This window comes from Papaver somniferum, chromosome 7, assembly GCF_003573695.1.
Source record: "Papaver somniferum cultivar HN1 chromosome 7, ASM357369v1, whole genome shotgun sequence".
In the NCBI taxonomy this organism is placed as follows: domain Eukaryota; kingdom Viridiplantae; phylum Streptophyta; class Magnoliopsida; order Ranunculales; family Papaveraceae; genus Papaver; species Papaver somniferum.
Genome location: NC_039364.1, coordinates 86878192 through 86950280, shown reverse-complemented (window position 1 = coordinate 86950280; position 72089 = coordinate 86878192). Strand labels below are relative to the sequence as shown.

The 72089-nt window shown below is 36.4% G+C and overlaps 3 protein-coding genes across 8 annotated transcripts; 2 read left to right on the top strand and 1 right to left on the bottom strand.

Moving 5' to 3' along the window:
- Positions 1-3659: 3659 nt before the first annotated feature.
- LOC113297815 (AFG1-like ATPase) lies at positions 3660-10265 on the bottom strand. 4 transcript variants are annotated; one of them, XM_026546398.1, is made up of 15 exons: positions 10071-10265; positions 9477-9749; positions 9294-9376; positions 8860-8960; positions 8598-8720; positions 8115-8184; positions 7644-7730; positions 7467-7532; positions 7271-7363; positions 6955-7011; positions 6732-6860; positions 6538-6628; positions 5942-6030; positions 5225-5418; positions 3660-4014 (listed from the first exon to the last, which is right to left on the bottom strand). In XM_026546398.1, exons 2-15 carry the CDS (start codon positions 9691-9693, stop codon positions 3906-3908), a joined length of 1509 nt encoding a protein of 502 aa, XP_026402183.1. In that variant the 5' UTR covers positions 9694-9749; positions 10071-10265; the 3' UTR covers positions 3660-3905. The 4 variants fall into 4 exon arrangements, with proteins under 4 accessions (XP_026402183.1, XP_026402186.1, XP_026402184.1 ...); XM_026546401.1 differs by having other exon boundaries at positions 8598-8714; XM_026546399.1 differs by having other exon boundaries at positions 10090-10265.
- Positions 10266-33413: 23148 nt separating this feature from the next.
- LOC113297814 (phytolongin Phyl1.1-like) lies at positions 33414-36578 on the top strand. 3 transcript variants are annotated; one of them, XM_026546396.1, is made up of 3 exons: positions 33414-33568; positions 34718-34791; positions 35222-36578. In XM_026546396.1, the coding sequence occupies exon 3, from the start codon at positions 35417-35419 to the stop codon at positions 36257-36259; it is 843 nt and encodes a 280-aa protein (XP_026402181.1). In that variant the 5' UTR covers positions 33414-33568; positions 34718-34791; positions 35222-35416; the 3' UTR covers positions 36260-36578. The 3 variants fall into 3 exon arrangements, with proteins under 3 accessions (XP_026402181.1, XP_026402179.1, XP_026402180.1); XM_026546394.1 differs by having other exon boundaries at positions 34983-36578; XM_026546395.1 differs by lacking the exon at positions 33414-33568 and adding an exon at positions 33627-34571 and having other exon boundaries at positions 34983-36578.
- A 21480-nt stretch (positions 36579-58058) lies between these two features.
- Positions 58059-64925, top strand: LOC113297813 (3beta-hydroxysteroid-dehydrogenase/decarboxylase-like). The gene is made up of 13 exons (XM_026546393.1): positions 58059-58288; positions 60759-61014; positions 61262-61351; positions 61458-61591; positions 61787-61957; positions 62129-62254; positions 62491-62570; positions 62688-62886; positions 63076-63178; positions 63464-63638; positions 63863-64019; positions 64192-64258; positions 64530-64925. Exons 2-13 carry the CDS (start codon positions 60783-60785, stop codon positions 64664-64666), a joined length of 1671 nt encoding a protein of 556 aa, XP_026402178.1. The 5' UTR covers positions 58059-58288; positions 60759-60782; the 3' UTR covers positions 64667-64925.
- The last annotated feature ends 7164 nt before the right edge of the window (positions 64926-72089 follow it).

Here is a 72089-nt window from a genome sequence, read left to right as displayed (position 1 = left end):
CAATTAATTGGAATGCCGGCAGCGTGTACCGGCTTGGGACAATAAATTACGACAGTGCCGGCACCTTGTTTTCCGGCGTTGTTGTCTAATGAATAATGTATGCCGGAATATGTTTCAAATTTGGTCTTCAGTTTTGGCTAAGTTCGACAATGCCGGAACATTGGTCGAGCATGCCGGTACTTGTTTCCGGCAGAGTGTTTTAATTTCTTTTGGAACTAATTTTCGTTCGATCTTTAGGTGGTGACATATATTGATCCAACAAATGCAAAGCCGCTTTATCGGGATACGTCGGAATACTATAAAATACCTCTGATATGTGACCAAAGAATACTTTACTAATGGATTGCTAGTAATGAACATTTCTAATGAATGTGAAATTGATCTTATGTAAGGAATAATAGATCGAAATGAAGCAATCGCTTGGGCTAAAGAGACGGCTCTTAAGAACATGTGTGTGTTGGTGAGGAATACCCAACGTTCAAAGAGGCATTTTGAGATGGCTTGTGAGAGAAGTGGGAAATACAAGGAGAAGAATAGTCACAAGAGAAAGAATTATGTATATCCAAAGAAGACTAATAGGGTATACAAGACTCGTTCGAGGAAGAATGATTGCCCGTTTAAGCTTGTTTTCCGTTTAAATGACATGAACAATTGGGATTGTGAGGTTTTATGTGGCTGTCATAACCACCGGGATCCGAAAGATTTTGTTGGTCACTCCCTACTTGCGAAGCTGAAACCTCATGAGTTCGAGGATGTAAAGAGATTGACCAAAGAACTTATCAAACCGAGACAAATTCTCAGAGGCTTCAAGGAAAAGGATGAGTCCAACGTGTCTTCTCAACGTACAATTTATAGCGCACAAGCAACTGTTAAAAGGGTGGAATGGGAAGGGAGGTCCGTTATGCAAGAATTTGAGAAGATGGCTTGGGATTACAACTACACGCATATCATTAAAAGAAGGCCAGGCGAGAAGCCCCTTCAAATATTCATTTCGCATCCTTTGCTTTCACAATTGGCAAATACATGTTGTGGTGTTCTTATGATGGATTGTACCTACAAGACAAACAAATACACTACGTCGTTGTTCAACATCGTGGGGAAAACCTCGTACAAGGTAACATTCACATTGGCTTGGTGTTTAATGGAAAACGAGAGGGACTATAATTATCATTGGGCATTACGACAATTGAAATTATTCTTTCGGGAAAATCAACTTCCGAGGGTGATCGTAACCGATCAAGATGATGCATTAATGAAAGCAATATCCGACGTCTTCCCGGACGCACAAAATTTCCTATGTACATATCATATACGTCAAAATATGGAGATGGAAATTGTGGCTATCATGCTGTGACAGAACAATTAGGAATCTTTGACACGACGGTTAGTAGAGGTATGACACCATGTCGATATGCTAGAACGAGGATGGACGAACAACTTGTGAACAAGAGTTTATGAGCAATTGGTTGGTGTAGGCGAGGATTTTGATGTTATGCATTCTCAAATATTAGGGCCCGAACAAGAGATGAACTTTCTTCCTTCTCAATATTGGATGAGAATGCCGCTTTGTGGGCATCTAGTGGCGGATATATTTAGATGTGTTGTTCATTATTTTACCCCCACCGTAGAAGTAATATTTACCCCGAAGTGGCAAAAATGCGAAGGATCCCTTAATAAGAGAAGAGTTGTTTTGGTGTTCGTGAACGGTAATCATTTCGTAATTCCACCGTAGAAGTAACATTCACCCCAAATTATACCACGTTCAAGGTCAGGTATCATGTCATTAATATGAGGAAGGTGGGAACCTTTAACTTTCACTTTGTCATTGCCCTTCTTGTCATTGCCTTGTGTTGGTTGTTGACTTGGCCCACCAACTTCGCTTTGGCTTGCTAATTGACTTGGAGGAACCACATTATCTTCATCCTCACTTTCCTCTTCATCTTGCTCATCTTGATCATCGTGGTCACGGATTACAGCTCGACTACGGTCACCACCACTCTCCCAAATTATCCCTCTTGTCTCAGCCCCCAAACGCTTTTTACGACCTTCATCTTTCCCTCGAGGAGGGAGAGATTGAGGAGTATCAAGACCGTCCTTCCTTCTTCTCTTAGTGACAGCATCTTTAGTTTTTCTTTTGTTAGCCTCCTTGACTTTTGACCTATATCATAAAATCACACGAAATGAATGTGAGACAACTCACTTTCAGTTTTTCCACCGGCATTGACTTACTGAAACAAAACACGCCGGTTGTCTGTTCCGGCATTAAACAATGACTGTCGACAATGCCGGTAATCATATGTAATTCTCTTGTATGTTTTTAGTCCACTACCGGCATTCTCGAAATAAATCAATTCCATGCCGTAACCTGGTGCCGGCATTCAAATCAACCTAAAAATGTATGCCGGTACTGGTGATAAATTCATAAACTCTCCTGTATGGTTTAAGTCCACTACCGGCATGCTCGAATTTTCACAAAAGAATGCCGGTACTATAAACCGGCGTACAATGGAACCAAATGTCTATGCCGGTACTGGTGACAAATTCATAAACTCTCATGTATGTTTTTAGACCACTACCGGCATACACGAATAGTTATAAATGACTGCCGGTACCAAGAACCGGCAGGGAATTCGACCCAAATTCTATGTCGGTATCTAAAATTCAGTTTCTGGTGAATCTGCGGAGTGAAACCGGCATTGCATTCATCCTAGATTGAATGTCGGAAGGTAAAACCGGCGCCGTATTCATACATATTTCAGTGCCGGTAATCACTGAAACTCAACTGTTTCAGTTAGGGTTTGCGATTCTAACCTAAACCCATTGCTATAAATCGATTAAAACACTCATAAAGTAGTTTAAAATCACTTACCTTCTCACATAAGCCATGGTTGCGAGAGGTTGATTGTCCGAATCCGCTGCTTGTTCTTCTTCTTGCTCTTGAGCAATCTTAGCAATTTTTTGTTCCTGTTTTTGTTGAGCAATCGATTTTGAGTTCGATTGGGCATTCGTTTTCTTTCGTGGAGACATTGTTTATGATTCAGGTAGGTTAATCGACGAAGAAATTTTTGAATCGACGATTAATCGACGAAGAACGGATGCAGAACGATGATTATTTTTTTTTTCAAGAACCTAAACCTAGGTCAGTGCTGGTAGATGGAAGAATGGGGGATATGTGTTTGGTTTTTAGATTTTAAGTTTTAGGGGAAAAGGTATAGTAATCTTTTCATAATGTTTTTTAATTAATCAAAGGGTATTTTAGTATTTTCATACACAAAAATCATCCCTTAGCACACGCACCATGGATTGGGGGAAGTAATCAGTATCCCCCGATTCCTTTTTTTATCCCCCAATTAATTGTTCAAAAACAATGGCAGTTTGGCATCGCAAGGGCCTTATATAGGGAGATACTAAACCCAGAAATCTCCAAAAATAGAAATTTATCTTAAGAAATAACCCAGAAAATCTCCAAAAATAGAAATTTATCTTAAGAAATAATATCGTATCATTATATCTTTCTTCTTCTTTTCTTACCTAGATATCTTTTGGTATCATATTCCATTTTTTCTTTGTCGCTGTATTTTTTTTTACGTTTAATTCTAATGTCACTTCCAACGGGATGATTGATTAATGATTTTGTATTATTTATTTATTTTGTATGATTGACTAATGATTTTGTATTTATTTATTCTGTACAGGATAAACAAATCCTTTTATAAGCCCTCCAAAGAATATTACTCGATGCATAAATCAGGTATTTTTCTTTTAATAGTTGACCCAAATTTAATGAATGATCCAGTTACTTAATACCATCTGAACTTGTTACTGGGAGTTTACTGATGTAATTAGGCGGGTTTTATTATAAAAAGTGTACAATGGAAGCTCAGAAGATGCCTCGTCTAGTAATATCATGCTTGTATCAATTCCTCCTTTGTATTCACCTCTGAGGCTTGTTGTCGCTCTGCCAACATGGATGCATGCTGCTCCAAATACTCTTTACTATTCATCTCTGTTAACCTGCAGATAATGTAGTTTAACCAATTAATATAAAAATTAACAATCAACTACTTCATGGACAACTGAAAAGAAAAGTATCTAACGAGATTATTTAAGGAAACCAGAAACAAATACACCAACATGAAATTTTCTTTTGTTTACACCTTGCTGGTTTGATGTTAACAAGAGCACATTATGCAGCAGCGGACTGTAACAAAAACTTCATCTTCATGTCATCTTAATATCACCATCATCCAAGTCTTAGAGGAGTTTATATACAGCCCTATGTGATTAAAATTTAAAACCATCATCTAAGTCTTAGAGGAGTTTATATACAGCTCTATGTGATTAAAATTTAAATACTGCCCACATAAAGTAGTACTCCATCGGGAAAAAAAAAGACGTGATGAATCTAATTTATTCGCTAAAAATTTGCTGATTTTTTTTTTGGAGAAAGTTCACACAACTGTTTGTGATCCCACCTTGGACGGATATCAATTACCTTTATACACGGTGAATTAAATAACACAAGCTCCTAAGAGCAACTGCAGTGGTGCGAGTATAACCAAAGACCAAAGAGGGAAAAAAAGATCAAATTTTGGGTTTAGTATGGTGTGTGACGCTACGGTGGAAAGACTAAATTTGGTCAGACGTACATTATACGTTCGCCTGGTGTGGGGCGTAGACTATACCAACGCCTGATTGGGTAGATTCTAAAAAAAAAAATGAAAGAAGTGGGGCGGAGGTATAAAGCCCGCCCCACTAAAATGGTTTTGAAAACAAAGAATGGGGCGGGGGTATAATGCCCGCCCCATACAAAAATTAAAAAAAAAAATAAAATGGGGCGTAGACTTTACATACGCCCCATGTGGAGCGTAGACTATACCAACGCCTGATGTGGGGCGTGGAATATACGTCCGCCTGATGTGGGACGTGCACTATATGTCCGCCTGGTGGTGGGGCGTGAAGTATACCAACGCTCGACTATATTTGGGTTTAGTCTTGGTCCCAGACCAAATATACTCTGGGTTTTAGTCGTTGATCAAAATTTGATCGATAGTACGTTCCACTACGTCTGTTCAAAAGACCAAATATTTGGGTTTACTCTCCCACTGTGGACGCTCTAAGAGATGCAAATTCATTTTGAAGGGTATAAGAGGTTCATCTCAATATCACCAAACATAATGCTTAAACAATAGTAATTGAATTTGATGAGGTAAGATTTACATACCTACTGATTGTACGATCTTTTGCGAATCCCAATTCATTGTCAACACAAAGTTCGGAATCATCATTTTTCTTTGACCTCGAAGCGGTTCTAGGCGCCATGTGCTGAGCATCGGATATTGTAACAACTTTTTGAAGAAGTTCCATTGGAGTACCCTCTGCTGTGCACAACAACCTTGCTTTATTCTCATACATAACCTGCAAGCCAAATAAATCAAAAGTATAAAACTTCAAAAAAAAAAATGTAATAACTTGCTAAATTGGGTTCACATAAGGAAGTACTTCATCGTCCTTGTTAACGATTATAACAAAAACAAACAATTAAGTTCATTGGTTCATGATTTAACAAGCATGCTTTTGCTTCAAAAAAAAAAATGCTTTGAATGTCATTCCAGTTTTGGTGTATGCTAGAATAAGACAACTTACTCTGTCTCGTATTTTTCATATGACGTTTTCAATAATCGAGAAAGTGTCATCCATTCCTACCTTTCTACTACCCCAAGATTCAAAAGGTCCAAAAACTGTTTTAGTACCTTGATTTTGCCAGAAGCACAGTCACAAAATTTGACTCATAACCATCTATGCATGTTTGTTCCAGTAAATTGGAGAGAGAGCAAGTGTCACTCCTATCTAAAACTAGGCAATGGAACATTCAAAAACTAATGCATATTGATTATTATTTATTAGATAAATAATCAGAAGAAGAAAAACATGGACATACATCAACTAGGGTAACAAACCGATATGCTGCCGTCTTGTTATGGAGCCCAAAAATTGGCACACCATCCAATGCCAGAGTATGAAAATTCTCTGCCAGACGAAATTTAGTTAGCTATAGGATTACATAACGACGAGATGCAACACCGCTAAAGACAGGGATTCTGTTAGAACGAAAATTAAGCATCTCAACTTCAGTACTTGACATGTAAAACCACTACTTTGTTAGGATTCATTAAATCACCACACAAATGCATATAATCTTCTTAGCTGGTAAGGAGGAACTAACTCCAAAACAGCTGAAAATATTATATAATAGAAAAGAAAGGGAAAGCAAAGTATCCTTAAAACTTCCCCATACATAAAAATACAGGTTTCAAATTGAGGTAATATTTATCATCTTCGATGAATCCCACAGCAGGTTAATTAAGGTGCTTACTTTCACACAAGTACAGTGACATGAAACATTTTGCTTTTCTAAAAGAGGACTAACAAGGTTTTCAAAAAATCAATAGTTGGGTTTCTACTGTGAGAGAGCACCATTGACAATTTATTTCATCAATCTGGACAAAAACATACAGAAAAACTGAATTGACTTACTACATAATCCAAAATAGTCTGCAGCTCCAAGAGGTCTGTCACAGAGATATTCAAATGGAAAGCATGCACATCCATTAGCTCCTAGTGGAACCTAGAAAGAAAAATGAAAAAAAGTGTACTCAGGTAATTATGTTTGATTAACAAATGGAACAAAGAAAAAGAAAGTAGCAAAATCACAGCTAGATTTAATCAACCTGCAACTTTCTCCCCATAACAACTTCCACCTCTTGTGGACTGGCTGAATGTTCCCCAATCAACTCTTGGAACTTTTGTTTAAGAAAGGCTGACAACTCTTTTCCAACGAAGTAAAAGCCTAACTGAGCCTGCCATGAAAGTAATTGAAACGAAAAGATAGAACTCAAACAGATTCTAAAATGCGAAACAGAACCCACTTCAAATAAGGGAAAAATTTATTACCGAAGTCAATTTCCGGTAGTCTACAGCAGAACCAATTTCGTGAGATACGCATCTTTCCTTCATAGAGTAACTAACCAGATGTAAGAGAACAGAGCAGGTCTTGCATTAAATCAAATTCAATGGAAAGAAAGGGAACAAATAGGTCCAGGCCTCTGGACCAAGCAGATTTCAAATCCAATTGTGTACTTTTTACCAAGTTCCCGAACAAATCCAAAAGAAAAAGAAAAGGAGAAGAATTTGTAAGAACAAAAGCAGTAATTAGAACCTACAACTATTGCTAAAAATAATTATTTTGGAATAGAATCAATTTAGATACCTTCAAAGTTGCAATAAACGGCAAGAAAAGATCCCTCTGCAGACCACGTTCATACAGGCTGTCTGGAGCACGATTTGATGTGGCAACAAGAATCTACCCATCAGCAGCATTTGCAACACGCAAATTTGTTGTTAGATTGTTTGACAGAACAAGGGATAATTAAGCACTTTAATTACGAAAACTTTAAATCTCTTACAACGCCATTATCGAATAGATGTTTGAAAAGACGGTTCAATATTAACGCGTCAGCAACATCAGTTACCTACAAGAATCCACAAGAAAGAATTAATTAAACACCAAACCAAAGCAACATCGTATCGAACTACTTAAACTATGGAAACAATACCAAAATTTTGCAACATTCAATACTTACCATAAATTCATCAAGACATAATAAAATTGACTCATCTGCTATCTCTCCTGCAACAACTTCAAGAGGGTCTGCCACACCCTTGTGCTTCTGAAAAAGGAATCGAACTTTTTGAGAAACAATTGCAGTGTCAAATGTGCCAACAAAATACGGAAGTTGTGAATTTAAAATGCCAAAAATAAATAAATTAGAAACTCGCCATTTAATACATGATAGATGCATTTGAAGACTGTTCATAGATACCATGGTCATATAACACAAAAGAGTGACTCTTGACTATTTTATGAAGAAATAAGAGTGAATGAGAGTTACTTTCTAAATGGCTAATTATTGTTTGTGCATATGGCACAGTTTATCAGACCCTGAAGCATTTTTCTACTGAATATGTCACACTTTAGCTAGGAAATATAGTATCAAATCTTATAAATAAGTTACAATTAAAGGAAAAAGTAAGGAAAGGAACTGTCTTGTTACTTGTAGGCGGCTATGCACAGTCAACATGAAGTCGTGAAAATGAATTCTCTTTTTCCTCCAGTTGGATGGCCTGGGAAAGTAAGAAATAACTATTATTAGTGTTAGACATGAATATGCTGGAAATGAAGAATCGTGCTCCATGTATAACAAATTTAACCTTACTATGAATGGAAATTTACACATTATTAACTTAAGTTACGTAATAACCATTTGGGTGACATACTACTAAATTTACACATTATTATTAGTGTTACGCAATTCCTTGTTTTTTCTGCCTCCAGCACAAAGAAAATCACAAGGACTTCCTTTGATGATTGGAATCACAAGGACTTCCTCTGATTAATTCTATCCTGTATTCTAAAGGTGGCATGGAATCGATTTAAGCCATACAGTTCCCATTGTTTATGATAATGAATAACGGCAATTTTACTGACATCGAAATTCTTCATTCTTCAATTAGTAAGAATCACCTGTTAGACTTACAATTGGTCATAGAACAAGTCCATCAACATGGTTTTTCCAGTGCCGACTCCTCCATAGAGATAAAGCCCTTTGACGGGTGAAACTGAAGATTGTGGTTTGAAACGAGACCAAAACCACCTGCTCCTACAAGAAGAAAACTAAGCAGTGTCAAGCACACAGATTCCTGAAACCAATAGGCACGAGATCAAAGATGAAAATACCTAAGTAGTATACATCTCACGACTTTATAACGAACAAGAAGAGAAAATGAACAACAATGTACCTCTCTGCTTTATCAGAAGCTTCGTATTTATCCAATTTACAGGCATTAGCTGAATCAACAAGCTGATCATAGAGTCTCTGAAGTTCTTTTAAGGTGCCTACCTACAAAACATCACTATGAGGATATTGCACATCAAGGAAACCAAAAAAAATGAATGGGTTTAAATTGGTGAACGGCGAGCAGTTTCACCCGTTTGTAGCAATCAAATAATCATAAATCCATAAGTGGACATTCAAAATTGATCATCCACCAATGCGAAATTTACATTCAACCATTTGGATCATAACCATAGAGTTATTTGATTTGAGATGACACTAGACCAAAACAGACACCATGATTTTGCTCCAATTGTAGGGTTTGAACAAATGCCTATCAAGTATAGATAACTCATATAAATAGAGTTTTCAACATCTAAACTGAAATACACACCACACCTGACAACTATCACCATCCATTAACTCGCCTGCAGCAATTCGTCTTTCATACTCTACAAAGGGACCCCCTCGTCCTCCTTCCACTGTTGAATCGAAGGAAGAGAGAAACCAAATCACCTCAACAATTCATGAAATTCACTAGTTACAATTAAAAGACTTAACATAAGAAAGTCACCAAAGAACCTCCAGAAGTGTGTTTGGCAGCAGGGCTGGACAAAGCTCTTGAAACCAAATAAGAATACAAGACTCCTCTATCATGCTCGTCTTTCCGTAAAAGCTTGTAATTAGAACCCTGAACCTCAGTGCTTATATGTCTCCTTACCCCAGTTTTTAGTAACTCTCTTTCTTGAATGGAAGAAACACAACGAATATGTCGTCCAGCGCGTACTACTGCTCTCATCTTTACTTCGAGAAGGAGTAAAAATCCGCAGAAACTTCAATCGCTGATTATACCTTCTATTTCCAATTGAAATCAAGAATTGAAGATAATTGGAGCCAGTTAATATGAAGTAGTTAACGGAGACCAAATTAACCAAAAATAACCCTTTTTAAACCGTTTTAAACTAATATTAAAAATCCAATACAAAACCTCCTAGTTTTAGGGAAATCAAAACAGAGCCTTAACAGTAATATTTCATTGAAGCATGGCTGCCATAAAAACTCATTGCATGAAAACATTTAAGTATATTAAGATAACTATGGGTGATTAAATTCGCTGCTGAATACTTAAAAAATGAAAAAAAATTTATCGAATTTGATAAGATTAAGAAAACAAACCTGAATTAAGAAAACAAACCTGAATAGCTAAAAAATTTAAGTATGTTATTGAGGTATAGAGTTTGAAAATAGGAATTTTGAACTGTTTGGATGTAACCCTAATAAAGAAAAGAAAATGTTTACTTGGGAAATCAGATGGTTCGGAGATTCCAGAAGCAAAAAATGTTTTGGGGAGAGAGAGAGATCGGAGAAACTGTACCACTCCCTCCCTTCTTTTTTAATAGGTCAGTTTCTGTAAATAAAAGTTTCAAAAAATTAGGTCAGTTTCCTAATTGGGAAAGTCAAATGTTATTTTAATTTTTTGGAATCACTTTTCTCTAACTTCTTTTGATGACAAGTGTCATGGGGACCATTTCACTTCACTTCTTTTATTGATAAGTGTCATGAGGACCACTTCACTCTACTTCTTTTGCTAACAAGTGTCATGGGGACCATTTCACTTCACTTCTTTTATTGACAAGTGTCATGAGGACCACTTTCAATGATTAGTTCTCTTAATTTTCTTAAATTTCGCTAAAAACAAAACTGACCTATTAAAAAAGAACGGAGGAAATATTATATTACAATTAACAACTAACAAGTATGCAGAAACACGGATTGGGATTTGTGGCGAAAAGTTTATTAAACACCAAAGTAGTATTAAGGAATATAAACGTGTTTAATCGTACTTACATTTTTCTTCGGAAAGGTTGGAGATAACAAGGGGTATGAACAAAATGACAGATATGGAGTAATAAAAGATATGGAGGGAGTATTAGGTAATTTTCATAGTTTGACTAATCAATTTAATGCCTTATGATCTGGTTCCCATGAGCTGGCAGTGTTTGTCTTTTTGATTACTTCCTGCCCTAGTTGAATCTGTTTGTAGCCTAGGTAGTAATTGTCCGAATCATTTCGGAATGATTCGCGAACGTATCCGAATTGATCGAATTCGAATGATATTTTCGAACTATTTGAACTCCGAACCTAATTCCCGGATTATATGTACCTCACGAATAATTCGCGAGCGTATCCGAACTGACCGAATCCGAATGATATTTCCGAACTAGGACTACCATAGGTAACTTTGTGACCATAGGTCTGTTGATTGGTTTTTTTTGTTTGATTTTGTATATACTTTATATTTAAATACAATTATTCAGTTAAAATTTTCTATATGTAGTTGTTTAACCAGTATTTTATGTGTTGATTTTTGTTAAAAGTCTATAAACTCGTTTTATAATACATTTATGCGATTAAATTGTTTATTTCTTGTCAAACAATCACGCTAAAATGTTTTTTTCCAACTTATAAATCATATACAAATAAAATTATTCTAGTAATAAGGTCATAATACTTATAAATTTATCATATATGTAAAACGAATTTTAAATGCGAACTCACATTTATAAAATGAATATGCACGTACGTATGCCGTTCCGAACTACTATCCGAATAACGAACCGTTGGCCGAATTTTTGACCGAATCCGACCTATCTGAATCAGTAAAATTTCCGTACGTATGCCATCCCGAACTACTACCCGTATCCCGAATTGCTAACTAGGATTTGTAGTCCAACTGTCAAGTACAACAGGACTCTCAGCAGGTTGAATCATCATCTGAACTAACACGGCATAAGTCACGCCTTGTAAATTGTAATGAGTATAAAGTTATTTATACTGAGGACTCGGTTAGCCGTTTGCCTGGTCTTAATCTTTTTTGGATTATAAACAGAAGTATTCCTGTTTTTATATCCGATAGACAAATGCACCCCCGTTTTTTTCACTTTTACAAATATAGGCATGTTTTCACTTTTTCAACCAAATCTGTTAATTTAGTCAATTTATCATATTTCCGGTCAATATATCGCTGACTGAGATGAGAATTTGAATACACAGATTATTGTTATGTCCCTTAGTTGAAGCCACTGAAGGAGAAGGAATGATATCAGGCCATATCGTTCATTCTTCCATTATTTTCCTTTCCACTCTCTGGTTCTGAACAACATATTCTTCTCTCATCAAAATCGATGAAAAATTTAGGGGTTTATTTCAAATCAAGTTGAATCGCAGCTTGCGTTGTTTATTTGGTAATTTTTTGTGATGATATGGCAGTGGGTGAGATGGTTCTTGGCGGCGTAATGATTGGGTAGCTGTTGTTGATGATTGTTCTCGCTTAAATCTGCCGGTGGTAACGGTGTTGATTTGTTCTTGTGGTGCTCGAAGAACTTTTTTCACGGGTACTGCAGAATAGGGCTGCACAAAACCGACTCTACCCGCCGACCCAACCCGCACCCGCCGAAAAATACCCGCACCCGACCCAACCCACCTAGACGCGGGTCGACTATGGGTGATAACAGCTGAACCCACCATATGTTGGGTCGGTTGTGGGTAGTGGTAGGCTTCTAAAAGGTCCTACAAATTATAACCGCAAGTGCACGGTGTCGAAAGTGTCAAATGTGCAAGTACGGGTCGATCCACAGAGACTGGGTGTGTTTTGGAGTTTCTAGCTATTTTGGGTTCTAAATTTGCTAATGGGCTTTGAATACCAAAGGGGTCTTGAATATCAATGGTCTTTGAATACCCTTTGGAACTGTTGGGCTGAACTGAGCTTGGGCTCAGAAATATGGACTATGGGCTTTAGGTCTTAAACCTTGTTTTGGGCTTTTGGGTTGAACAACTGGGCTTTGGTTAAGCCCACAGTTGACTGAATTGGGCTTCAGTTTGAAGTGTGACTTGGGCTTGGGATGTATTGGGCTTAGCTATTGAACTAGGCCTTTTGGGCTTTGGACTCAGTTATTGAACTAGGCCTTTGCTTGGCTGCAGGAGTAGCAAGAACTGGACTTGGCTTGGCAGGAGAAGTGGAGTGGCAGCACCAGGTAGTAGCTTGGCAGCAGCAACAGCAGGGAAGGCAGCAGCACAAGTGCAGAGGCAGTGGGAAAAGAAATGCAACAGAGTTGCAGCACTAGAAGTAAATCAGCAAATAAACATGGAAGTAAAACAGTGACAGAAACAAAGAACAAAGCAACTACAAGCATAAAACAGTGCAAGATGAACCAAGGCCTAAGCCAAGGGCAGGGATGTGGTGAAGAAACTGAAAAGAAGCAATACTAGGCAGGATACAGGCATTCCTATAGAATGGGTTGAAAACTAGCTTGCTATAAGCACTAGCTTCTCCCAATGCACAATCAACACTGCAACCTAAGCATACACAGGGAATGGCAAGAAAATCAGCTTGCTTTAAGCACTGATTTCTTCCATTACACAATCAGCACAAAGCTTCTAAGAAATCTAGCCTAGCATTCCTTCAAATGACAGTGAATTAAACATGACAGTAACATAACTAACTGAACTAACAATGAACAAAACCTAAACAGGACATTAGCAGAACATGAACATTAACATAAATAACAGGAGAATTTAACAGAGCAGCAGATTGAACTAAACATAACAACATGAACTGAAATTAACATATGACTTGGAATTAACAGTTAACAGAACAAAGCAAGACATTAACAAAACACAGCAACTACTAGCACATTTAACTGAAACATGAAAATTAACAGTTTAACAGGACATGAGAGTCCTGGATGTTGGCTAACCCAAACATGAGTAAAATGGAAACTTAAACATATGCAGTGATACACATTTAACAGGACATGAGAGTCCTGGATGCAGGCTAATCCCAACATCTTAACAGTAACTTAAACAGGATATGAAAATACATGAAATTAAAACTAACACACATGAACAGAAATGAGTTTGAGCTGAAATTGAAAAGATTAACAGGACATGAAAGTCCTGGATGCTGGCTATTCCAAGCATAGCTATTACAACATCCCACAACATCTATTTATACATATAAGAAATATCCCAAAAATCCCACAACATCTTTGAAATTAGGTTTTACCCAAAAATCCAAAATTCACTCACCTAACACACTGATAACACCCCTAATACGTGACCCATGCTTCTAATTAGAAGTACCATCAATTTCCCCCAAAAATCCCCAATTTATGGAATTAGGGTTCATATAAATATTTCTATTAAAGTTTACCTAATCACTGATGACACTGGTAGATGTCGACCCATGCCTCCAATTCCTCTCCTGATGCTCTAGCTACGTCCAATTGTCCATCTAAATCAACCTAATTTACCAATTTTCACACGTTAGGGTTTTGGAAGAAAAACGTGTATCAAAATGGGAAATTAGGTGGCTAGATAGGTGGTAATGATGGTAGTGGAGATGGGTTATAGTGGTTGAGTGATTTGAGAGTTGGTAGAGGTGGTTGTGGTGGTGGTTGAGCGGGAACAGGGAGATGGTGGTGGTTCTGCACAGGGTGGGTGGTGATGGTGGAGATGGGTCGATAGAATGAGATTAGGTGATGTTAGGTTTGGGGTATAGTGTTCGGTCACTAAGGTGTGTAGTGGGATCATCGAGTTTGATGTTTGGCGAATCTCGACCGTGGGATGCGATGATGATTGGTAGATCGGACGGTGATGCGGAGGCAAGCGATGAGCGACCGTTGGATTATATGATACAACAAAATGAACGGTACTTGATGGAGTTAGGTACTGTAGTGTTAGGCGGGGATATCAGACGTTGATGAACAGCAAGGGAGCGACCGTTGGATTCAACAACCATCTAATCTGAAGGCTTGGAATTTCAGCGCTGTGGTGCTCGGCAGAGACTTCAGATTTTGATGCTCTATGAAGGAGCGACCGTCGGATGCTTCTGAGAACTGATCTGATGGCTGAGAAAGAAGGCGCTTTTGTGTGTAGAAAATGAGGTTGTGCGCACCATTCTTCGCGGCTTCCTTGCGTAATTTCTCCCGGCTTTTCACTACTTTTCTGCTCTTTTCGCTCCGCGACTCATCCGAACTTTATTTATTACCTAAAAATGCAAAATTAATTAATAAAAATATTTATTTCTTGAAAACAATGAAAATACAGAATATGGGATAAAATGTAGAATTACTGCACAAAAGATGAGTTAAATGCCAACAAAAAGGGATAAATATATACAATATTTGGCACTCATCAGGTAGCAGCTTATGTCACCCGAACCAACCCGCCCACCCGCCTATCTTAACCGTAGATCTCCTAACTATTAACCCTAGCCGTCAATTCTCATATATAAGTCAAAAATCTAACCTAACTAGCCCTAATCACTTTTTTCTCTCCGTTTCTTTTTATCTTTCCTCTCTTCTGCAGTCTTCCTTCTTCACTTCACCACTAAATCGAAATCACCTCCAATTCAGTTCGATACCAGTATACCACCGTCAAATTCCATAAAGGTAATTTCATTACATGATTCAACTGAATGTTAGGGTTAATGTTCTTTGATTTGAATTGTTTTATTGTTAGAGTTTATGTTCTTTTGTTTTGAATCTCTTTGTTTGATACTTTGATTGAAATTTGTTTTTCATTTGACGTATTGGGTTTGTATTTGTTCTTTAATTCATTTGCATGTTTCTTTTTTCTGTATTTGTTTCTTTTAAAAGGTTGAAAATAACTAATATGTTGATACGGAAGTAGATTTTTTTGATTTGGGATGTTTTTTTATCAGGGTGTGATGATTTCCTAGGTTTTGATTTGTGGGTATGTTGATTTTTTAGGTTCCAGTATTTAGGTATGATGATTTGTGGGTGTAGATGTTGATGCCAATGTTATGGATGAGCTCATGGATTGCTTCCACAAGTAAGCGTCTTTCTTTGTTCATTTTTGTTTGTTTGTTTGGGAACGATCAGACCCAAATTTATTGGGGTTATGGATGAGCTCATGGATTGCTTCCACAAGTAAGCGTTTTTCTTTGTTCATTTTTGTTTGTTTGTTTGGGAACGATCAGACCCAAATTTATTGTCAATCATCTTCCCATCTCTATATTCAGTTGGGTTTGTTTGTTCTTCTAGAATGTAATTATCGCAGTTCTAACTTACTAGGAAGATAATTTGATATACAGGTAGAAGGGATATTATTAGTTTAGTTAACCAATGAATGGTTGAAGCTTATTTCAGTTTGTTTAGTTGTGAAATTCGGGTGTATGTAGTTCAGGGATGTTAGTTTTATCTAATTAGTATGCATCTGTGAGTCTTATATGTATGGATGTGTTGCAGATTTCGGTTGAGATCAAATGTTGATATTGAAAATATGAGTGAGGAATTTTCGTGCTGGCAACGTTTTGGTAAAAACCTTTCTACGTCGTCTGACTCGAAACAAGAACCTCTTGGCTGGGGTGCTGGTATTGACAAAGCCGGTCAGTCATCTACAAAAGGGAATAGTTCTTAATCAGAGAAGAATTGGTGGTAAATGAATTGAGGCAATTGCAGATGGGAATTTCTGTGTTGACGATATCAACCTGGTCATCGTCGTACTAATTAATTAGGGTTAGTTAAGTACTACTGTACCATGATCTGTTTATTCCTGGTATTCTATTTTTTATTATCATGTGCCAAACTGCCAACCTTGGTTGGTTTTCCAGTTCCTATGCATGTGTTGAGATATAGAAAACTATTAGATGCAGTATTTTTGTTTTCTTTTTCTGCATAATAGTGTTTCAGTGTTGATTGTATTCTAGAAACCAGTAAATTTGCATCTGCGTGACATTTAGGCTTTAGTTGTGGATCTTTGAAGACCTAATGTGCTTATGTATGCTGAGCTGATCATCTGTTATTATCTAAATCTGTGTAGTTGTGTCCAGTAATTCACTATTCACTGCTCCTTCAGTTTTATCAATTCATTTTTTAACATGTGTTGCATTGTAAGAGAAGCTGGTTGCTAAGCTTAGCTCCTACTGCTGCATGTCCGGCTCAACTTTGTTAATGTAAGTATGTAACTAACTTGCATACTTCGTTTTATTTCAGGCTAGCAGAGCATTCAGGGGTAAAACATCCACATCTTCTCGGGGGTCGCTGATGGTCGCTTTATATGATCTTAGGCTATAGTATAGTAGGCAATAGTCTTTTATCTTTTGAGTTTTGAACAGTTGAACACTTGAACTCATTTCTTATACTTTGTTTTGCATGCACTTTGTAACTTTGTAGTTTGCACCAACTTCTTACTTCTCTAGATTATTGTCATTTGCTTAAACTTGGGTTCAGCTTTTTAATCCTCATCTGTAAGATTCTTAGGTATGTATGTATGTAAAAAAAAAAATTTTTGTAAGTAATGTGTATTTTATGGTGGGTAACCCACCACCCACCCGATCCAACCCACTGAAAAGTGGGTCGGGTGAAAACCGACCCATTGTTATGTTGGGTCGGTTGTGGGTGAAAACTTATGTTACCCACCATCAGTGGGTTGGGTGGTGGGTGAGGCCAAACCCGACCCAACCCGACCCATGTGCAGCCCTACTGCAGAATTTAAAGTTTGATTTTCATTTGGGATAAAATTGATAGTTAAATTAGAAATTCAAGTTTGAAAATTGAAAGGTTTTGTCTCGCATGTGTAAATTAAAGCTTAAAAATGGTTGATTTCAGTTTTGAGTATTTTAAAGGTCTTGTATAACAACTGATTTTGGGGTTTATCCAGGTTATGGAGGTTCGAGGTCAACACCAGCCAAACTGCACAGGAAGTGTTTGAGAAATGTTCGAAAACAAACATGGTAAAGTTCTTCTTGCTTTCTTTACTCATTTCAGTAATGATAGGGTTTCATTATAGCTCACAGTATTCCCATGAATTGATGAATTGGGTATTTAGTGAACACCTAGGATTTATGATTAATCATCTTGAATTATGAAAACTTGGAGTTTTGTCATGTCCATGAAGTGAGTACGTAAAATTAGTCGTTTCCTGAAAAGTGAGATCATTATGGTGTAAATTCATATATTATATGGTGTAAATTTTCATCCATATGGTGACAACTAGTACTGGATAGCACATTTTTATGTGTCAAGTCGTTTTATAAACAAATTGTATGGAACAATTTGTGTATGACGTTTTTATGTGACAGGTAGTTAATTCTTTAAGTAAATTAGTTTGGAGGATGCAACAATGGAAAGGTTGTGTAGTGAAAGTGGTTCCTTGATCATCTGTATGGATGTTATAGGTCATGGTAGTCCCAATGTTGCTAACCATCCTTAGTGGTTGGTACTGACACATTTCCATGTTCGAGTTACTGAACTGATGTAACTCATCATTCATGCCTTAGATATTGACCAACCAGATCTTATTCAAAGCAAGTTAATTGATTTAGTTTACAACAGCTAGCTACTAGCTGTTAACATAATAGAGAAAAGCTAGCTCTAGCTCAACCATCACTCATTTAATTATTCTTCAAGATGGATCCTGCTGAAGTTTATAAGTTATTAGTAGGGAATATTATTAATAATTGATGATGAACAAGTTAAGAATAACAATAATTTACTATTAACCCTTTGGTTTGAACAGAGATTAGTTAGATAGTTTCTAGTATGTCAAATTAATATCACATTAGCAACTAAGACATATTTATGGTTCATGTTAATATGTTAACCTAACTGGTTTAAAAAGTGAGATCCATTAATGACAGAAAAACAATTTTGCTAGAATAAATCTTACATTTCTAAAGTGGTGTTGGACCTGTTGGTGCTCATATAGCCTGTTAGTGTATGAACTGTTGGTGCTTTGCTGAGATAGTTCTTCTCAATGCTTAGTGTTTGGTTCCTTGAGAGTTCTGTTGTTAGCAGATGCAGGTGGTAATCAAAGTGTGGTACATGTGTTCATGTGGTGTGGACTCGTTACTTGTGATCTAGCATCAGTGGTCTTTTAACTCATTTGATATTGGAAACATTCATGTGCAACTATACTGAATTATGGGTCAGTATGGAGTACCGCTTAATGATTATGTTCGTGTGGCTGCAGATGCCAATACTGCGATGGAAAAATTAGCGGTGAAGTTCTTCGGAACGTGAGTTACAAATACTATTTCAGGGATTCGAATGGCAGTTTTACTGATTTACAAATACCACAGGTTGTGCCTTTGGCTGGTGGTCCTGGTGGTATGAACTGTAGGAATTGAGCTGAGGTTATTGAAGTGGTAGCTGCTACTGAGCTGAGACTGTTGGTGCTGCTATTTTCCATGGAGTTATGACTGAGGTTTGCACTACAGATTGCAGAGAATGGTGCTATGTGCTAAGTCGTGATGCTTGAAGTAATCATTGCAGGTGGTATGAGGAGATGAAAGCAATTGTAATTGCAAGTAAATGAGCATTGCAGGTGAACTGGCTGAATTGCTGTTGTGTGGAGCTGTAATGAGGAGAACCAGAAACTATGGGTGTTACAGTTTGATGGTGGAATTTGGTTATGCTTTCAAGGCAAGTGCCTGAGATGTAACTGAAATGAGATATCTGGAGTTGTAGATGTGAAGGATTGCAATTGGAATGGTTGATGTGACAGTGTGCTGAGATATCTGGAGTTGAATATGTGAAGGATTGCAAATGAAATTGAACCTGGGGAGGATATTTCACCATGATGGTGCAACACAAGTTCAGGACGTGCAATGGCCGAGGCCAAGACGTCTCAGCCAATCAGCCAGACAGACTTCTGACGTCTCAGCCAATCAGACAGACAGACTTCTGACTCATTTCTCAGCCAATAGAGTGCCACGTGTCAAAGAGATAGTGACAAGTACAGACGGTTGTGTACAGTCTAAACTGACAGCTTAACCAGCGATTTAATTGACTTGAACATGTACGTGGTTAACTCAACGATTTAAAGGGCTAGAAGGTCTTTTTAACATGACTTAACTGCTGACATGGAGGATAACTTTCTGTTAGCCGTTTTTTCAAAAAAATGGTCAAAATAGGGGTACATCTATAAAAGTGAAAAAAACGGGGTACATATGTATGCGCACAAAAAAACAGAGCGTACATCTGTATCAATGTAGTCAATATCGGATTTCGATGAATATCGGTCGAGTGCCGAGACACGATATTTCGGTGAATACCGGTGATATATCAGCTAATATCGGCCAAATATCGGCCAATACCGTCAATATCGACATCTCAGTGAAATATCGAAACCGAGATGGCCGAGATTAACTACATTGATCTGCATTTCACCCCTTTTTTTTTTGTCCAAAACAGACCATTTTCTAGTGCCCTACTAAATATTACTCCTCCGTTTCCGAAAAAATGTTACTTCTTTTTTCAGTTTGGCATAATTTTAGGTTAATATGAAAAGTAAAAGTAACACTTTTCTAGAAAGTAGATAGTGATTCATTCCGGTGACTCAACAAGCGATGTCATGATGCCGCCATTATTTTAATACTTCTAGGCCTGGCTTCCAGTTTCTCGGTAAGCAGCTTCTCATGAGAAATGAAAAGCGCCTGGAATTCCAAAGTAGACTAGATGTGAAGCGCTGGCTATGCTATTTTATTTTGGAGCTAATCCTCTTACCTAGATTACGTACATTAAACACTTTTATACTTCAAAAAAAGAGAACAAAAACAAAAAAAAGTTACTTGGTGAGTTGGTAGCCTACTTGTTGCAAATGGATGGACGTCACAGTTCGGTGGGACCACCAAACTCCGTCCATTGGTTTATCTGTTGTACTGGATAGTAGTGGTGGCATACTGGCATGTACGGGCAGATGGCAAATCGGATATGGAAGGTAGTGTGGCACTTTTGACAGGGACGCATTTCATTTTGGGATAAGAATATGATGATGAAATGGACCCAGATGTAAGATATTCCATATATTATGATCAATACTAAACAAAAGGATTTCTAAAACCTGGGACTCTAATGTCACATTAGTATAAGTATATCAAATTAAGTAGTATTTGATTGGTGGTGTACCCCTAAACTTTAGATTCTTCTAATGGGCAAGGATCAGGAAATTCTATAAAGGAGGGGAGTCCCTTTTCTCATTGTACGTTGCCATTCGTTTCCCGTATACGGCAGATTTCGAAAGAGAAGACAAGACTTTATTCTCAACAGTTGCTCCTGATTTTCTTGTTATTCTTGACCTTCCTGCTCGTGCTAATCAGATATGTAACGACACTTATTATGTTAGTAAATCATGATCTTAATCTTTGGCAAGATCATTATTGTCTATGTAGGTTTCAAGTATTATGTGTTCTAATTTTTCCACGATGGTATCTAGAGCTAGGTTGTGCCCTAGATAGAGAATTTGATGTCATGTTTATTTTGTATGAATGCGTACTTCTCACTGCTAAGTTTTTTCTTAATGCATATAAACTATTTGATATTTGACAAAACGTGTTTCAACTAAATGCATATAAACTATTTGATATAATGCAGTAAAGACTCTAACTGCTTACATGTTTATGCCGCGATGACAGAGACGACACTTGTTATATGCATGAAACCTATTTGATAACATGTCTGAAATAGTTTTGAAAATAAATCTGCATATTAACATGTCTGAAAGGGTGATATGAACATTGAAGTGATATTCATTGATTAATGATAACAGTACACTGCGATTAAATACAAGTAATTGTTCTGTGTACTGTGTGATATCATGAAGTGCCGTATAATGACATCTATATTCGTTAACTTCTATAATGGATTAAAGCATGTTCTTAAACCTAAGATTAAAGAAAGGTTTATCCTATATTGGGTTATGGATGACCATTAAAGTGATCATTCAAGAGTGCATAATTTGTACAAGTTAAGTATTGCCTAAAGTTAAACAGGATAAGGTTGTGTCCGACTTGGATAAGGTAATCATTTGTCTTAAATAAATTCAGTGGATTATTTACTTCAAGTATATCGTGGTCCTCTATCAAACTTTTAATTTCTGCTTCAACCGAAATCTCAGCATCATTATATTCCTTGACAAGCTCAATTGGGTCTTCCACGAAATCAATCAATTTAGTTTCATTCTCAATCACCATTTCTTCAACACTCTCATCATCGAAATCAGAATCTTCCCCCCAAAAGTCTAGTTCATTAGTGCAAATCCTAGGGTATTCCGTATGAGTCTCCGATGAAGGAATAATTTGGTCTACTTCTTGCAAATCAATCGGCCTAAACACTCTGCCTTCTAGGAATAGAACTCTCGCTCTTCCATTACTTGGAGCGTAAATTCAGTGGTGTTTTGGAGCTGCTTGTGAAAATCCGCAAACTGCAATCCTATACAAGAAATAACAATGAAAATCGACTCAGTTGAAAATCGGTGATAAATTTTTGATTTCTGATGATTTCTGTGATGATTCTCATATGTTCTTGATTACTTTTTAATCAGTAATGATGCTTTAATCTTGTTTTTCATTGTTTAAATGCTAATATGTTCTTAATCTGTTGTTTACTTTATATTTGAGTTTAAACTTTTTCTAATCTTGTTCATGTGTTTTATGGAGAACTAATCCTTGTGATTTGCAGCACTTTTGTAGATCTAAGTAGTGTACCGGTTGTGGTCTTTTAAGGGGGTAGTGGTGCAGTTTGATTCTCTTTTGCTCATTAGGAACAGTTGTGTTTCCCATATCCTGGATATGGATATGTTCAAGATCATATCCAAAGATGATATTGATTTTGAAAAAAATACAGATAGAAGTCAACATAATATGGAGGAAACAAAGAAGAGTTGAGATAAACACTATGAGAAGAAATTTGTTTGTGTTCAAGTTCAAATCAGCAGAAGATGTTAATGATGTAATGGAAAACGTTTCATGGATCATCCATGAACAATTGGTGGTTCTCAAGGTTTATGACAACTCAATTCCTCTTGAGAACTATGCATTCACTCACCAGATTTTTCAGTAATGATAAAAGGTTTGTATATTGAACACATTGACGATGGTATCATTAATAAATTATGTGAAGACATGGGGAGGAAGATCGCGGAAGAGGGGTGCAAAGGTTACACTGTAAGAGGAAGAGTGGTCTCTGCTAAGATAGAGATTGATTTCAGTCATCCTCTCAAAAGAGGGACTTGGTTACTTTCGGCTGCCAAGCAAAAAAATTGGGCCCGCTATCATTTTGTGAAACAACCCAGGAAAATCTGTCATTAATGTTTTACAATTGCACACAATGATGAATTATGTGAAGAACGTGCTTGGAACATATTTATCTTTGGCCTGAATGAGCCGGCATTTGAAGCTTACTATGCGCAACATGCCCATTTGGTTGGAAAAATTCTCAACAGTGAAGCGGAAAGTAATGGGCTTAACGAACCTGGTAATACGGGTAATAATGGTATAGTCGGGTCGGATGAAGAAGATTTGGATCCAAGAAAATATAAGAGAAGCAGAGACTTGGGGATAGAAGATAAGTATGTTCTTTTAAACACAATCTCCTCAAACCCTAACCCTAATAGCACTAGTATGATTGGTAAAGGTAGAGGAGATCAAATAGAGATCGAGGATTCTGGTCTTGGTGGTGGTGATTTGAACATGGAAGACGTAGATAATGGAGCTAGAGAATCAAACAATCTGGTGTACCATCCCCCTTCTACAGATCAATCAACGAGTGCAACAAATTAGGTTTTTACGATTACCCATTTCCTGTCTAAAACTCAGTAGTAAATCCTATAACTCATGATAATTCCTCTCTGGACATACATTTTAGGAATCTTGGTCATCTTCCTCTGCTTAAATTATCTGATAAGAATATATACCATTTTCTTAATAATCGAATTCAATTGTTCTGTCTTATTGTTAGTATGTGCAATTTCAATTCTTTACATTTCTTGCAAAATAATTGCTCTGGTAGTAAACAAAAGCTTTGATTTACTCATTCTCATTCTTTCATAATGAGAATTATGTCGTGGAATTGTCAGGGATTCGGCAACCCTACTACCAGAGCATCACTTTGGAATTTGATCAGAGGTCAAAACCCTGACATGATATTCCTGTGTGAAACTAAAAATGAGTCTTCTAAGATGAATCAATGTCTTAGTAGATTCAATTATCCCAACTCTTGGGTCTTTCCTTCTATTGGTAGAGCTGGTGGTATATCTTTAATTTGGAAAACTGGATTTGAATGTGAAATAGTTCATAATACAGACAAGATGGTAAATGTTATAATCCTGGTAAGCCAAAATTTCTAGTCACTTTTCTTTATGGTTTTGTGTACTATGAAGAAAACATGGCACAATGGAAATATATTAGTGAAATTGGTGATCAAGCCAACCTTCCTTGGGTTATCATAGGTGATCTCAATATCACTATGCATCCCCAAGAAAGATCTACTTTAACTACTCCAACTACAGTTGAATATCCTGAAATACAGACTATCCTAGATAATGTTGATCTCTCAGACTTAGGCTATACTGGCAATAGGTTTACTTGGAATAATAGGCAGTTTGGTGATAATTGCATTTATGCTAGATTAGACGGGGCTCTGGCTAATGGTCACTGGCTATATCACTATGGTTCTACCCCTGTGCACCATATTGATACTATTGGCAATTATCATATTCCTATTATATATCTTTGACTAATTTAGTGTCTTACCAAGGTAGCAAACCCTGCAAATATTTCAAATGTTGGAGTAGAAATCTATCTGTAAGAGAAGTTATTAATAATGCTTACTCTAAAGATGTTAGAGGCTCCTCCTCTTTCCAGTTCACTAATAGGTTGAGAAATGTTAAACATGAATTAAAATTATGGAATCTTCATCACTTTGGAATCATTGATCACAAAGTAAGAACTCTGAACAGTCAACTCCATGATCTTAATAATCTTTCACATTCCCCAAGCAATGTGGAATTGATTAAACAAGTAGAGTTTGATCTAGAACACTGGCAAACAGTCCAAGAAGACTTTTATGCCTAAAAATCTAGACAAGAGTTCTTCAAATCCTTTGAGAGGAATACTGGGTTCTACCATAATTATGCCAATAAGAGAAAGAATTTTAAACATATTAGTGCTCTCAAATTGGATAATGGGCAATGGATTAATGATAGAGTTGATCTTAAAACCCTTTTGGTGTCCCATTGTAGTTCTATTGGACTTCCTCAAATCCTTATAGAAATCCTGAGATTCTTAATTGGATTGACCCTTGCATCTCTAGTAGTGATAATTTAAACCTTCTTAGACTGATTACCAAGCGGATAATTATCGATACTATTAACTAAATGACTCCCTGGATTGCCCCAGGGCCCGATGGTTTTCCTCCTGGGTTCTACAAAGAGAATATTGATCTCTTAATATACGATGCCTGGAAAACTGTTAACAGTTTCTTTGATTCCAGACATCTTTTAAATGAGATGAATCACACTTTTTTGTCCTTAATCCCCAAAGTTAATAATCCTTCTAGTCCTACTGAGTTTAGACCTATTTCTTTGTTTAACTCCAATTACAAAATAATCTCCAGGATTATTGTAAATAAAATGAAGCCCCTTTTGAGCAAAATGATAAGCCCATTTCAGGATGCTTATGTCCCAGGGAGACACATACAAGATAATGTCATTATTTCTCATGAGTTGGTGCACACAATGAAAAGGAAAAAAAAATGGGGTTTCATGGGCCTTAAACTTGATATGTATAATGCCTTTGACAGCTTTGAATGGTTTTATCTTAGAGATATTCTTAAGGTTTTTGTTTTTTCATAACACTGATGTGATTTAATACATCAATGTGTTAGTACAACCATTATTTCAATCATGTTAAATAGCTCTCCGTGCAAAACTTATAGACAACAAGGGGTCTGACACAAGGAGATCCCATGTATCCATACTTGTTTATCATTGTCATGGAATCCTTCTCTAGACACCTCATTCATGTTGAAAATTGCCAACTCATTCATGGTTTAAAGGTCACTAAGGATGCCCCGAGTATCAGTCATCTACTTTTTGCAGATGATTATCTCATTTTTGCTAAAGCCTCTCATACTGAAGCACTTAATTTATTGAGTTTAATTAAGGACTTTAGTATTGCTTCAGGACAAGTTATTAACCTGCAGAAATCAGGTTGTTTTTTTAGTAACAATGTCCATCCTGATCATGATGTCTCTCTCATAAATGATTTAAAAGTTAAGAAAATAGCTATAAATGAAAAAATATTTAGGTATTCCCCTATTCATTTCTAGATCTAGATCAGACTATTTTAATCATCTCAATGAACACTTTGACAAAAGAGTAGCAAAATGGAAAGGGAAGCACTTTAATCAAGCAGGTAGGTCTGTGATGGTTCAAAACGTGTTAAAATCTTCACCTATTTACCATATGAATACTTTCACCATACCAGATAATATCATTAATAGTGTGGAGTCTTCTCAAAGAGACTTTTGGTGGGGCAAGTTTAAAGCTGGGGGTCTATACTTAAGAGGTTGGCCAAGAATATGTACCCATAAATACCAAGGAGGCTTAGGTTTTCGCAACCTTAAACATGTTAACCTATCTCTGTTAACTAAAATTGCTTGGAATGTTATTCATAATCCTGATACTCTATGGGTTATTATTCTGAAGTGTATGTATTTTAAAAATTGTCATCACCTTCATTACGCTAAGAAGGTAGATTGTTCTTGGGCTTGGGCTTGGAGGAGTATTAGCCGTTGTCTTGAGGTTATCATGCGTAACTCCATCTGGGAAGTTAGGAATGGTGATAGTACATCCGCTTTTACAGATAATTGGATTCCAAATGTTGTAGAACCTAAATTGGTTTCTAATCCTAATCCTAATATTTTTTTTTCTGCCTTTATTGATAAAGAAACAAAAACTTGGAATACGGACCTAGTGAATGCTTTTTTCACCCACAGAATGCTAGTAATATACTAGGTATTAGGATTCCTTTATCAGGATGCGGTAGAATTATTTGGCCGCACACTAAAAATGGTATTTTTACTGTAAAATCGGCCTATAAAATCATCTATGACCAAAATTACTATATGAATAATCCCCGGAGTAGTAATCTTGTCTACAAATCTCTATGGACGCTTCCTATTCTTCCCAAAGTACAGATTTTGCCTGGAAGTGTCATGAAAACATTCTTCCAGCTAAATCTGTTCTTGCTAGATTCTCCAATGGTCATGATACTTCTTGTAATATGTGTAACTCTGGTATTACTGAATCACCTGAACATATCATTCTGCTATGTGAATTTTCTAAGGCTATTTGGTCTCTTACCCCTTATGCAGATATTATTGAACATGATTGTGCCTTAAATATTAATCTGCAGGATTGGGTCATCAAGTGGCTATCAAATGATAACTTTACAAAGAAATCATGGACTGTTTTTTCAATTTCCTGGAGCATATGGAAAGAAAGATGTTTTGGTACTTTCCAAGGGAAAACCTTAATCATCATACTACAGCCGTAATTGCTCTCAAGTTAGTCAATGAAGTAACCATGATTCCCAGGATTTAACTAGGCCTGTCCTTGTAGAAGATAAAACTCTTGCTAATGTCACCAGCTCTTTACCAATGACTGTCACATTATATTTAGTGATGCTGCTTTTGACGAAGATACTAATTTATCTGGTATTGGCTTGGTATGGAATGATATTGCAGGTTCATTTCTTGGATGCAAACTCAAAGCAGGGAATGTGAGGAATACTGAGGAAGCTGAAAGTCTGGCCTTATTTGAAGCAGTGAAGTGGGCTAAAGCTAAAGGGTTAGAGAAAGTGTGCTTTGTCAGTGATGCTAAAATAGTCATTGACTCTTTCAATTCCAGTAATAACCAATTGTGCTGGTATAATAATTCGGTCCTAGATGACTGTAAAACAATTAGTTCTAGTTTTAGTTTTGTGAGAGTTGAATTATTGCGTAAAAATCATATTGTGTTGGATGATCAAGCATCAAAGTTTAGTAGAAGGTCTAGAACCTCTGGACAATGGATGGGTCATATCCCTACATTACTCAATTCTACTATGTAACTGCCTCTATTTTCAATATAAGTCTAATTTTATTAGTAAAAAAAAAATCGGCCTAAAAACATTGTAATCCAGATATTCGTTGTAACGTGGATATGTATTTGAGTATGTTACACAGTTTATAACAATAGTTCGGTCATGCCAATGTTCATCCTTCTGAATAGGTGAATGATCTTTATTATGATCTGGAGCTGGAATAACTTCATGGATGTCACAAGAAATTTCAAAAGGTTTCCCATCTTCAAAATATTCATTATCATCCTTAGGAATTTTTTTTTTTTTAGGCCAAACTTCTTCTTCATTTCTTGTCTCCCTGAATTGAGCTATTTGTATTTTTAAGTTATTCACATTCTTTTAAATTTCTTAGAGGGTATCATCATCAGTCTTGTCGTTGTACTCTCCCGTATTTTGGATGTATTGGTCTAAATTTTTATTTTCTCGATCCATATTATCCATAAATTGGTGCATTAGACCTGCCAGACTAGAAGAACTATTATAAACAAAATTATCCCCCAACCCTTGTGGTTTCTCACTTACATACACGCCATAAGATTGCTGATACGCATGAGAATAACCAAAAGGTTCCGTAGGATATTGATCATAGCCAAAAGATTGGTTTTGATATTGTGGTTGGTAGTTGTCATAACTTTGAGATTGAAAACCATAACGATTACCACTATTGTATGATTGATCTTGTGCCTCGTAAATGTTATTTTCGTAAGGAAACATAACGACCCACAAGAACGAAAAACTTTAAACAAAAATATAAAAACAAAAACAAAAGTGATACTTATAACCTGCTTCACGAATTTACCTCATGCTTTTGACGAGTGGCTAAGATCCTTTAACTAATTATTAACACCACGAAAACCTAAAAACACTAAACAAAAAGGTAAAAACAAGCTAAACAAATAACAAATCAATTAGGAACTTCTCCCCTGCAGCGGCGCCAAAATTTGATGCGTGTCGTAAGTGCAACAAATTAATCAAGATATTTTCCTCTAATTAACTAGTAATATAGCGATAGTAAGGATCTTTCTCACAGAGAGCTGTGTAATTGATAGGTTATTTGATCATCAAATAAAAAATAAATAAAAAGAAAATAAATAAAAGAAAAGAAAGAGATGATCAGGGAGTCTATCGCCGTTACCATACATTGACTTAGTTAGTATCCTTATATATCTTCATTGTAACCAATCGCCATCAACCGTAGGAAAGCAGATAAAGCAGTGTTATCCCCAAAGTCCCTTGTGTAACCTGATACCGAAGCGCTCGCATATCAGATTCTATCCAACCGAACTATCAATTAGTAGCGCACTCAAGGTGTAACCCAGTCGGAAACTTTAATCCATGTGAACTTAGGTTGATCTTAGCAGTTAGACTCTTAGCGCAAGGTCCACTTAATATTGTTGCCTTCACACACGATTTCTCCACAGAATCCCTCTGCGAAGTCTCACGTTCTCTACTTGTGTAGGATATGCACGACAATTGCGGATCGCTCCAACTCTCTACTAGCAATAAAATGATCAATACACCTGAACAATCTAGAAATCAGTCATAAACCCTAATTATAGTAAAAAAAAAACTATAATATGATTAAAACTCTGAATATATTTATATAACTAATAAAGCTTTACACTAGAACATTGAATTCATCATTAAATAAGAAAGGATTGGCTACTCATAATTACAAGAAGAATGGTTTCCCCCTAAAGGGGTAAACCCTGGGTTTTGATGTAGAAGATTTGGTATGAGAGGCATAATTGTGTTTCTAAGGTGTGGAAGATGTCTTCTTAATGTATTGAGGGTCTTCTTATATAGTGCTCACGAGGTCTAGGGTTTAGGGTGTAGAAAACTAGTTATGTGCAATCTTTTGGGAACTGAAAGCACATCTATTTTTCGATCTTAATCAAGGAAAAAAATGATTCTTAATATTAATTAGGATCTATCCTTGAGTGTCAAATTAATGTATATGGAAAATAATATATATATGAGTTAAATATGTGTTCAATATTTATCAGACATATGAACTTTTAATTCAACTTTCTCATCTTTCAAAATCTTAAAGATTAAGAATTTAAAATGAAGAGATTTTGAAATTTGCAAGTTTGGAATCAGTCATAATCCCATTAGATACATAAACTTAATTGTAGTCTAAACAAACTCCAAATCATGTCTAAAAAATAGCTTTTCTAACATGAATATTCAAAGTCTAGATTCACCACTAGATAGATATATTTAGTTTTATGAAATTTCAACACTAATCCATGACAAGAGTCATACTAGTGTTATGTTGAAATCACGAAAATATAGAAAACTATACTACGTAGCTTAATACAATAAGTTGTGGAAACAACCGATATATATCCTTCTTTTTGATACTTAGATCATAAAAATAATCAATTCATATAAACAACTAAAGCCATGTAAAACAAAATTCGCATGTTATGTTGTCAATAGATATGACTGTAAGAACTTACATAAATTGAACAAGTTAAATCCAATAGATTTTATCCTTGATTCAAAGGATGATGTATTCATTTGTCTTTGATAGGTTTTTAACTCTTTAATGAGTAGCTGGAGATTGTCCCAATATTTCTCTGTCCCAAGTCTAATCCAACAAGTTGACTTAAGTAAGCAATTTAAACGACCGAGTTTTGGAACTAAAGTTGTCAGCCAAACTTGACATACAACTGCTTAGTGGGTCTGTTCAACCGAGCAGTGATCTAACAAAAAGGTAACCTTCCTGATTCAAAGAGTAAAAACCTTATAGCTCAAATAACTAGCCTAAAATCGTTAAACGATTTGATAGATTAATAATTTAGATAAATATCTCATAACGTAACATTTAGATTATATATATATATATATATCTAAGCTTTCCAGCCCTTACATTTAACGATCATCAAGACATCAAGTGGCTACATCTAGATGCACGCTTGCAAGTGACGTTAAGTACTAAATGGACTAATTTTGATAATTAACTCTCCTAATTGTAATTAATTCCAAAGGCAAGCAACGTACACGATATAGGTTATCCTCTCCTTGGCTAGGTACATCTCACATCCTTACCTCGCCAAAAATCACGTTGTAAAACATTAAGTGTATTCACTAATATATTTAGAAATCCAGAAACAACCCATTTAAAATATAAGGAGACAATATAAAACAAATTTATGAATGCAAGACCATAAAGCTGGCATGTGACTATAAAAGCAAGAACAAAACAAATAGAACACCTGCATGACCGCTGATAGCTAGAAAGATAAGATGAATTCAACACTAACAATACAACCCGCTCCACGGACTATATACAAAGTAAATAAACTTCAAACTATTAATATTGGTTGGAATACACCTGCGCACAATTCAAGGAAAATGTTAATTTAGCTCCCATGCTTAGGTTAAGAGCTCATTGCAATTCCGTTGTTCCAGAGATGACATTTTGATAAACTTTTATCTCGAATTTGTTATATATATTTTTCTTCATGACATCATCGGCATGAAATACACCAAGAAGACGTGTTTGAACATATATAACTATTAGCCAAAAAGGGTGATTAACAACACTCATGCAAATGACAACCTATATTTACACAAGACGTCGAACTCTCTCTATCTTTCTCCCTCTCCACCTCTTTTAAAACGATTTTTTCAGGCAAGAAAAACCCTATTTCCGGCAAGCGAAAAACTGCTCAGATCTACTCAATGGATCTGAGCAGTATTAGTCTTAGTTTGCTATTTTCTTTCTATGCAGTTAAGTTTCGAAGCTTTTAGTTCAGATTTGAAGTTTTTAAGGCTTAGACTGTGTCATCCTCCATGCTTTTTGGCATATTTCTGCGCTTGCATGGCGTTTTTTTATCTGCATCATCAGGATGGGGTTTAAGTACATCATGGATAATTTTCGGCCAACTGAATCTTTACCGACATCAAGACTTTGGGCAAAAAAAATCCTCTTTCGATGTAGCTCATCTTTCTTTTGAAGACAACTTTCAAAATGGTTGGACTATGATCCTAAAAACCGTTCTTTTCCGATTTATCGGTTCACTACAACTTGTTTTTGGCTATGTTTTCGGTGTACTGAATTTTCTCGTTGGAATATTAGTTTTTGTACTAACACAGTACAATATGTTGTTTCTACTCACTTTGATGATGTACTTATCATTCTCCATGTAATTTGATTTCTTTTAACGAAATGGAGATTGTTAATAAAAAAAAAAAACATTACACCCACACAGGGGGCAACCTAGACAAATTAGGAAAAGAAAAAGATTCAGATTTAGTATATTCTTTTTGATTGGGTGCTCCTTTATATACCCCCATAAAATACTAATGGTACCCCCATTAGGTAGTTATGTTAGTTATAATTTGATGAACATGAAAATTGTTGAATTATTAGAATTTTTTGATATCTATACCTTCTTTCAAAAATTATGTAATAAAAAAATGATACATCCCTACATATGCATGGAAAACTCATGAGTTACCCAGTGTGCTTGTGAAATCCTCAACAACCACAAGAACTATAGTCATATTTCTCTAGATTCTATACATGAACACTGGAAGTATACACGAGAAAGGGGCCTCAAATTTTTATGGGGGGGGGGGGGGGTAATAGAGATTGCAAATCCAAGTAAAACAATTATGCAATAACCCAAAGGAAAATTTGCTACCAAGGGTCGCCCGACCAATGAACAAACTGAAGCACATGAGACTAGAGATACATCTACAAAGAGAGATTTATCTAGGTGGGAAAAACTATCTACATGACCAACTTGTACAACAACATCAAAGAAAGTGACAATCAAGCCAAAGAAAATGTCAGTTAAGCCACGAAAGAAGGCAGGGATATCTCATGTAATGGACGATCAGATCAACAAATATCAACTTATTTGATCTGAATGAAATACCATATTCTTTTTATTTTTTTTGCAGACAATCCATATTAACTTCATTTCACTTGGTTTCCACTTCTCGCTAATCCATCCCACTAACAAAACAACAAGAAAATAACCAGATGAAACTATCTCATATTTATCGTGAAACTAACAGGGTTGCGGACTTGTTAGCTAGGTCTCATCCACCTAGTAAGTGGGTGAATATTAATGTAACAGAGTTCTCGTCTGAACTGAGTAATATTATCTCTTCACCTTCGTAAGAAATTGATGAAATTTTCAGATCTTGTTCTTCTTCCTCCTAACGGTAAAAGCTTCCAATCATAGTCTTTGATTTTGATTTCACCTTATAGAGAAACTCTAGCTCGTACTAAAGTCCAATTTTGGATTTAATTTCTTTTATTTGGGAATTTAATTTTTCATCTTTTTTTTTAGCTGGGGTTAAAAGAGACCCCAAATAAAAGCAAAACAAAAAGAGAAAACGAGCTACAACCTACCCAAATAAAAGCAAAACAAAAAGAAAAAACGAGCTACAACCTACTCCTGATAGTACAATTTTCTTTCTCAGTCCTCCTTGATTATATCCGATGGGTAGGTAGATAAAGGTTGGGATATGTAGATAAGGGGTATCGATAGTATTTTATGGGGTATATACGAGAACACCCTTTGATAAAGAGAAATAAAGACATCCAAACGTGACTTTTAGTTCTATTGACTCCATTCCCTATTGTATGAAGGACTTTTTCCAAGTAAATTAGGGTTCAAAGTGAAGTCTTGCCAAAATACAGATATTTTGGTAGACTTCACGAGAAGGAGAAAAAGAGAGGAGCCTAGACGTTGAATGACCAGTTTAATTCTTTTCTCAGGTCTGTTCTTTCTCTCTTTTGAATTATGTGGATTTTGTTTAGAAATGGGCTTCTCCGTGTATCCCCTTTGTGTTCAAATTATCCGTGTATTCTGAGCTGGTCAAAATTAGAATTGAGTTTTTTTCGATATCATTTTCATCAGTCGTTTTTTAAGATCGATTTGACTTTGGAAATTTCAAATATTCTGAGGATTCAATGTTCAATTTTGGTGTGTAGAATGAAATTTGGAACCAGTTTATTATGTGATATTAGTTTATCGGTAACACCTTAGTATTTGTAGAATTACCATGTCTATGGTTGTTTTATAGGGGTGTGAAATTCAGTTAACTGTTATACTTCCTCTCCTGTCATTAGTTTGATTGATAATCTATAGAGATTCCAATTGGAAACCCTAATTGTGTCATTAGTTTGATAGATAATTGATAGAGATTCTAATTGGAAACCCTAATCCTTTCCTAACTGCAGTAGCATGTTAGGAATTTGCTTTAAGTATTTTTTATGAGACACACCAATGTGATTTAGTATTGTATAGTGGTAGTTGTCACAGCTAATGAATGTTGGAATAGTTCTGATTAGGATGATCTTTGCGGCTATGTAACAAATAGAACTAACTTCGCAAAATAGTGTATAGTCGGTTGCTCATTGTGCAACCAGGGAATTTTCTATTATAGCTTAGTGATGTCTTTACAATGGCCTCTGAGGCTTGAGTGGAGATGATCCAGCAGTTGAGTTGAAGTTACTTCATCATGTAGGTTTTCCTAACCAAAAAGCAGGTCATTCTAAAAAAATTACCGCATTAGGCACTGGTAGTAACATTTGGTAAAATAATTCATTTTAGTACCTGCAATAAATGGTGAAATGAATCATTCAAACACCATTTACTTCCAGGCAGTGTATTAAAGGGGAACAAGTTCTAGAATGGGGTGATTTTCAGTGAGGATGATTCACATGTCGCGTAAAAAATCTCAACCGGAATGATCCTTTGGATCATCTCCTAATAAAGGTACTACAATCCTCGTTGTAAAGTCCTAGTATGAGTAAAAGTGTATGTAAACCACGCCTTTTGTGCCAAAATGAGTCACCAGTAGAGGTGCTCATGAACAAATTCTAGTCCCTTTGATTATCTTCTAATGGTTAATCTCTTTACAGATCATCAGTCGTATTATCCACTCGGTTTCAGTTTTTAAGGAAAGGTTGGATAGAGACGGAGGAGGCATTAACAGGTATGTCTTTTGAAGATAGTAAACTTTTCCTGCTATAAGATATTTAGTATCTAAATTTGGGTTTTGGGTAGCGAGAATGTATCTTGTGGGCTTTGACACTTTGTTATTTCTCTTAAATCAAACTTTGAGAGGAATGCTTACATACTTTTGTAGTTTCGAATTGCTGAAATAGGCTTCTTTTTTTTTGGCAGATTATGAGACCCTAGAATGAGAATTAGTTAAGTTTCAGGAAGATTGTGGTATCCAGACATCTGAACCAGTTTTTGGTACAGTTAAAACCTTAATAGGAGAAAAAGAAAATAAATTGTGATGAAACCGCAGAAAGATGCTCGATGTTTTTCTTGATTTCGAATTCCTTGTATTAGAACTTTTCTGGCATATTTTGCTGGCCTTTGATACCATTGCAGACGAAGTAGTTGAATTTTGTCAGGTTTTTAGCTTCATGGTCGAAGGATTTGTTCGGTACATCTCCTTTCGGATCTTTATAACTTAGAGGTTATTGTTGTTGTCCGGGATATGAAGAATCGGCGAGAATGAATGGTTTTCTTTAGGCGTGCACGAGGTCTGGTGTATTCTAGTTAGTTTATCACACTTGGCCGAGTTACTGTTAGTCAGTTATAACATCATGAGTTCAGTCCAGAAATCTGTTTACTATTGCTGTGTTTCAAAGGGAAACCGGATTCTCTACTCTTACACCTGTGGAGATAATGAGATCGAAACTTTAGCAGCTATGTGCTTAGAAAGATCTCCTCCTTACCACGTCTGGTACTCTCAGACCATTAGGAAAAGGACTTTTGGCTATCTAATGGAGGATGAACATATATACTTCACAATTGTGGACGAGGGTCTTGGAAATCCGGGGGTCCTTCAGTTTTTAGAACATATAAAGGATAAATTTAAGAAGATTACAAGAGATACGAAGAATGGCTTAAAGGGAAGTATGTCGGGATTAAATTCTGTTTGCCTCCAAGAACAAATGGTTCCTGTTATTCGGAGCTTGATATCATCATTAGAGCAGGTATCTCAATCAAGATGTAATTGGATGGGTGAGAATCCATCATCACATCCAGGTCCATCTCCATCTCCATCTCCTGAAGGTAATCCGAACAACCAAGCGGAAGGAGCCACATCTACGAAGATGCCACTTTTGGGAAAACCTAACAAGCATGACAGGAAGAAAATGAAGGATAGGATAGTGGAGGTTGCCGGTGGTTCTGATGAACAACGGAGATCTACAGATCGAGGTGTAAAGATTGATGTTGGAAGTATTGAAGCTAATAGCCAAGGTCTGGCAATGTCGATACAAAAGTGTTCAAACTCAGCGAGAATCAAAACAAGCCGAGAACATGCACGTAGAGTGTGGTGGCGCCAAGTTCGAATTATTATTGCTATCGACATACTTGTGTGCTTAGTCCTATTCGGGATTTGGTTAGGGATTTGCAATGGGTTCCACTGCATTTCTAGCTAGTCCAATGTATAATTCTCACAGCTTCAGGAGATGATACGGATCAAACAATGTCTTGAAAACTGGGCTTCTTTGCAGAACTTGGAATTGCCTATTGCTGGGTATGGTGCATATGAACTCTGACCCTTGTAGTCGGTACCTTCTGAAAATAATTGTCTGTACAGTCTTGTCATAGTTTTTCATACATTTAATGTCTTCACACACAGAGAGAGAGAGAGAGAGTTGTATGGGTATTATTTGGTTTGTTGGAACAATAGAAGTATTGTGATAATTCAATCTCTCTACTCATTTGCAGTAATATTCTGTGGTGTTATTTGATCCATCCATACGGTAGTTAAAATTTGTGCCATGTTAAACAAGTTTTGATATGTATTATTGAGAGATTGTATTTGTAGAGAAATTGTGTTCTAAACAAATACTTCAGATAACTTGCTCACTACATAAAGATAACTATTTGTTCGAAGAAGGAAGGAAGAGTGGATATGTGTTGTAACTTTTCAAAATGCAAGGATTTTAAGCCTGGCTAAATCGGGGCCTATGCCATTTAATTGGGCCTAATATAGTATGCCACTTAATTGGGGCCTAATACTAGATGACAAAATAGGGTCATTGGGAGAAAATTCATAGAAACCTCTAATATTTATATTAATGCACAATATACCCTTATTAAATTAGTGCTGATTCGGATTATTAAATAATGTTTAATTAAGTTAATCCTGAAATTAACTTTCATTAATCGATAATCAAAACTTGTAAAAAAAATTAGTTTTTACTCGATCCAGAATCGGTTTATGTTAGTGCATTTGTAAACCGATTCTGGGTTGAGTTTTATGCTTAGGAAGATGTAAACCCAGAATCGGAGTTTTATCAATACCCACATAAACCGATTCCAAAAAGGGGAAATTAGGCTCAGGCCCAACCCATGGATAACCCATAATATGAGGCCCTTAATTAAAAAAAGTTTAAATCTAGGCCCCGAGTTTTTAAAAGACCTTGATACCCTTATGCATATTGTCAAGCCCATAATTAAATAAAATTTAAATCTAGGCCCAAAATTATTAAATCTAGGCCCGAAATTATTAAAATACAGTGCGAAGGTGTAAACAGAAGTTACACATGCATATGGCATGTGTAACCAGAAGTTACACATCCTTATGATATGTGTAATGCAAAGTTACACTTGTATATATATGCAAATAAATAGACATCAAAAAAAAAACCACAAAAAAAAAAGTTATTACTTTAATATTCATTTACAATAATTTCTTAGCATGTGTAACTAGAAGTTACACACGCATCTGTTTAGTGTAATTGAGAGTTACATATGTGTCTATCTAGTGTAACTGAGAGTTACACATGCATCTGACTTGTGTATTCAGCGTCAACTCCAGTTCCAGCGAGACCATTACCACGTTTAAGCAATTAGCTTTTATGAAGTTATCTAAAACCTGAAATATAACAACAAGCAATCAGTATTTATACGATTAAAATGAACAGTACATAAAACAATGTATATTTCAATTTCACAAGCATCTGACTAGTGTAGCTAGCGGTTACACATGCATCTGAATTGTGTAACTGAGAGTTACACATGCATATAACATGTGTAACTAGGAGATACACATTCATCTGGCTAGTGTAGCTAGCAGTTACACATGCATATGACTAGTGTAACTAGGAGTTACACATACATATTGATATGTGTACCCAAAATCAGTATGTGTAAGTAAAAGTTACACATCTAATTAACATGTGTAACTTGCAGATACACATGCATCTGAATTATGTAACTAGGAGTTACACATGCATCTGACTTAGATATGTCAACATAAAATCAGCAAATCCATCTCTAAATGAATAACACTAGCAAAAACGAGAGGTGACTATCAAGCAATTACCAGTCATAAAATAATACAGTTAACCTTGCAAGTGAATGAGAAGCTCTTAATTAAGATATCACTGCTTCAGCAGAAAGACGTTGTTAGCACTGTATTAACAGAAAGACGTTTTACAGCGCTAGTCTAGATGTACCTAAGCCATTTTCATATTATCGATGACGAAAGACATTTTAAGCAACAGAAAGTAAAGCTTCAGACAGTAATTATACTGGCAGAATAATACAAACACCTGGGAACCTTGTGCTAGCACATTAATATCGCAAAAAATGATCACACAACTGATTCAGCAGGGTATAGATATGAACCCAGGAAAACAAAATGTATGTGTAATCAGTAGTTACACATGTAAACAATAGTTACACATGCATATTAGCATAAGTTACACATACAATCATCATGTGTAACTAGAAATTACACATCTAATTATTATGTGTAACTATAAGTATAACCTGCATCTAATTAGTCTAATCTGCATCCACTACTACTCCCTACTACTAGGACTTGATGTTCTTTTCTCAATTTCATAAATATAACCACTATAACATATCCCATCAAATTAGCATGTGTAACTATAAGTTACATATGCATATCCCATCAAATTAGCATGTGTAACTATAAGTTACACATCTAATTTGCATGTGTAACTAGTAGATACACATTTATTTGGCTTGTGTACCTAGAAGTTACATATTTAATTAGCATGTGTAACTACTAGTTACACATCCATAGTCTGCCAATGCTAGTTAAACGTGCAAATTGTCATGCATATGGCTTGTGTGATGTGCAGTTAAACATGCATCCTAATTGTGTAATTAGGAGTTACACAAGCATATAACATGTGTAACCATAAGTTACACATATAAATAACATGAGTTACATATATAAATAACTTGTGTATATCACAAGGTCTACTAGGAAACATCTAAATCGAATACGAGCTATAAATGTTTCCTAATTACTAAGGAAAGCATACGAGCTAAATACAATGGACTTCATTTAAGACAGGATACAGAAAGCAAAGTAGAAAGGACGCAGGTCACGAGATTTACCGGAGAGACAACATCACCGACAAAACGTGTCACCTGAAATCCACGAACATAGCTCTTATTAACAAAACTAGAATGACTAACAATTTACCATTTCCATTACTTGCATATAGGCAGACACAGGGTCATTTGGATTTGGCTCAAGGACTGTATTATAGTAAGACCAAAGTAACAAATCCATCATTAGGCTGCTATTACATCTACCAATCTAAAATGAAATTCACTAACTAAACACTCTTAAAACAAGCATGTATAATCAGCTGGTACACATAAAATGTATGTGTAATTTGGAGTTACACATGATATGAAATGTGTAACTGGGAGTTACATATGCAATATTAAGAAATGAACAAAAATGGAAAGAAAATCACACAATCAACAAATCCAAAATCCAGAGTAGTTTATGAAGATGATTTAAATACTTACAACTATTTTCTCGGCTGCTTCACAGATTTTATCGACTTTGGCTTTTAATAATCCTTTAAAGACCATTTAAACTCTATAAAAAAAAAGAGAAAATCATTTAAAATTTTGACAAAACCATGACATTCTCAAGAACTTAAGATTCAAAATCAAAAAGTGAGTTTTATCTTTTTGGTATGCATCGTCAATCTATTGCAGGTGTAAACTCCTGCTTCTTGAAGCTTCTTAATGTCTATCAGTTAGCATGTGTAACTAGTAGCTACACATCCATTTAGTTAGTGTACCTAAAAGTTACACATCTAATTAGCATGTGTAACTAGTAGCTACACATACTTTTAACTTCCAAGTTAACACACTCAGCAATTGATATGTAAAAAACAGATCAATCTTAGCTTGCCAAGTTAGAATCACGCATACGTCCATTATAAACTCCAGCATTAATCTCATCAAGCGCACACCATGGTATCTGCAGTGGATTTAAAAGTTACAACAGCATACCGCCACTAACTGATCATACACTAGTAAAACAGATGAAAGATGCTAACATTGTTCCTAAACAACATGAACTATGAAAGTACCAACCAATCAATGAAATTTTTTTATTGAAAACTGACAAAAGGACATACCAGCAGTATTGCTCTAAGACCCTTATACATACAAAAATTCATATGTAATCAGCAGTTACACATGCATATGGCATGTGTAATTGTTAGTTACATATGTAAGTCATTCGAATCTGCACAAGCCACGTCTGGATCCAATCCAATAACTACATGCCTAGCTTAAAACAAATCCAAAGGAAAGTATGTAACTACAAGGTGGAAGATTCATTCCATTCGGGAGCTACAAAATGGAATAACTTAACAAGATTAAACCATATCTGTATTTATACTTTTAAGATCAGAAATAAAATTGACGACACATTGCTACCTGGTCACAATCTACTGGCGTAAGTGGTTGCTTCCCAAAATTTTCCTTTCACATAAAAAATGCCAATATCAATACAGTTAGACCATGAATAGCTGATAATACCACAAAATAACTAAGTGAAGGAAACATAATCAATCAAAATATAACCATACCTTATGTAATCTGACCCGAGCAAGTGATTCCTTGATAGAATTTTCCATTATTGTTAGATCCTCTATATTGTTTATCTTATTTGGATCCTTCCAACAGCCGAAACAGTGCAGCCGACCGCAAACTTAATCATATAATTATCCAAATTTTGAATTTGTATAGCAAGCTGCAACAAGTAAGCAGTGTTGGCTAACACAAATGGATAATTTTATAGTTCAAGAAGGCAGAGGGCCCTACATTCATTTAAACATCAGTTTGGGGGCTAGTGCAATGAGGTAAGTGAAATTCAAATAATTAAGTACATGACCGCTAATACAAACAACAACCAAATAATTGAGATGAGAAATATTTATGGAGTGGCACCTCAGTCTATTACGCATTTCCGATAGTTGAGCTTGCAAGAGTCTCGACTGATTTGTCAGCACCTGTCAGTATTACATTTACTTATGACAACATGGAGTACATATTGAATTCCATAAAATAAAATAAAAATGAATGATATAGTTACTGTCATTCGTGAGGCATACCTCAACAGCTTGAGTACTGCAAAAATGGACCCTTCTCTCTTGTTTTCCTATTAAAAGGGTGATATCTGGTTTTTGGTCTGGTAAAGAAAAAATGGTGAATGGTGTTAAAAAAGACACTTGATGGTAAGTCTACAGAGTGTCTCTCGACAATGCTTAAAGTCATACATACCTTGTGCCAAAAAACTCTTGTATATTTACGTCATGGTCCAATTTCTTAAATGTGTTCTTTAGTGCCTGTCAAGGATGATGCTTAGAGTGTCAATCACCGAAACACGTACGGCAAGTCAAAGTTATAAGAATCATAAAATCAGGAGGAAATATTAATACATCATGAGGAGTTAGTTTACCTCAAGGCTCTCAAGCTTCTTGTTCCAACAAAATGTAAATGATTGAAGCTGTTATTGTCGCTTGAGTTCATTTTATTAATTTAAGATTAAACAAATCCAATCCAATAACTCATGGCAAAACAATTGCAGGAATAACACTTGCATAGAGACTCAACAAGAATCAGATGAGCTTGAAATAGTGAAGAAGAGCTCATTCATGCCTTTTCTCAAACATACGATGTGTACTGTCTTTGTTAATGGATAAACAACTTTTCCAGTAATTTTTGAGCCTCTCTGTATCACCTTCCCTGCAACAATTCCACATCCAACACAAAACACAATCATAAAATCATTCAAACACAACAAAACACGGTATAAAGTTCTAGTTTAAGCAACACCTGTATTAGTTTAAACCTACTAAGAATCATTTCAAAGATTCGTAACACCAAAAAATTGAAATCAAGCCTAAAATTAGATCGGAATTAAGAGAAAACTTAATATTACACATGTAGTCAATCAATTGAACCACAAATCCTTTACGAATATCGCCATTGAACACTTTCTCATTCAACTGAGTTGCTAAAACAGCATATTGAGACGAAACTGAGTCAGAAACAAGTAATTGAAGCCGATCTTGTGATTTACCAGTAGATTTTTTATCTAAATACTCGAACTAGAGGTTTTAAGTTTGAATCGCCTCTAAGAATAGCATAAATCGCATTATGAGTTAATTTCACAGACATTTCACTGAATTTTTATAGGTTTTGGATTACGAAATGGATGAATCTAAGCTTAAAATGATGATAAATCGATGAATAATTTCGAAATATGAGATTACGGAGATGAAATCGATGAAAAAAATGAAGATCGGTGAAATTTGGAGACGACGAAGAAGTTTTCTAGGGTTTTTCCGCCGGAGCTGAAAGAGAAAATGAAAGGAGAAGAGAGAGAGAGAAAAAGAACAGATAAATGAAAATATCTACTGAGATTCCTCTTGTATATATAGTGAAGGGTAGTGTTGTCATTATTAAAATTCATAATAATTAATTATGGGCCAGATCTGAAAAAAATTTGATTTTTTGGGCCTAGCAGTATCATTTTCCTAAAGTATGGAGTTGATAGTGAAGGATCCAATTTGTGGGGCTTCTATATATTGAACCCATATAGTAGGGGGTTCTAGTATTTTTCACATCCAAAAATCGGACATTTTTAATGCACATGTAAACCGATTATGCCTTACTTTCAGAAACAAAATATTCATTACATAGTTTAGGAAATTAGCCCACTACATATATATATAGGACTCAATATGGGAATTCTAGAATCTGACACATAAAATGCTCATCAATGAACCTCCGAGCACGTCGGTACAACGTCGCATATTCTTTGTGGTGAATGAACTTTCTTTCCCCATTATGAATTCTCCATAGCCCGTTGAAACGTTCCAGCTGAAATTCAATGAATTCTTATATGTTAGTATGTGAACTAGTGTAGTTGACATAGGTATAAAAATGATCGCATTACTCACTTTTTCCCTAAGAGGAGCTCGTGGATGATAGCGGTACACCATATTTCTAACTATTACGTACTCTCGCATGCCCCTTTAATGTATTGGAATCGAAATGCCAAGTCTCTCCATTTGCGGCTGTTGGGATTCACGGTACGCCCGTAAAAGAACTCTTTAACTCTCTTCCAAAACAGTGAATAGATTTCATTCGGACGTTCACGGAACGTATTAGCAAAGGATTTAACGAGACATAAATCTTCAAACGGTTCCCATTCCATTTTCTAGGCTAAGTGTGTGATATGGGAGTGGCTGAAAGAGGTTGTCCTTATATAGATAAGGACTCAACGACTATTTTTTTTTTCAAATTCAAATCAAACAATCGGATTTTATATATGTCCACATAAACCGATTGTGTCCTTACAAAATCATATAAATTGTGCCTCTCAACAATCGGGCTTTTGTAATGCACATGTAAACCGATTGTAAAAGTTACAGAACTTTTCTTCATAAAAATCGGATTACATTTTTGTACATGTAAACCGATTCTAAAAGTTACAAAACTTTTCTTCTTAGCAATCGGGCTACATATTGGTTGATGAAAACCGATTTTTGGCTTCAAAAGTTACAGGAGTTTTCTTCATCACAATCGGATTTTATAAAGGTAAATGTAAACCGATTCTGAAACTGAACTTCTGGGAAATTGTCAGAATCGGATTACATATAGTTATATGTAAACCGATTCTGACAGAAAAAATGCTAGAATCCTCCTTTTTTTTCCACACACATTAAGTCATTCATAAACTAGAAACCAGATTAAGTCATTCATAGACAAGGAGTGTACCCAAACATAATTCGACAATAAGTTTAAGACAAGACATAATTTTTGACTCCATAATTATCCATACTTAAAGATATAAACATGAATATAACCATTCATTCATGAACATCCCCACCACGACCACGTCCACCGCCACGACCACGTCCACCGCGTCCTCCTTTCCTAGGTTGGCCACTGCTCGATGTACCTTCAGACATCTTTTTGGTAGGGGCTCTCTTTCTCTTCTTCTTTGGCTCCTCCTCCTCCTCCTCATCATCATCATCCTCTTCCTGCTCCCCAAACTTTGCACCGGATTCTACATCTTCGAGACCGTTCAATTCATCAATTATCTTTTCATTGGCCTTCACATTTTTCCCTTCCCTGATTTCTAGCTTTGCCCGGGTTATCAAGTATTCGACTCGTCTTCTCTGTTTCAATTTCAAATAACAAACATTCAATATATAATGCAAAAATCATTAACAAAATCGTAATTGAGTAACAATACGCACCAAGTATTGGAGAGCCGTATCTTTGTCCTCTATCATGGGCCTCTCATCTACTCGTATCACTCGAGTATGCGAAACATTGAGGTACCACGACATGTAACCCGAAATTGCCTCGTCATCTGTTCGAGATGGACCAACCAAAGGATATTTGTGAAACGCTCTGTTATCCCAATAATCACATGATGGTAAAGGCCGGTGAACAATTACAATATCACTATCATGTGCTTTGGTTTTTGTCTCATTGAATTTGAAATCCTTGTGCGCCTTTGGGATTTTTTGTATGTAACCGCATTGTCTTGCGACTCTCGACGGGTTGTACATTACATATCCTCTTGGGTGAAACAAAGGCCCATGATATTAACCTTGCTCTGGGCATCCAACCTTCTTTCCTTTTCCTTTAGCCAAAGCCTCCTTGTAAGGATCAAAGACAACATCCTTCTTCGTCAAGTTGTCTAACTGGCGTCTCAAATTCAAATAATCCATTCTTTGTTTCTTCGGCTTACTTCTGTAGGTGTACTTGTTTCCATATTGCTGTCCGTCCCAATCCTTGTTCTCAAAAGCGCTTTTAGCAAATATTGGGAAGTGCAAATATATCCACGCCTGCAGAAAATCCATATTCCCCCCGAGTTGGTTCCTTTGAGCCCTATAAGCCTTTCTAAACTGCGTCAAAGAGTGTGCAAGGATGGCAGTGCCCCAAGAGTAGTCTTGTATCTTGTCAAATGGTTGCAACAGCTGGATAAAGTTGGCGTTAAAACGGGCACCGGAAATGTAGAGGAAGATAACAACTCCAAGGATATAGAGGACATATGCATTGGCCGCGGCGATGATACGTTGCGGCGTCACCGCTTTTCCCTCATGACGAAACTTCTTTGTTCCCATAAAGTTGCTCCTCAGCCTCGAGAGATGGAATATCCTCTTCTTTGCCTTACCTACTAGCATCTCCTTCTTGGTCTTCTCCTCATCCCATTGGAACATTTCCTTGGTCCACGCATAAATCTTGTCCCAATCAAGCTCTTGCGCGTAATCTTTGTGCTTCACGGCTTTACCTTATATGCTTAGCCCGGTAATGAACTTCGCATCATTTGGAGTTATTGTCATTTCTCCAAACGGAAGATGTAAAGTATCTGTTTCCCCGTAGTATCTCTCGGCAAAGGCGGAACAAAGAGGTCTATCGTAAGTAAGGTTGCCCAAATTGTTGACCACAGAAAGCAACCTCGTAGAATTGACTAGATCGACCACTTCCGGAACTTCTCCCCTTCTTAATTCATCAGCTATAAGTGGCCATTGCCTCATCTTACTCACTGACGTTCCAGGCTTCATAAGACGAACGACATGCTTGTGATCCTATAAAACCAAACAACCACGATGGACAATAATCAAAACACTACACAGATAATAATGTTTACATTACATGGCACAAGGTTTAGGTACTTACTATGGTATTGTAGACGACGCCGTCGCAACTGCCTTTGTAACCCCATAACACATTTCCTCCATCAGATGGTATCCCTAAAGGTGGATCATCAGGGCCGCGAGCAAGCATCTTCAGATCGTCGGGCATGTGGTCACCTTTCTTCTTCTTTGGAACTTTTTTCTTTTGACCTTTTCCTTTAGGGTCTCCTTTTTGTTCTTGAACGACTTCTCTTATCTCTTTATCACCTTCCTCGTCACCTTCTTCTTCATCACTTTCACTCTCATCACTTTCTTCTTCACCACCTTCTTTGTCACGTTCTTCTTCATCACTTTCACTCTCATCACTTTCTTCTTCAACAACTTTCTTGCCACAGGAATCTTCATCACTTTCACTCTCATCACTTTCTTCTTCACCACCTTCCTTTCCACGTTCTTCTTCTTCACTTTCACTCTCATCACTTTCTTCTTCACCACCTTCCTTGCCACCACTTTGTTCTTCAATCCTCTCCTCCTCACCACCTTCTTGTTCAGTAGGTGTATCAGAATTAGGTTCTTCATGTGTTTGTTGTTCCGCTCGAGGTGGTGGGTCATTGATGCTGATCCCTTTGGATTTACTCCATGTGCCCCTTCGGTGGGAAGCATTAAAATTTTGACCGTCTTTTCGACGAGGTCCCAAAGGTTTAGGAGTAGCATGGTCATGTTTCTTCTTATATTTCTTTTCGGCTTGAATTTTTTGCCTGTAGAATACGGATTTAAGCAACAAAAAACAATGGAATAGAATGCATTTTTAAAGTCAGGGTATATAATCGGTTTACTCGATATACATATGAAATCCGATTCCAAACATATAAAACTAACAATCGGATTTTTGCAAGTTCTAATGTGAACCGATTCATGAAATCGGTTTACTCGATATACATATAAAGTCCGTTTCTAAAATTAAGAATCGGTTTTTGTTAAGACATATGTAATCCGATTCCAACAAAATAAGATCCAGGAAGATTGGCTACAACAATCGGGCTATTTATACACTAACGTTCCCCGATTCCTTTTCATATGCAGAATAATCAGACTATAAGTTTATGAACATAATCCGTTTCTAATAAGAATCAGGTTACTTCGTGACTAACGTAATCCGATTCTGTAAACACTGAAATTTTTGGATTTCAAAATTCTCGATTTCTAACCTAAAGCATGTTACTAAAACCTAGTTTAGAGGATTGGGTTGATAGAAAAGTACCTGATTCGACCAATTTCTTCCTCCTGTACGATACGAGAGGCTTCAGATTGTTCTTGCATTTCCCTCGTTCTATTTCGAATCGCTTCAACAAGCCTGGGATCGTCGTCACTAGAATGATTCCTGTTAGTACCATACTTAGTTCTTGGTTTCGACATTTTACGGAAGAAAGAAAACGATTAATCGTTTTTGAATCGTCGATCATCGACGATTTTTGGTTTCAAAAAAATGAAAAAAGAGGGAGTGGAGGAGATGAATCGGTTTTTATGTTAGAAATAAAAACTGATTTTTGTTAGTTAGGTTTATTAAGGATTGATGGGGATAATTTAGTAATATTAATATTTTTTGAAGGTAATTTTGATAGTTTACATAAATATTAGACACCCCTTATCATTGTGAATTGGATAGATGAAGTAATCTATAGGCCCCAATTAAGTGGCATAGGCCCCAATTTAGCCAGGATTTTAAGGGGATATCTCCAGCCACCAATTGCTCAAAGACCAAAGAATAAAGGATTAGAAAACCCTCGCGTTTTTAGGGGCCACTCAAAAGGATTTAGGGGCCATCAATTTATACCCATCCAAAGACTCTAGTTAAGGGGTACCCTATATGATATTGAAATTACATAAATGCCCTTCTGGTAAAACCGTATAAAAACCAAATCAAAAAAAATTCTACTCATTTCAACTCTTCTTCTTCCAGTTTCATATCTTCCGATTGTGGAAGAAAAAAAACTTTCCCTCGTTCAACCGAAACATCGCCGCGAATCGTAAAATCAAAACATCGTCGATTCGTTTATAAAACAATGGATAAGGGAAATGAAACCCACAGACCTAGAACCAAAAATGTTGCTCGGGGTATCGATCCAAAGATTGGGATTTTAGCAAGAAATAAAGAAATTCTTGCTGCAAATGAAGAAGAACGCGAAGAAGAAGTACCCGGAAATGTAGTCGGTGGTGGCGATTCCGATAGTCAAACACTTCGTCAACTTCAAATGGCCCCAATTAGGTAAGAATCTACCATTTTTGGTGTTTATTTCGCTTTAATTCGACGAATCGAGAAAAAAAATTTCTAGGGTTTTCGGTTTTTTATCTAGATTCGGGCGATATTCATGCTTATTTACTTCGAATGTAGTCGTGTTCTTTGTTTCTCAAGAACATCGACAGTATTCGGGAGATATATTTGTTGGTTATCTGCCGAATATTGTTGGCCATATCTTCCTGGATACAAACTGGTAATAATCGGTAGTTTGATGAATTTTTTGGCTTCCGAATATATTTAAGTAGACACACAGTATTCGGAAGTACACTCACTACCGAATATATATATTGAAAAAATTTCAAAATTTCTGATATAGGAAAAATCCCATTTTGGGGCCAGTATTTATTCGGAAGACAATATAATGTTTTATACCTACGATTGTGTAGGATAAAATTTTAGAGTTTCTGAACTCCAGTTGATGAATATTCGGTTGTAAACATGTTTAGTTATATTCCGATTGTTTTTTATTCGGGAAAAATATGTGTCTTCTTACTTCCGAATTTGTTCATTCGGGTTATAGTTGTGTAATTTGTCTTCCGATTGTGTAGGATGAAAAATTTAGAGCTTCTGAACTCCAATTGATGCATATTCGGTTGTAAATATGTTTAGTTAGGTTTCGATTGTTTTGTATTCGGCAATAGTATGTGTCTTCTTACGTCCGAATGTGTACATTCGGGTTATATTTCCATACTTTGTCTTCCGATTGTATAGTTTGTAAATATTGTTCCTTTCTTTGTTGTTTAGACAAAGTCGAGAAAGGAGGAAGAAAGTGACAGCTAGTGCTAGGAGGGAAAGGAGTGCCAAAGAAAGCAGTCAACAAGGAGTGCAACCAAGTGCTGAACAAAGTGTAGAACAACAAGGCAGTGAACAAGGGGTGCAACCAAGTGTTGAACAAGCCGCTCAACAAAGTGCAGAACCAAAGTGTTGAACCAGTTGATCCAGTGCCAAGAGTAGAAGAAGAAGGACAACCAAGTGGTACCCAAAAAGCCAAAAAAGGAAAAGATGGTGTAAAGAAGGATATTGCTAAGAAAGCATCACATCTTGTCCCTCAACACTTGAAGAAGAAGGGTATTCCAGCAGGCACAATCCTTGGGCTATTTGGATACAAAGACTCATGGGCCAGAGAAATATACGAAACCGAGGTAATAAAATTACTATTTTTTATTAATGTATTGTCTATGTGTTATATCGTAATATTTGTATTAAGGATTTTTTTATGTACTTTAATAGGATCATCAAGATGCGGTCCGTCTACTCAAACCTACCGCCGCACCAACAAAAATGCTTGCGTGGCCTTTATCCGGTGAATGTGAAAGGTTCAAGTCAATTGTTGCCAACTCGGGGTTAGCTAATGCCGCCGAGAATTCATTGTTGGAACATGATCGTGTGGCCATATCGGCGTTCGTGGAGAGAATGTATCCTGAGACCGATACTTTCCATATGCCGTTTGGGGAGATGACGATTTCTCCGGATGATGTTGTGCAAATTCTTAACCTTCCCGACCAAGGCACAACTGTGAAGTTTAACTACACGAAGCAGTTAAGTTGGGCACAACTTTGTGCTCTAACTAAAAAGTGCTTAGGTTGGGATGAAGAGACAACAACAGCAGAGTTAGGAGGCATGCAAGTTACAGAACAAGACAGATCAACATTACAGCTTTGATGAATATGTTCCGAGGCACCTTGGAGAAGGAAAAGAATGGAACGTTAACTGATGAGAAAGTGAACCACGCTGCCACCACATATCTCCTTTGTGTATTGGGATGTGTCATATTCCCCAATACTTCTGGCAACCGGATCGACGCCAACCTTATACAACTTTTGGATCCTCTCCATGAAGTCGGTGACTATTCTTGGGGCACGACATGCCTAGCATTCTTGATGGAAGAGTTGAGAAAGGCTTCGAGGCTAGGAACCTGCCAAGTTGCCGGGAATGTGGCTCTATTGCAGGTTTTTTCTTTGACTCTATAACTCACTCTATAGTTATTCGGTAGACAATACATATGATGCATATCCATAACTCCAAATGACGCATATTCGGTAGGAAATGATCCATCTCTTTTTCCGAATGTTGGTTATTCGGTGGTTAGGTACTTATTTTGTTTTTCGATTATATACAATCGGAAATATTCTTTTGATATTAGAACCGAATATACAGGCCAGAAAAGCTATAGGTTACTGAACTCCAAATGACGCATATTCGGTAGGAAATGATCCATCTCTTTTTCTGAATGTTGGTTATTCGGTGGTTAGGTACTTACTTTGTTTTCCGATTATATACAATCGGAAATATTCTTTTGATATTAGAACCGAATATACAGGCCAGAAAAACTATAGGTTACTGAACTCCAAATGACGCATATTCGGTAGGAAATGATCCATCTCTATTTCCGAGTGTTTGGTATTCGGTGGATAGGTACTCAGTTTTATTTCCGATTATATATAATCGGAAATAATGTTTGGAAATTACTACCGAATATACACAATCTATTTACTAAAACTTGGTTTCTTATGTATATATGCATGGATCTATGACCACTTCCCTATCCTGAAGTTGGCCGGAGAGAACCCGGGGTGGTGCAAAGGTACTCATAGAGGAACAAAGTATATATTTGAAGACAACCGTTTTAGGACAAAAGAGCAGCAGTTGATTCGCATGAGGGAGATTTTGGACCAATTGAAGGCCTCAGACGTATGCTTTGATCCATTTAAGGAAGATCGAGCCAGTGGGCATATAAATGTTCGGTCAGACTTGTCCCTTTATTTTGGACCATTGTGGCACCCCACAGGATATGTGATGTATAACCCCTCTAGGGTGATGCGACAACACAGGTATATACAACAGCAACCTGTGGAGAAAATGGGGGATTACTACAAATTGGAGTTGGAGTTGTGCTCTTCTAGTGGTGATAATCTCACGATTGTTCACACAGGCCCACCTACTGTTCTTGATAACTGGGATAAGAGGAATGACTTCATTATCGACACTGGTAGACGAACCACCCGAGGTGATGAAAATTCTCCAGACTATATGAGTTGGTATAACAAGGTATCACATCCTTTGGTTATCCGTGAAATCAAATCCAACACTACTGCGGCGGGTTCAAGTTATAATTGTATCATCAAAGACAAACCAGCTGGTTATGATAGACTGGTGCGTGTTCTTATATTTTTGTTCATTTTATATTATTCCTATAAATCTTAGGTAATTACCGTTTGATGTTATGTCATTACGTATAAAAAACAGGTGAATAGGTTCAAGCGTGTTTCCAAAATGTTAACTGCATGCCTGAAGAGCGGAGATCCCATGCCAGCTGAGAAGATCAAAGAGGCTAGAGATCTAGTTGATAATATGGATAACGAAGATTATGCTGCCCAGTTTGGGGAGAAAGTCACGAAGAGGCATCAGCCCAAGGTGGAAGTATCAAATACGGGTAAAAGAACTCGAGCTTCATCGAGCGCTGAAGCTGCTCCAACTGAAGGTGCTCAAACCCGTGGTCGTGCAGGACTGGGAGGTAGTCACGGTCGTAAAGTAAAGAAGAACAGATAAATAACAATGATTTGTGTTGTACATTCAGAAGTTTGGGTAACTAAGTTAGACAAGTTCAAATGACAATGATTTGTGTGGTACATTCGAAAATTTTGGTAACTAAGTTAACTTCCGATTATTTGAAGTTCAAAATTTGAAAAGTATCAGTTTTTCCCAAATTCTGATTTTTGGGCCATCGTACATTCAGAACTTTACAAAAAAAAATTATCCTCCGAATATTACAAGTTCAAAACAAACCATGCCATGGCTCTAGGTGGTTCCAAGGGCCAATATAGAAGCTTAGACACCCCATATTCAGAAGTTTTGGTAACTGAGTTAACTTCCGATTATTTCACGTTCAAAATTTGAAAAGTATCAGCTTTTCCCAAATTCTGATTTTTGGGCCATCGTACATTCGGAACTCTACAAAAAAATTTTCCTCCGAATATTACAAGTTCAAAACAAACCATGCCATGGCTCTAGGTGGTTCCAAGGGCCAATATAGAAGGTTAGACACCCCATATTCGGAAGTTTTGGTAACTGAGTTAACTTCTGATTATTTGAAGTTCAAAATTTGAAAAGTATCAGTTTTTCCCAAATTCTGATTTTTGGGCCATCGTACATTCCGAACTTTACAAAAAAAATTATCCACAGAATATTACAAGTTCAAAACAAACCATGCCATGGCTCTAGGTGGTTCCAAGGGCCAATATAGAAGGTTAGACACCCCATATTCGGAAGTTTTGGTAACTGAGTTAACTTCCGATTATTTGAAGTTCAAAATTTGAAAAGTATCAGTTTTTCCCAAATTCTGATTTTTGGGCCATCGTACATTCCGAACTTTACAAAAAAAATTATCCTCCGAATATTACAAGTTCAAAACAAACCATGCCATGGCTCTAGGTGGTTCCAAGGGCCAATATAGAAGGTTAGACACCCCATATTCGGAAGTTTTGGTAAATCAGTTAACTTCCGATTATTTGAAGTTCAAAATTTGAAAAGTATCAGTTTTTCCCAAATTCTGATTTTTGGGCCATCGTACATTCGGGACTTTACAAAAAAAATTGTCCTCCGAATGTTTTATTCGGAGGGAATACGTGTATCGTTAGCAACCGATTGTAGTGCATCATTGATACGAAACCTCAACGGCCATATTTTCAGAAACCTCAACGGTCATATTTTCAAAAATTAGAGCCGTTGGAACTCTAATATATATAAGGAGGGTAACCCCTCTCAGTTATTATCGAGTAAAAACTCAGAATGAAAAACCTTTTCAATGGCAAGTCCATCATCAATCGACAACATACTTCGAAGATGCAAGCGAACAACTACATCAATTGCAGCAATGGAAGAAGAAATACAAAAAAGGAACAAACAACCCAAAAAAATTAAACCATCGTTAGTGGCAACGAAGGAGGAGGAAGAGGAAATCAAGGCTAAGAAGCGAGGTGAAGAACAATTCCATCATAGAGAAAGATTAAAACAAGTTGAGGAAGAGACCGAATGGATAAAAAATTATTATATTGTGAAAGATCTACCCAAAGAACAGCAGGACGATCGTATATTTTGGATTAACGTTTCATTGGGTCCTTTTGTTGGTAAGTACAAGAAGCCATGCCACAATTATGAACCATCCCATGTTTATTCAAGGGTGCACCATGTTATAAAATTGTGCACCGAGTACAACCGTATTCTTGCTAGGCACAGAGACGACAGGTTTGCGGCACAAGATGCTTATTCCAAGTGGAGAGGAGAGTCGTTTCTACATTTCGAAGCCGCGTTGATTGTTGCATCTCGGACTGGGAAAAAAGAATAACATGTGATGTTTGAGTGCTGTAAATTCAAATTTTTAATATTAATCGGCGGTTTGATAAAATATGGAATTCCCGAATATGATTAATCGGATTGAAGTGTTATAATACTGTTGTTCCTATTACTGATTAATATTCGTAATCAAAACGTGTATCAAAGAGCCCGATTCCTTCATTCGGGAGACAACATTGTATTATTTGCGACCGATTAAATCATATATCTTCACAAAAAAGTTTCCAAAAAACTTGTACAAATTACATGTTCGAAAAAAAAAAGATCAAACATCGTCATCATCCGAGGGGATCAATTCGAGTAACTCAGCGGGAAAGTTGTGGTCCATAACGCGATCCCAATCAACCATGTTGGACTCATATTGTTTCACCCAATCCTTGCAATGGTTCATCGGGAAGTAATCGTGCCACTTACTCAACGGAGGTAACGGACAATCTTTCTTTACTCTTAAACCGATAAAATGCATTTCATTCACAAATGCCATTACGATTCTTCTATCTTTAACCGACTCGTCGCAATCCGTTCTTGTGGGTGCAAACGTCATGCTAAGTCCATACATAGGAGGAACAAAGAAATGTACCACGCAATTCAAAACGTCCGCTAGGAGATATCCAAATTTAGGCATTGTCATCCAATACTTGGATCCGAGTGTCTTCAATCCCTTTCGGCACTTCACACGCGCAACTAAGTCTTTGAACTCTTGTTCTTTGTCGTATCTATCTCCTCGCCTCATCATCTCCATATAAAAACCCTTGTCCTTCACTAGTTGTACCGCCATCGTATTTCTTAAATATTGGCATTGGGTGACATCTTCGATATCCGCCTCTCTAAAGTAACCCATTTGTTCCGTAGCAACGTGAAACCCACAATTTCCATCCCCATCAACCTCGTCGGTCGACAAAACAAATGGAATGATAAGTGGAGGGAGTTGTTCCAAATAATCTTTGTACATTGTATATGTGGATCGATTTGGTCTTCCATTAAGATCTCTAGGGCAACGAAGAGTACCTTTGTCCTCTTTTATAGTAAGAATTTCCATTGATTGGGTTTGTTGCGAGGCGTTCATTTGCTCAACAACTTCTTCGACAACATTGGGTTGACTTACTTGAGAAGGCTCTGTAGAGATCTTTGGCCTTACTTGTCGGGTGGTTGGTCCACTTTGATCATTTCTTGGACGACCTCTTTTCTTAGGCTCCGACTCATCTTCAAATTCGGCTTCCGAACGCTCGTGCCTAGACAATATTCTTTTATTAGACAAATACTCCTTCAACTCTTTTCTTTGGATGTCCCTCGACACTTCGGTGTTCGGCCTACCGGTGTTCTTTTGCTTAATAGGTTCATCAACCTCCCTTAAAGAAGGGTGAAGGGCTTCCTCCAAATTATGCATCAATATTTGCTTCTTGGTGCCGTTTGATGTAGCGTAACGCTCGGCTATTCGTGCACACAATTCCGACTCCAAGAAAGACGGACCATCAACTACCGGGGTGTTCGGAGTGAAATTTAATTGCTTCCAAAATGGGTGAATATCATCGATGTCAATCACTTCAACATACCTACCCAACTTATGACGACACGGGAGTCCAATACCTATCATATCCTTGCAAACACAAACCGTATTCTCGTCATTATAAGTTTTATATAACTTCAATTGTTTCATCATGCGATTTATTGCGCATCTTGAAACTTTATGAACAACTCCCCTTAGAAGCAATTTTTCCTTAATATGTTCCATCGGGAATTGGTGTACACTAAATTGCATACATTTCCTAATCTTTACGAGATCACGATTGATGAATTCATGGATTGCTTCTTGGATCGACACAACTCCATTTTGACTACCAATTAGTATTTTCTTTAGTCGACCATGAGACCCCTCCGCAATGATTGTCGCCTCGTTCTTGAAGTTACAATATTCATATGTCCATGCAAACACAAACCTCTCCATAATCGTTAACCATTGTTTTTTACAATACTCAACCGGTTTTGGGTTGTCCGTGCCGTATTCATCCTCAAATTTCTTCAAGTTACATTCGTAAATTTCCTCGGTCATCGACCAAACGATTTTGTCCCATACTTTCATGAACATTTTCCAAATAATTCCATCCTCCTTCCACTTTTCTTCAAATAGCCTATCCTCTTCCTTACGTTCTTCCACGGTTAATTTACTAATGCGCTCATCCTCTTCCTTTGACCTCTTGGTACCCTTCCTTGGCCTTTTAGCTTGGAAATGATGATGGCAATTGGTTTTGAGATTGCATTGAATGTGCCATGTACATTGCAAGTTTTGGGATTCCGGAAACACTACCGCTATTGCATGCATTAAGGCTTGATCGTTATCCGTTACAATAACCCTTGGAAAATTATCACCGTTATAAATGGACCTCAACGTCTCCAACATCCAAATGAAACTCACATTGTTCTCATGATCCATTAAACCCCATGCAATCGTAAACGTGTTTTTGTCCGAAGTATGGCAAGCAATGTTCAACAACGGCATGTTATACTTGTTTGTCTTATAAGTAGCATCTATCAACAAAATTTGATGAAAGCATTGAGCCAATTGGATCATTTCGGGATGTGCCAAGAAAATACGAACCACTATACCATCCTTTTCTTCCCTTCTCAAGGTGTAGCCGTGTAACTCCGCTAACCACTCCGATTGTTGCATGACCGTTCTACCATCCCATTCAGTCCTTTTGATCGTAGTTAGGGACGACTTAATTGTAGACAAAGAAGACAAGTTATCGGGGTCGTCCGCCTTTATTTTACTTAAGATCGCACTCGCTTTTTGGATCCGCATAGACCTCACCGTCTGCATTTGATGTGGTTTTAACTTGGCAACCATTACATGTCCAATTAAATCCAACGGATCATCATGGTTGTGACAACCGTTATCAACTTTATACATTTTATACTCTTTACCTTTAATACCATCGGGCTTATAGAAGACAATCTTAAATGGGCATCCTATCTTCTTGGTATTGCTTCGGTATTTCCTATTCGTCTTCCGTACGTACTTACTATTCTTTCCCTCGTGACTCTTTCGCGTCCCACCTCGCTCGCAAATCATTTCAAATCGAGTGTCACTAACATGATTATTTTGAACTACCACGCACATGTTATCTTTTGCCTTGTTCATAAGCCATTCCTTTGCCTCCTTCTTACTTCCAAATGTCTAAACGTGCATAAAACAAAACAAATCTAATAAGCATAACCATTTAACATATAAATTTTGAAAAAAAGAAAAGAAAAGTAGTAATGAGTATACCAAATCGTTTGCATAGTATAGGGAAGTGTCGGGCCTCAAATAGAAATCATCAACAAACTCTTCAACGGCCTGCATATGAAAGCAACAAATTATTATACAATAATCGGAGGTTATTAAATAAGTAAAACTCCCGAATATACTATATTCGGAATCCTATCGGTTACCCAAAACACCCGATTTATGCAAATGAATGTACACAGTTTACTGAGTGCAAAAAATGATATAATCGGAAGCTAAAATATATAGTAAAACAGCCGAATATAAATAACCGCGAGATAACTTTAATCGATAAACATCCGATTTTCAAGTTTTGGGAAATTTTATTTTGAGGCCACTGTTATATTCGGCAGTCAAATAATGTTAAACTATTACCGATTGTAAAGGATAAGAATACTGAGTTTTGAAATTTTTTGGGGAATTCGTTTTTGGGGCCATTCGGGGGTAAATAACTCTACATAACTACCGAATGAAGATTTTTTTGGAAAACCAGTTTGGGGTTTTTTCTCATATTCGGCAGTAAACTGCTATCTTGGAACTACCGAATATACATATTTGGTACTCAGTGTGTTATATTCGTAAGTTTATTCGAGAAATTATCTACCGAATCTGGGTAGTTCATGGCATTCAGTGCATGCAATAATCGGTTTTTCTTGTTTACAAAAGCACACAAACGCATGCAAATCGGGTATTTGAGTTTCTTAACACAATACCTGTGTTTTACATGCATCGTTAGCTTCAATATCAGGCGATTCTCCATTTTCTTCCATGAAAGGGTCGTCTAGGTTTTCCTCTCCACAAAAGTTTGGATCATTCAACATATACCCCAAATCGTCTTCTCTAAACGGTTGTGAACCCTCAACATTTTGTTCTTCGCCATGATTCTCACCTTCTTCTTCATATCCATCCATTTTTGTAGTGATAAAATGGGTTTTCCCTTTTTCCTTCACCTTCTTCTCTATAACTCTAACAACTCAAAAATGAAAAAGAAATGGAAAAAATGAAACAGAAATCATTCTAATACTGCATCGACTACAATCGGAAGTCTGGGTAATATTTTGGCTTCCGATTGCAATCGGAGGATAAAAATGTTATCATATCCTCCGAATATATAAAGATAATTTAGCCAATACGAATTACGCGAGATAAGGGCTGGCTACATTTTCACTTTGGGTGACCTTTTTTGTTTTATTGTTGGCCCCTAAATCCTTTTGAGTGGCCCCTAAAAACGCGAGGTAGAAAACCCATCGACATGTACATCTATTTCACGAGTTGCTAATATTAGTGACCTTTCCTCAAAGCTGTTGTGGTGTTCACGATTTCAACAACAAACATTTGCAGCTGTAAACATTTGTTTAAAGGAAACATATCAAATAGAATATACTACCACCGAATAGTTTACTTTCAAATGTCTCTGTAGTCTCTCCTTTCTAGTTCGATCTCAATCTCAATCTCAATCTCTCGATTTCTATCACATTCGCTCTCAATAAAAAGGAAAATTAGGGTTTTCTTGGTAGAATCGAAGGAAATTGTAAAACAGATTTGGATCTTAAGCTTCTGCGATTAGAACTTGTAGCATTGCCCGTTCAAAGAGGTATGCGATCACCATTTATTGAAGCTACATTGATTTGTTTTTCAGTATTTTCATTATAAAAATGTGGAAGCAGATGTTCCATATGCTGTGTGTGTATTTCACAATTGACTTGTTGAAATTTTTGAAAGTGTTTGTAGTTTTGAATGGTGTTTTCTGAGTGTTTGTTATCATCCCCAAACTAATTTATGTACTAAGATTAAATTTTGGGCATGCCACATGACATTTTGATTTGAGATTCGATCTCAGAAATCGTCATGAACTTGAACATATAGTATTTTGGATCTTTATATGAAGTCTCATCTTTACTAAGCTGCCCCTCCACATATAGTGTTTTCTCCAGAATGCCTGCAACTTCAGACCACCCTCATATAAAATCACAGTATTCTTCCCCAAATTAAAATCATGATTTGTATATGAACCCATCACTTCGATTGTAGATTTATTAACTTTCCACCTGAGATTTCGATTTACCCGGCCCTAACTCTACATCAATTATTATCTTCAAAAGCAGTTCGTAGAAACCATCTTTTGGCAAGTAAATTAGAGTTTTTTTTTTTTTTTTATCAGTTTTAATTAATGTATTTGTTCCAGTATATTTGATCTAATCTATTGTATTCAGGATGTTCTGCTTAAGTTTCCCAAAAATATTCTTCTTCTGGTGAATAGATAACTGTTAGTACCTCACAGTTAGAAACTAAATTAAATCAGGTAAATTTGTAAAGGATTTCCATGGTGCTTTGTTTGATGAAATGTGTCAAAGAATATTGAAAGTAGTTAATAATGAGTTTCATTTCCATGCAGTATGTGCGTTGATTAGAAATTTAATATAATGAGTTCCATTTCCGTTTGATGCAATCTGTGGTTTGAAGGGAACTCATATACAGTAGCAAAAAATTATGCTTTTGCTTAGGTACTTGATCCACAGTTGAAAATTATGGCCATATAAGTTCAACCAGTATTTCTGCTTATATGAAATTGTACGTCTCTCTTGGCCATTACAACTGTATATTTTAACTTCGCTAAGAAATTTTAAGGCCAACCACAAAACAGTTAAATTTGGCAGATATATCATTAAGGTCAGAAATTTTAATGTTTTGGTTGGGACTTTCTTACAATATAAGAGAAAGCACTTTTTGTGACAAAAATAGAAAATAGAAGAAATGAGTGTCAATTCGGGGAAATAGTGAGAGTTCTATAACTTCGACATCGACAACTTCTAGCAGACTATCCCAAGAGAGAGACTTTATGATTCAGTACTGCAATTAGTGTTGGAAGTATGATTTAGTTTGCATGTATTTTGTGCTTGGAGGTGGTTCACTAATTACTAGATAGGTCCTCCAGTTCACATATGTGATCAGAGGGAATTGTGTGGTCATTTTTTTGCGATTAAACAAATATCTTACCGGTAAATAGTATTGCAGAATTAAGGTATGCAGCGCGTGCGATTCCACTAGAAAATAGTAAAATATTTTCTGCTGATGTGTTCAAACAGCGTCATTGACTCATTGTAACTGACTGATTTAGCTTGGCAAAAGTTTTGTGGCCCGTCATAAGTTTATACATAAGTCTGTTGATGAAGCTATATGAGGCCACTGACATACATGTTGAGGATGTGTTTGCATTTTGAATGGTTCATCAGCACTGATTATTACAGTTTTTTTCAGATTCAAATCAAAAAAAAATTCCCTTTAAATCTGCCTTAAATTGCTGTTCAACTATTGAGACCCGTAACTTCACCACCACATTCCACATATAGCTATTGAGTTAACACGGGATGGAGAAACTCTTTCCGCCAGCGTGAGGGTTCTCTTTCTATGATGTGCATTTCGATCTATGATGACCTTAATCTTAACATTTTGATCTAGTCTGAAATGTCCCTGAAGTAATAGGAACCATGAAAAGTGTGAGCCTACTTGATAGCTGAGTTACATGGAAAGTGTACATTTGATATTCCAGTGAACTTTAACAGTTTGCATGTGCATGTGATTGTTTCATTATCGAGTTTTGACAGTTTTCAAGTGGTTTAAGGGACATCTTACATAACAGTTTTGAATGGAACGGCAGGTGCACCGCGCGTGCGTGCATCTAGACTAGTATGCTTAAAGCATTTAATGTGTTTAGTGGTGATCCTAGGCGAAACTTTGAAGTTTCGAAAGACCATCTCTTATTGTGATTTGAACCATCAAAAACAGAACTTTAAAATACTATCACAATGTGGTGTTAGTTCATGAGATATATGTAGGTTACTTGATAGGTTTGCCTTGGAACTTAATTAGTTTGATGGTTGGGAGTGCAGGGAGTCTGCATGTTAGTTGTAGCCATTTCAGTTATGTGGTCGTTTATTTTGAATTCTGAAAATAGTTTCAAGTGGACACCATTTTTCGAAGTTCAGATATTTTCTTTTTAAATCTTTGTTCAGTTCTTTTTCTTCTGTTTGTTTTTTGAAAATAGTTTCGTTATGATTTTGCAGAGTGGAAGAAGGATTAAATACAAGATGGTTGGGGTGGAGAGATATTGTGTTGTGACAGGTGGGAGGGGTTTTGCGGCCCGTCATTTGGTGACAATGCTCATTGAATCACGGGAATGGTTGGTTAGAGTTGCCGATTTAGGGCCCGAAATTAAGCTTGAACCATATGAGGAAGAAGGAGTTCTTGGTGAAGCTCTTCGATCAGGCCGTGCTCAGTATGTCTCTGCGGATCTTCGAGACAAAGCCCAAGTGATTAAAGGTCATTGATATTCTCTATATAAATGATTATGAGTTCATTAAGCTGGTTGATTTGTATTTACTGGTTATCTATTGAAAATTAAGTGAGGTTGATTTGTATTTACTGGCTATCTATTGAAAATTAAGTGATTTTTTTATTTTTGAGGTCATATGAAATCTACAGCAGTGATAAGACATTACCATATTGGCTCCCGTAGAACCTTCTCCTTTATATGTAATCTTCTGAGCCATACTGTTTGTTTCTGCAGCCTTGGAAGGGACAGAGGTTGTTTTCCACATGGCTGCTCCAGATTCATCGATCAACAATCACAAGCTGCATTACTCAGTCAATGTAGAAGGTAAAGAGTGGTGCTTTCATGCACAAACCTAGGACTTTAGTAGTAAATGCTTCAAAAGTTCATTTTTCGATGTTTGTTTTCTTATTTGCTTCAAATGGGATTTCAGGAACCAAGAACGTTATTGATGCTTGTGTTGAGTGCAAAGTGAAGAGACTCATCCATACTAGCTCTCCTAGTGTCGTCTTTGATGGGGTTCATGGTACAGATAATGCAGATGAATCAATGCCCTACCCATCTAAGGTTTTCCACATATAAGCTGTGCATTTTATACTGTCTACGCCTGGTTTTGTGCTGATAGATATATGTGCAAGATATTCTCGTACTGAGTCATCTTATGAAAAATATTTTTAGACCGATGTTGGATGTTTTACAATTTTAAGTGCATTCTACAACTCGCACTCTTTTTATTCAATCAGATTTTTACTTGTTTTTCAGCACAATGATTCCTATTCAGCAACTAAAACTGAAGGAGAGATGTTGGTTTTAAAGGAAAATGGTAAAAATGGGCTCCTAACATGCTGCATACGCCCCAGTAGCATTTTTGGTCCTGGTGATAGGCTGTTGGTTCCATCTTTAGTTACTGCTGCAAGAGCCGGAAAGTCTAAAGTAAGAATACATCAAATGGCACGGTAGCATATTTGCTTACAAACCTCAGTTTCAGTCAGATAATCTTACCCTTTGAATTACATCACCTAAAGTTTAACTCTTTTGGAATATCTGCTTTCTCTTATAGAACATAACTCTTTATCTCTTTTGGTTTTTAAATTTTTTTATCAGTTCATCATTGGTGATGGCAATAACCTCTATGATTTCACGTATGTTGAAAACGTGGCTCATGCCCATATATGTGCTGAGAAAGCTCTATCCTCAGGAGGGGAAATTGCGGAAAGAGCTGCTGGTCAGGTACTAATATTCGCAGTGGATATATTTAAGAATTGGGAGGGTCAGCTGTCAATGTGCACAAAGATAAAGCACTAGATAGTTTAACGTAGTACATCTCAGTTATAACTTATCACAGTGTATCCAGAGTTGGGAAATCACGTATGTTTTCTGAATTAATCATCAAATCCATTTAAGTACTTCGCTGGTCAGTCCATGTTCTAGGATATAAAATTTTAAACTCTGATGCTTGCTTGCAGGCCTACTTTATCACCAATATGGAACCAATGAAGTTTTGGGAGTTTGTCGCAGTTATCCTTGATGGTCTTGGCTACGAGAGGTACACCTTGAGTTACTCATTGAGCTAAAGCTTTCTTGAAGTAAAGAATGGAAGGATTTACTTAGGTAATTATTTCCATATTATTAGCTTCTATGTATAATTTTTTTACCCTAACAGACCAAGTATCAAGATTCCAGCCCCTGTCATGAAGCCGATAGCGCAGTTGGTAGCTTTGATGTATAAGGTGTTAGGGCCCTACGGGATGCCTGTTCCACAACTGACACCTTCAAGGATTAGTCTGCTCACATGCAACAGAACTTTCAGTTGTTCGAAAGCCAAGGACCGGATCTTTTATACACCTATTGTCTCACTTCAGGTATGTCTCTAAAAGCGTTCCTAACATTCTGTTCCTTGATTTTTTTCACATACAGAACTTTTACACATGCTACTTTTGACCTGGTAGTCGTTGAGTGTGCTCTTTTGGAGTTGGTCAATAGAGTTGCACAAGATGTGGTTTAGCTGATCAGTCCATTGCTTACTTCAATGTTTTGACTGATGAATGTAGGAGGGCCTGAAGAGAACAATTGACTCATACTCACACTTAAGAGCTGATTTAACAAAGAGAGAAGGACCATCCAAATCTTATTTGTTACTCGGAAGTGGAAAGGGTATGAACCCATTCCTTTATTGTTTTCATTTTCTTTTTCCATTTGAAGTTGATGTCTGGAGATTTCTCGCGTTCTGTGCATGTCCAGTTATCATACCCTTTGACTGCTGGTGTATCCTTATCTACCTTCAAATCATTAGTATACGCTATCCTCCATAATGACTCCTAGTTTTGTGAGCTACTTGCTGAATCTACACAAAGAAGTGCAAAGAAAAATGACGTGTACACACTTTCAATAGAATAAATTTATGATGATTCATTAATTTCTGCTATTGCGATTTTGCAGCTGCTGACACACTTCTATGGAGGGATCGAAAGCAGATAATCAGTGCACTGATTGTCCTGATTGCTTTCTACTATTACTTCGTTGCAACTGAGTATACCATCATTACCGCTGTTTCAAAGCTTCTTATGGTGACAACATTCTTCTTGTTTGTCCATGGCTTTCTACCTTCTAAATTGTAAGGCCCACGTCTTTTTTTTTTTTTGCGTCTTTCTTTTTTTTTTGATAGTACGGCCCACGTCTACTATATACATGTTCTCTATAGTAACTTTGTGAAATTTACATGTTCATCTTTCGACCCAGTTTTCCGGACCTCCTTTTTACCGGCTTCTAGGCATATACTGAAGATGACATACCCCATATTTTTTTCATCTCTGAAAATATGTTTTTCATTTTTTACAGATTTGGCTATTTAATTGAGAAAATCCCTTCATCGAGTTTCCACTTTTCCGAGGAAAGGTGTCACCGGAATGCTCTGTTTGTTGGGTCCATTTGGAACTCAATCGCCAATACTTTACAATCACTTTGCAAGGGGAAGGACTGGACCCTATTTGTTAAGGTATTCCAGCATTTACGTGTACTTTATATATTCTGAGTTTAATGGTCAACTTCATAGTCCTACCAGAATGGTTAAAGTTTGGCCAAAATCACATGGTGGGATCTTGTTGACCGTGTTAGATGAACTGCTTTTATTTATCTAATACACTCTTATGCACTTTTGACATAAACAGGTTTTTTCGTCTCTGTTATTCTCGAGCTTCCTTGGATCAAAATCAATTCAGTGCATATACTTAGTAGGTCAGTGACCATCTCTTTGTTTTGTTTTGTTTTGTTTTGTTTCGTTTCTCTAGCATTCATCATATTGAGGATTGCACATGTATGGATTGGTGAAGTTTATATTTTAAATCTCCGAGTTTGTCAGCATACTGCTATTCTACGAGTACTTTGTCACCTATCTTACAAGCAAGCAAACAAAACGACAACGTTAACACTCATCCATTGACAATAGAGCTCACAAATTTTAGGGTTTCTTGAACAGCCGACTAAACTTTTCTTAAATAAAATGCAGGAGTTCTATTTGCTTTCACAGCTTTCTTTGTATACGAGAAGAAGGAAGAAGAAATTGACGGTATAGCACACAAAGCTCTTTCCTTAGGTTGTAAAGTAAAATCAGATATCTCCAAAAAATTCTTAAGATCCAACTGAGGATGATGATCCGATTCTAAGTACCTGATTGAGTCTTGTGAATGTGCATTTGTTTTTCTTCACATGTTTTGGGACGAAGCATTTTGGTAAGTAATTGAAAAGCGGAGATGTGAAAGAGTACTTGAATCTTGTGCCATGCCCATGCTCCTTCATTTCTTGTTAGTGTACAATTGTTCGGAACCAGTTTGAAAGTCAGGGGTTCTAATTTGTGTATACTGATGTGGTTGGTTTATTTCATCAATGCAATCATTTTGTGCAACTAGTAATGGCATTTTACTCTTTATGTTTTCCTTGATAGAACCTACTCCCTCCGTTCCTTTTTAATAGGCTGGTTTCTATAAATAGATGTTTCAAAAAAATAGGCTGGTTCCCTAATTGGAAAAGTCAATTGTTACTTTAGTTTTTTGGGACCACTTTTCTCTTAACTTCTTTTGATGACAAGTGTCATGTGGACCATTTCACTTCACTTCTTTTGCTGACAAGTGTCATGAGGACCACTTTCCTTGACTAGTTCTCTTAATTTCCTTAATTTTCTCTAAAAACAAAACCAGCCTATTAAAAAGGAAGGGTTTCGTTGAAAATTCTTTTTGCTGTTTAACGAGTTCGGGTTTTAGGGTATAAAGAAAAAAGTTTAGTTTCAGGGTAACTGTATGTATCTGACGCTGGCGCCGACCTGTTTTAACAAGTTCAGTTATGTGGGTGCTTTCTAATGGGAAGTCAGCTTTGGCCACGGCCCAAAGGATGTGTTCTTTTAAGGAGTGTTAAAAGGGAGCATACTTTTCGTTGATTAATACGTGAAAATACTCATTTGAGGTTTTTTTTTTTGTGTCTAACATTCTTTTTGGAGGTTGAACTGGCAAAATTTTGTTATCATGCGTGAACCACGTAGAGTAGACCCAGGTATCAACTTCTCAAGCAAAAAAGATTAAAAAAATTAGTCCAGTAAGAACTCCATATACTAGTAGAATCATTGTCACGGTGGGAGGGCCGACCGAAAAAGAATATGGAGATGGGGTTTGTCTGCGACCACTGTCGCCTTGTTCCAGAAAAAGTGATACTTTTGCGTTGTTTCAGAAAAGGTGATACTTTCCATTTGTTTCAGAAAAAGTGATACTTTCTCCCCGTTTCAGAAAAAGTGATACTTTCATCCCGTTTCAGGAAAAATGACACTTTCACCCCGATTCAGAAAAAATGATACTTTCGCCCCATTTCAGGAAAAATGACACTTTCACCCCGATTCAGAAAAAATGATACTTTTGCCCCGTTTTAGGAAAAGTGATACTTTCACCCCGTTTCAGAAAAAATGATATTTTCGCTCCGTTTTCTTGAAACAGAGGGAGTACATCGTTTCATTAGTTGCAACTGAAAATTAGCTGATACATAAACGAAAATATGGCTACATAAAGTATTATGTATCATTTGTGGTGATTTGCATAATGGATACACATTTAATTTTCTAAAATTGTGCATAAAATGATAAATATCTCCGAATTTTTAGTAAAAGCTCTAAATTTGATATTATTGTGTGTACTCGTTGGGTAGATTTTTTAATAACCTTTCGAACGAGATAAAATTTGTAAAATTTCAAGGCACAGATTTTTAGATATGTTATATTAAAGTTTGCTTTCCAATTATACCCCTAAACAATAGGATACATAAGAAGTTATATTAATTGGACTAAAAGGGAGGGGCATTTTTGGTTTTTCAGGTGCACACTACCAAAAAAAAAATCATATCTTCGTGTCAATTGATCACTTACTATTTACAAAAAAGTGGCCATATAAAGGTTCTCCCTGGCTTCGCTCGGTCGGTTCAATTAATAACTACAACAGTTGCCACGGTGGGAGGACCGACCGAAGAAGAATCTGAAGATGGGTTTGGCTGCAACTACTGTCGCCCTGTTTTAGAAAAAGTGATATTTTCGCTCAGTTTTAGAAAAAGTAATACTTTCGTTCCGTTTCAGAAAAAGTGATACTTTCGCTCTGTTTCAGAAAAAGTGATACTTTCTCCCTGTTTCAGAAAAAGTGGTACTTTCGCCCCGTTTCAGACAAAGTGATAATTTCGCCTCGTTCCAGGAAAAGTGGTACTTTCGCCCCGTTTCAGAAAAAGTGATACTTTTGCTCTGTTTATCACTTTTCTTGAAGATTATTAAATTCTCCAAATGTCAGTTAAAATCTCTCACAAATCTAACGCACATCTATCTGATTCCAGATGCTATTTGCTACAACTGGAAAAAAAGAAAACTCCGAAGAGTGCGTGTGAATCAACAAAGTACACAAAACAATATGTTGATCCATACAAAGACGAAAGATGGAAACATGGAATCTGCACAGAGGAAAAGAAAAGAAGGAATCCAACACCAGAATATCAAAAAAATCAGTCACAATGAGGGATCGAGTACTGAAATTGGAAAGACTTCTGTGGTAAAAACAATATTTGAAACCAAAACATCTGCTTCTCTCTCGGCTGCTGAAGAGGTAAGTAAAAACTCAAACTCTAAGATTAATCTCAAAACTGAATCTTATTTATTCTGCTACCTATTCATGATTAGTTACCAACACAACACAAAGCATGAAAACTTTTTAGGATTACATTGTGAAAATTACATGAATTTTGTGCTATTTAAATTTTGTTACCCTGTGATTTCATACTTTTGGCAATTTATTAGTATGATATCTTGGAACTGTCAGGGATTAGGAAAACTGGATACTAGGAATAGCTTACTAGATACTTTAAACAAAGAAAACCCAAACATTTTATTCCTATCGGAAACTAAGCTACAAGATCAGGAAATGCATATCATCCTTAGACAAGTAAATGTTTATAACTATCACTTAGTGCCACCTAGAAGGACTGTTGGTGGTCTCTGCTTAATCTGGAAGAACAATGTAAACATTCAGATAAATGATTTTGTCCATAACCACATAATGCAACAGTCACAAACCATTTAAATGATAGTAGCTGGATTCTCACTTGCTTTTATGGTAGCCCATACAGAAAACTAAAATTAAAGTCTTGGAAAATCATAAAAGATATGGCTAAAACAATGGATAAACCATGGGTAATCATAGGAGACTTAAACGTGGTTTTATATGAAGAGGAAAAAAAAAGCAGATTTTTGTTTAAGAAAAACGAAGCAAGAAAATTCAATGATCTTATAAACAAATGTGACCTTATGGATTTAGGATTCACATGGAATAATCATTGAGCAGACACTGATAATATCGAACAACGCCTGGACAGAGCTTTAGTAAACTCAAAATGGAACATGAAATTCCCTAATTATAACTTAAATCACCTAGGCCCTCTAGCTTCTGATCACGTACCAATTAGGCTGAATACCTATAACCACTACAATGATGGAGCTAAACCGTTTAAGTATTTTGGAGAATGGATAAAACATAAAGACTATAAGCCAATAATCCAGGAAAGTTGGGCTTCCCATGTCCAAGGTTCCCCAAACTACACTTTAAACAAGAAACTATCTTCTGTAAAGCACATTCTTAGATTATGGAATAGAAATTGTTTTGGAAACATCCAGAACAATATAGAAAAAATAAAAGTAAAACTTGAAAAAACAAACAAAAGGGTAAATTATCCGAATAAGACTACTGAAATTGTAGAACTTAGGAAAGAACTCGCTACTTGGTACGCAATAAAAGAAAAGTTCTGGAAGGATAAAAGTAGAGATCAGAATATTGCTCTAGGTGGCAGAAACACAAAGTATTTTCATAATAAAGCTAAAAAATGCTTTCGTAGAAACAGAATAGAAACCCTTTAAAATGATAAGAATGGTTGGCTAACTACTAGAACAGAAATTTCCGATTGCATAATAGAACACTTCCAAAAAATCGCAACGACCGTGAACCCTGACATAGACTGTGATATGATAAATTTGATTCCTACTTGTATAAATCAGTTGGATAATGAGATGTTGTGTAGTATTCCAACTGAAGCTGAAGTCAAAAAAACTCTTTTTTCCATGGAACCAGATAAAAGCCCTGGCCCGGATGGTTTTCCGCCTAATTTTTTCCAACAAAATTGGGAAACCATTGGGCCTGACTTAATAATCATGGTTCAAACATTCTTCAGAACTGGAAATCTTTCAAAGGAAATGAATGCTTCATTCATTTCCCTTATTCCAAAAACCCTGAATCCTACTACTCCGGCAGAGTTCAGGCCTATAACCCTAGCCAACGCTACCTACAAAATTATTTCTAAACTAATGGTAGGTAGATTAAAATATCTTTTAGATAAAATTGTTTATCCGTGTCAATTGGCCTTCATTCCTAGAAGGCAGAGTTCAGAAAACATTACAATAGCGCATGAAGTAATTCATAAGATGCAAAAATCAAAATCTAAAAAAGGTTTCATGGAACTAAAAATTGATATGTCCAAAGCTTTCGACAGAGTCGAATGGACTTCCTCATACAGATAATGCAAATACTTGGCTTTAACTAAAAATGGTGTAAATTAGTACACCAATGTATTTCGACCACTACTCTTGCGGTCCTAATAAATGGGTCTCCGACAAAATTCTTCAAACCAACAAGAGGGTTGAGGAAGGGAGATCCCCTTTCTCCCTACCTCTTATTGTTTTGTATGGAGGCTTTGTCTAGGCAAATTTCACAAGCTGAAAACTCAGGAATGCTCAAAGGTATTAAAATTGTGCACAAAGCACCCTCAATTAGCCATCTTTTATTCGCAGACGACTGTCAGCTGTTCTGTAAAATAAACGAAAAATCTTGCCACAATCTGGTTAAATTATTCAGGGATTTTGGCGCTTGCTCAGGTCAGCTGATTAATCTTTCTAAATTTGGGGTCTTTTTCAGCCCCAAAACTGAAATTCATATTAAACATAGAGTGAAACAAATCCTTGGGGTTACTGATATACCTTTGAATGAAAAATATTTGGGCTCTCCACTATTCGCAAATAGATCAAAAATATCATGTTTTGAACCATTAGTGGAAAAAATGGCTCATAGAATGCTTACCTGGAAAGGATCTCAACACAATGATGCGGGAAAAAAATGTGATGATGATAAATGTAACTACTTCCTTATACGTGTATCAAATGAATTGCTTTAAGATACCGGTAAAAAATTTTAACAGAAAAACTAAAATACAAAGGAATTATTGGTGGGGGAAGAATGAAAATGGATTAAATAAAGAGGGGAAAAAAAGGAGTTTTTTCTAAAAGACTGGAAATCGAGGTAAAGAACTTGAAGAAGGTGGGCTGGGAATAAAAGATATGAGGAAATTTAACTTAGCAATGATATCTAAGATGGGGTGGAGGTTAAAAGAGAAACCCAACTCTCTTTGTGCTAACATACTAAAGGCTAAATATTACCCTGACACCGACATATTACACATAGATGGTACACCAAGAAGGTGAGATAGCTGGATATCGAAAGGCTTGCTAACATGCATAAATCAGTTAAAAAAATATTGCTTCTGGGATATTGGAAATGGAAGAAATGTAGATATTTGAGATGATTTTTGGATCCCAGATGATACACCTCCTTTGCATAAACCTCACATACCGAGGGTTTAACAAAGGTTTCTCACCTACTCACCCAACACAATTCTTGGGATCTGGAAAAACTCAAAAAATTCTTTGATGAACCAGCTATAGAAAAAATAAGAAAAATAAGTCTTAGGGGAACAAATAAAAAAGACACTCCTCACTGGTCTCTGAATGAAAAGGGTGATTTTACTGTCAAGTCTTTATATAGGAAAATAAATAACAGTGGAAATGAAAACAAAAACTGGGCAAAACTTTGGGGAATGGATATCACCCCGTTAGTGAAACTTTTCATGTGGAAAGCAGCACATGCTATCCTACTAAATAACATGAGAATCGCAATTGTTTTACCACACACTAACACAAACTGCAATCTTTGCAATGAAGGTCAGGAAACTCTAATCCATCTGTTCCTGGATTGCAATTTTGCAACTCAAGTATAGATGCATTTTAACCTGGATAAACAATATGTAAAAAATGGAACCACAACTTTCCATGAGTGAATGATTGCTTTGAACATCAAGATATGGATACTTATGGAGTAACCTGGCAGGTTCTGTGTAGTGTTATTATATGGTATATATGGAAAGCAAGGTGCAACATCACTTTTAGAAAAGAAAGTCAAAACAGTGTAAAAACGGCTGATAGCATAGCAAAGTATATCAATAGCTACATGACTGTAAACAAAAAGGGTTACAATAGCATTCTCTATAGTACAATATAATGGATGATGAGATTATGAAAATAACAACCCATCAAACGACGGAATAAGCACACAATATGACTCTGAAAATGAATATAGTCCTATCAATGAAAGACTCGACAACAAACACAAGAATTGGGTTAACATTATGTGATTACACAGGTACAGTCAGAGAATCCAGAGGACTTAATGCTGATTGCACTTCCTGGGAGCAACTAGAGAAAAAAGGGGATGATGCAGCATTACGAAGGGCAACACAATGGAGTGTTCACACTATCTCATTTAGAAGCAATTCTGAACCTACTCTACTGCTGCTAATAGGAAAGTATGCAACAGTAAGGGAACAACGGCACAAGATAAGCGCGGATTTTCGAAACACGACTAAATTTGAGATAAATTTTAGAGCACTTGATTTTGTATTGACTAGAAGAATTAATGTAATAGAGGCAGCAAATATATCAGTTTTTGTAACAGGTATGCAATACAACAAGACACCAATTTAAATGCTTTACTAGTCTATTTGAACTTACAAAGTTGGAATGAATCTGTAACTGATATCCGAAACTCTTTTAACAGAGAACAAGGAAATGATCAATTAATGATATGAGGTTATCCTCTTTTTCCAAAAATAAATAAAAAATAAATCACTTTTCTTGAAAAGAGACATCGTTTTATTAATTGCAACGGAAAATTAGTTGATGCATAAACAAAAACATGGCTACATAAAGTATTATGTATCCTTTGTAGTGGTTTGCATAAAGGATATGCATTTAATTTTCTAAAATTGTGCCTAAAATGATAAATACCTCCGAATTTTTTGTAAAAGTTCTAAATTTGATATTATTGTTTATACTTGTAGCGTAGATTTTTTTATAACCTTTCCAACGAGATAAAATTTGTAAAATTCCAAGGCACGGATTTTTAGATATGTTATATCCAAATTTGCTTTCCAATTATACCCCTAAAAAAGGATACATAAGAAGTTATAGTAATTGGACTAAAAAGGAGGGGCATTTTTGGTTTTTCAGGTGCACCCTACCAAAAAAAAATCCAATCTTTTTGTGTTAGTCGATCACTTACTACAATATTTACAAAAAAGTGGCCATATAAAACCTGGCCAAATTGGGGTATACCCAGATTAATTGGGGTATACCTAGTGTGCTAAGGGGTGTCTAAAAGGTGTGAAGATCAAATTG

Excerpts from the sequence above, each read along its gene's own strand:
- LOC113297815 (XM_026546398.1), bottom strand. The coding sequence starts at position 9,693 with ATGAGAGCAGTAGTACGCGCTGGACGACATATTCGTTGTGTTTCTTCC. Across the intron at positions 5,419-5,941 it reads GGTTTGTTACCCTAGTTGAT|GTTATGTATGAGAATAAAGC; the intron begins GTATGTCCATGT and ends TTTGGCTTGCAG. Across the intron at positions 4,015-5,224 it reads AAAGATCGTACAATCAGTAG|GTTAACAGAGATGAATAGTA; the intron begins GTATGTAAATCT and ends CATTATCTGCAG.
- LOC113297814 (XM_026546396.1), top strand. The coding sequence starts at position 35,417 with ATGAGTTCAGTCCAGAAATCTGTTTACTATTGCTGTGTTTCAAAGGGA.
- LOC113297813 (XM_026546393.1), top strand. The coding sequence starts at position 60,783 with ATGGTTGGGGTGGAGAGATATTGTGTTGTGACAGGTGGGAGGGGTTTT. Across the intron at positions 62,571-62,687 it reads GATGGTCTTGGCTACGAGAG|ACCAAGTATCAAGATTCCAG; the intron begins GTACACCTTGAG and ends TTACCCTAACAG. Across the intron at positions 62,887-63,075 it reads CACCTATTGTCTCACTTCAG|GAGGGCCTGAAGAGAACAAT; the intron begins GTATGTCTCTAA and ends TGATGAATGTAG.